This window comes from Ochlerotatus camptorhynchus, unplaced genomic scaffold, assembly GCF_037179485.1.
Source record: "Ochlerotatus camptorhynchus isolate MF236.1 unplaced genomic scaffold, CSIRO-AGI_Acam_v1.1 ptg000149l, whole genome shotgun sequence".
NCBI lineage: Eukaryota > Metazoa > Arthropoda > Insecta > Diptera > Culicidae > Ochlerotatus > Ochlerotatus camptorhynchus.
Genome location: NW_027040639.1, coordinates 212,571 through 282,150, shown reverse-complemented (window position 1 = coordinate 282,150; position 69,580 = coordinate 212,571). Strand labels below are relative to the sequence as shown.

The following is a 69,580-nucleotide window of genomic DNA, read 5'->3' as shown; positions in this document are numbered from 1 at the left end:
GATTCTCAATTATTTAGATTTTTTTGAAACGAGGTTCTCTTTTCGAAATTGTATTAACTTTTTCATACACAAAACTGCTAATTGGAAAATCTTTATAATTTGGATCTACTATTTTTCTATTTTTATTTTCGATTTTTTTTTATTACTCTATACAAATTTTGTTGCATTTGTCTTGAAAAGTCTATCATATTTAAATTTTCCACGTTGGTCCCTGTATAGACATTTTTTGGCGTGTCATTTATAAAAGAATTAATGGAATTGTAGTATTTATGTACTACTAACTGTGCTACTTCAATTACTGATATATCAGGTACATGACTTCTTGTACATCTTATTATTTCTCTAATAGTAGAATGAACACGTTCAATTCGTCCGTTAGTTTCTGAATGATTAACTGGTGTTTTAAAAATCTGTATGCCTAAATTTTTTATTTGTTGTTCAATAATTTCAGAAGCGAAAGTTCGTTCATTATACATAACAATCATAGCCGGTATTTCCCAATCGTATAATAAATCCATTAGTGGTTGTTGAACATCTAGAATAGACCTTGATTTTATTGCTTTAATTTTGACGAATTTTGACAACTTATCAATAGAAGATATGAATATATTGTTTTGATTGTATGCGAATATATCAATATGTATAATTTCTCCTGGATATTGTGGAGTTGGTGTTTTTACAGGTAATTCTTTTTGTGGTTTTCTATCGTGCTTTTCAATTTTACAAATTTCACATGTATTTATTTTGTTTTCTTATGCATTTTAGGAAAATAACATAATCTAATTAACTGTCGAATATTTTCTTTAACATTTCGATGTGCAAGTGAATGTATATCTTGTATGTTTTGAATTTGATCATTTTCATTAGTAATATCTTCAACAATTTTTTGAGAAAATCTAGCTTTTATTCTGTTTGGATCATATGTATCTTTTTATATTTCTTGAATTAATGCCATGACAGGTTCTATTGTTAAAATACCATTTAAAACGTTTGGTAATAAAAAATTATTTTATGGTTCTGTGAATACATGTTTTTTATAACTTCCAAAGATAGCTGAAAAAGTATAAGTAGATCTAGAATCAATTTTAAATATGAGTTGGTTTTTGAAAACATTGATAGGTGATTCTGTTGATGGAATATATGATAGATCATCGTTGTCTGAAGAGTAGAGTGTTGGTGTTAATGAATTTATTTGTGTAAGGACCTCAATCATGTGTATCGTATTATTATTAATTTTGATTCGTGATAAGGCATCTGCAACAGTATTAGAAATACCTTTCTTATAAAAGATTGCATGATCATGCTCCTCGATGTATGCCTTCCATCGCTTTAATTTTGTATTGACATTTTTTGGAGATACTGCATATGTCAATGGCATATGATCAGTTTAAACATGAAATTTTGTCCCTACCTTATAGGGTAGAGAACTACTTCGGCATAAGTGCTTGATAGAAAACATCAAATAAATCCATGATTTCGGCGTTAACAGGTAAATTATGCGTTTGGTAACATACTTTAGTTCAAATGCTACCGAACGAAGTCAATAAGAACGGGTGATATGAATATGTGCACCCAATATTCTCAAAAACAAATGAAACGCAGTCCGCATCGCGCTCTCTTGCCGTGCGGATCTATTTGCTTTTTGCTGAAGGAAGTGTTACTACTACCTAAAGCTACAACAAATTTAAACAGCACTTTTCAGTGCCCAATCTGTAAAATTTCTACCTTGTTCAACTCTTATTCCTCTTCGATCCTTGTTTGGACCCTACCCGAGGGAATCCTTCTTGGATATCGATTTGGAAAATTCCTCTTCGATCCTTCAGATTCTTATAGTAATCTGCTTGCAGTCGATTTGGATAAAAATGGTGCATGGTGCCTAAGCGCAAAAGAAAAGGGCAAACTCTTGATCCCCTTTCTGATGAAATTAATTTGGTTTGCTTGCAGATGATGAGAATGATCCATCATAAAAGAAAAATTCTAGTAAACTTTCCCGGCTTAATGCCAAGAAGAAAAAGGTTCCCCCTATTGTGATAACCACTTCCGATTTCCATGCTCTTCGCATTGAACTATTGAATTTCGTGAAAGTTATGTTTTCACTACAAATTGGACGTCAAGGTGAATGCAGTGTATTGGCTGAAACCTTGTACGGATTTAAATGTCTTCTCAAGAAAGACAGCAGAACGTGTGTTCAAGGTTGTCATGAAAGGACTGCCCAGTGGTGAAACCATAGAGGTAACTCTAAGACTAGAAGGTCCCGAAATAACGTGCTCAACTTTTTGGCTCAGCTCTGGTACTCCCTTCGGTCCCAAGCTAATCGATTCACCCCTCGAAACATAGGAAAAACCAATAACCCCTCATTTTATCTGTCAAACTTTCATAGCGAATCAAAACAAACATTGCGTAGTACTAGAATTTTGACTAGAATGGGGTACGTTGATCGTTTGCTTGGGACCAATAGGCTAGTCAAGTAGTGAGCCAATTTAAAATCGTTAGTTTCGTATTGATTGTTGGTAATACTGTACCAGGCAACCAGAGCTGAGCCAAAAAGTTGAGCACGTTTCTTCGGGACCTTCTGGTCTTAGAGTTACGTCTATGGTATTACCGAGGTACATAGAATTTCGAATGTTTAGACTTTAGAACAAATGTCCAACAAAACAATTGATAATTTCAAGCAAAAATCGTTGCAATCCTCAATTGCAATCATTAATTCCCTTAATACTTAGATAAGATTTAGTTTTAGTTTTTAGTTTTAAGATTTCAATTGATATACTGACATGCAGGTTTAAAAAACTTGTTTAAAATACTGAATTGCCAATGCAGGAACAATGTAAAAACACTTAGATATATATCATAACAATTAGGGCTAGTAATTTACTGTAGTAACTGGAGCACCTAGGTTAAAATGACATGTAATTTATTTTAAATTTGTAAAAAAAAATAAAGAGTTTAAAAAAATGAAGCGCTCCGTAGGCAGAGTTTGGCGTCAAGAAGTAGTGTTAGACTTTTAACAGTATCGCAAAAATTTGTTTCTCTTGCACGTACGCAAAGGTAAATAAATTTGGAAGCCATCAGTAATAACAACATTCCGTTTGGTGCTAAACTACGTTCGATTAAGAAATACTAAGTTAACCCTACACTGACTGTAGTAAGGCCTTTTAAAGAGTAGACATTCGCTTACTACTTTTTAAATTAAAACGTTTAGGTATGACAAGTACACTTTTAAAATGGATTGGATCATACTTGACAGAAAGAGCACAGATGGTCCGCTTTAAAGGAAAAATGTCCTCGTCAGTTAATGTTAACCCGGGAGTTCCACAGGGATCTCATTTAGGTACTTTATTAATCATATTATTTGAGGATATCTTTAACAATTCTGATTTGCTAAATTTTCAAAATGAAATTGATGTTTTCTACAATTGGTGCGTTAAAAGTCTGCTGGATATTAATGTTAAAAAAGGCAATATTCTATCTTATTCCAGAAAACACACTACCATAGATTTTACATGTAGGTACTCTAGGAAACCAGCTGGTTGTAAGGTGCGATCAAATTATATGTTTCCATTAACAAAACCAATACTATCTATATGAATTTCACATAAAATTCGTGTCATTAGTTCTATATGATAAATCACTTAAATTTAATTTGAAATTAATATTTATAAATAAAAATTAATAAATTCAATTATGATATCACATGAAAGTTATGTGAAATTCTAATGAATATTTTTCATTGGATATGTGATTATTTCTTTGTGTATACTTGTACCATAGAGGTAACTCTAAGATCAGAAGGTCCCGAAGAAACGTGCTCAACTTTTTGGCTCAGCTCTGGTACTATCTTCGGTCCCAAGTTAATCGATCCACCCCTCGAAACATAAGAAAATCCACGAACCCCTCATTTTATCTGTCAAACTTTCATAGCAAATCAAAACAAACATTGTGTAGTACTAGAATTTCGACTAGAATGGGGTACGTTAATCGATTTGCTTGGGACCAATAGGCTAGTCAAATAGTGAGCCAATTTAAAATCGTTAGTTTCGTATTGATTGTTGCTTGTACTGTGTTACCTCACTTATAACTAGCAATGGGCGATCTTGGATCGATTAATCGATTTTTTGAATCGATCACAAACAATACAAAAATCGACTGGATCGATCTTTTTCATTCGATTTTTGTTTCGATCCAACAACAAAAATTTCAGTGCATTTGCATTTACATTTTAATACTGACCTGTACCTGGAGTCTCCAGCTCATGTTCGGGCAGTTAAAATTGTGTTTAAGCAGATCTATAATACCGAAAGAGTATACGATGATTGCACACATCTCTATCCTCACCAAAACCAACCGGAGGCCTGTGGGATATTCATGACGAAATGGTAAAGAAAGTTATTAATCTACATATGTACAAACATTCACTTCTTATGGCATATTTCAGGTTCATCAGTCCTCTGCTATTGCAGAACTGGATCACCATGGGGGCATATCTGCAGAATAACAAAATTTCTTGCATCAGATTGTTTTCCCACGTTCTGTGATCCTTTTCGAGCATGGGAGAAAATCCGTAGTGTATATCCCCATGCATACCCCATTGCTCGAGACTATTTATCAAGAATGGTAACAAGTGTTCCGTCAGAGAGACTTTCTTCAAAACTGGTGAAAACTCTCAGAATCGATATCAGCTCAATGCAAAACGAATGGCTCAATTTGCTTTCTTGAGATCCCTCTCGGGGGAGCTTTGGGATATCTGAATTAAGTACTTTCCGTACTTACCTGCTTTTACACTCCGACTATCAATTCGCTTTGTTTCATACGTTAATTTTTCGGTTTTTTAAATCGTCCCTTTAATACCAATAAAACGAATATTATAATCTGTTAAATCACTTACCTAATCAAGTATACTGAGCAAAAACTTCCACATGTCAAATGAAATCAAAATAGTTGTTTACTATATTCTCACGTAGACCATCCGGTAAAGAATTCGATCCGCGGTACATTATGGTTTTGGCTGTTTTTTTTTTTTTTTTTTTTTTTTTTTGTATGGAGTAGGTCCTATTTTCCGCATTAATTCCATCATGACCAGATTTGAATGCAAAGAAATCATGGAGGAGGTTATACTCTCTTATGCAGAAGACAACATGCCTCTTATATGGTATTTACAGCAAGACAACGATCCGAAACACACTTCGAAGATCGAAGTGTGCTCTGCTTCTGTAATGACGTGAAAAATGTCCGAGTGTCAAATTTTAGGCTTCATTTTTTCTGTGATTGATTTTTTCATCGCGTTTTAGCCCGAAACAATGTGCCACTCGATAACATAGTTCTAGAAAAGAACTTTAGTGCAAAGAAAGTACAAGCCAGCGGGTGAAATGCAATTCAAGGTGTTTTTTTTATCAGCATCATTTTCGTCAGAGCTGTTATTAGGCAAGCTGATTGGAGGCGAATTGTGCAAGAGTTTCTTTGAAGATCCGATGGAATGGTTTGATGTGTTGAACTAGAATTAGGAGATGCAACAGTCTTCCATGTTTTTGCTTCACGGACAAACCATCGTTAATTTGGTGAGTTCGTTCCTGTTTATATATTCACCTGTTTCGGTTGCTTCAACTTTGCCTTAGACATCATTTCGAAAAGCCGCTTTTGGGCTGTATTTTGATGAGAAATCAAATGTCAGGCGTGCTATTGTCAAAGGTTGGAAACGAGTGGCTATGGCCAAGTTCCAACTTAGATTTGCCAATTGATTCATTCGGCAAGAGAGTCGTCTTAGCCCTTTTTTCTGGTCTTAGAAGTTTGATGTTTTGTTCTTGAAAGTTCATGTGTTCATGATTTGCCTGAAGAATTTTTGAACTAGTTTGGAAATAACCCGGAAAAGTCTTAGAAGTGCAGTAGTGCAGCAGAACAGTAAGAGTACACAATTATAAAACTGGCTGAGATCTTCCCTTTATTTTCATTTATATGTTCTTATATTTTTTAATATATTTTCTTTCTACTACTCTCTACTGAAATCTAGTTCTCACCTGTTCGTGTTCAGTGTTGGAAAATTTTGCGAGGTTTATGAAGCACACAAAAGTAAAAGTTCGCGAGTCATTGGCCCTTATTACCGATGTCACTTCACGGTGAAGTGACAACTTGTCACTCACAGTGAAGTGATTCCCATTTGATTTACATGACAATCACTTCACCGTGACATAACTTCGTTTTCACCGTGAAGTGACACCCGAAATATGGGCCATTGTGAGTTTTAGCGAACTTTTCCTGTAGATTGATTAGAGACCCGATTTTTCTCAAGGGAAGATAGAACTAGGGTTCCTTCTTCCATTTCCTTTCTCCTAGGGCCTTCTATTCCATTTTTCTCTTTTCAGAAAGCAAGTAATGGCGCTGTAACCATAAGCCATATGGGCTAGGACAAGAGTTAGTGCTCATGTCCCAACCACTCGAGGAAAATTGAGCATCTCTTTTTTTTTAGATAAGTGCTCCCAACGACCAATCATTTATAAATAACAATACAGCGGAACGTACGGTACGAGATGTCCACGTTTCATCCATATATTGGATTCTGAAGCATCGTGTTTTAATCTTTGATTTTAGAGATGATTAGAGACAACGATCCGAAACACACTTCTAAGTATGTTAAGGAATGGTTTCGTGCAAACAAAGTGTCGGTTATTTCATGGCCTAGTTAATCTCCTGACATGAACCCCATCGAAAATTTATGGAACGAGCTTAAAAGAAAGTTAACTGGACAATCATTTTTAAATACGGATCAACTATGGACCACAGTTCAAAAAGAGTGGTATGCTATACCAAAGGAAACTTATCAGTGATTAATTGAGTCAATGCCAAGAAGATTGAACAAGGTTCTACCTAACAATGGAGGGCACAGCGGTTACTAAGCGTCATTAGTCTAATAAAACTTATACCATTATTTTCAAGCTTCTATACTATAGTTTTATGCAACACACCTATTTCACTTACCAGGCATATTTTATATTTGATCCTAATGAGTGAGTCATTTAATGTTTTAAATTTGAGTTTTCTCTTGCAATTACTTAATTTCTATTACACTATCAAATGCATAACCTTAAAGTTGAATAAAATGAAGTTAAATGAACATAACCTAAAATTTCGCATTTATTTTGCCTACACCTATTTTAATAACTAGCATTAATGTATATTACACTCATAACATTTACTGCGTACGTACTACACCATTTATTTCTATATGATATCAATCATCACACTAAATGACTTAGTGTGTGACTCAAAAGGCACAGGGTCTTTATAGTTTCACTGATTTATATTAATTGATACCAATATTGTTTTATTTGATAACATTTTGGGAGTTGCTGAACAGGTAGATTGAGGTTAGGGCTACGCCACTGAAATGACTATTATAGGTGAAATGTCATAACAAGATAGCTTATGTAACATAATATCAACTCTTGGCTTAATTTACACCAACTTTCGTTATATTCGAAACATTTTGTGCTATTTTGAAAAATGAATCGATTCAAAATGATTGATTAAATCGGTGAATCGATTATTTTCAAAAAAAAAATTAATCGATTCACTAAGATCGAATCTTGCGTCAAGATCGCCCAACGCTACATAATGAATATACGTTGTATACGAGTACTCCGAAAATAACGTAAAGTTCGTCTAATTTTACATTGCAAAGTCTATACGTTGTATTCGGAGTCATACGTTGTATCAGGGGTACTCGTACACAACGTATATTCGTTGTAAGTCAGGTAACACAGTAGAATAACTAAATTTTTCGTCGATTTGTGTCATATTCGAAAAGATTTATGAGGCTCGGAAAATTTTACTCAGTCTACAAGTAAATTACGTTTTCTAGAGCTTGAGTAATTTAAACTTAAATTTGAGTCGATCTTATATGCCAGCAGCAGGGAAACGAGCACATCTTAGTGAGGGATTCAACTTTCTAACACCTAAATATGGAGAAATCGACAAGCAAAAGAGCAATTTATAAGCTTATTAATACGATTCTAAGCACTTCGTGCTCAAAACGTGTTGATGAATCAGGATCAGGATTTCTGAAACAATTCAGATAGGAAGGAATATCGATATAAAGATCATAGAGAAATTGAGAGTACTGTACAACGTAACCGATAAATTGGCGCTAAACACTGTTGTAACGATTTTACACATACAGTTTTAAAATAAGATATATCACGTAACATATTCATTACATTTTGCAAAATAATTACACGCTTGAGGGAGGAAAACTTGGCTAAATATAACACAATTTGCTGAAACCAACCTTTTTGCCTTTCTCGTACTCCAAGGTGTACCGAAAGGCTATGATATCACTTGAAAAACACAATTTCGTTCCAAGACCTGGAGAGAAGAATGGCATATACCAGTAGACTCATCTCAACTGTATGTGTGTATATATGTATGTATGTTTGTAAGTTCGTATGAAAGAAACTCACTCAATTTTCACAGAGGTGGCTGGACCAATTTGAGTGGAACAAGTTCCAGAAGATCAATTTCAACTTCCCATAGATCGTTATTGATTCTTTTCCCGATTGGAATTAGGGTTCCGAAGATATGAACAAAAATGTGAATTCCAGAGGAATTCACAAAAGATTGATATATCAAAAACTCATCATGCGACACCTCAAATCACATTAGAATTTTACTTTAAGAACAATGGTAGACATATTCAGACCCAATGATCACAATGGCCTCTTTCAGATGTACCGGGTACCCCCGGGAAGTGGACAGATTCTAATATGCGCCGAAATGCATCGTGCGATATCTCAAATCACATGGAACTTAACATAATGATTATTGCAAGTATTTATATTAGTTTTCCTTAACTATAGCTTACCTGATCCTTTGAAAAAGTTCGGGTTCCTCTCGGGTTCCCTTTGATTTTTCACGATTTTTTTTTCCACATTTTTACGACTCTTATTCAAAACGGCGAAAATGGCTACTTTTTACAGCACTAAAACCATAGAGGTAACTCTAAGACCAGAAGGTTCCAAAAAAACGTGCTCAACTTTTAGGCTCAGCTCTGGTTCTATCTTCGGTCCCAAGCTAACCGATGCACCCCTCGAAACATAAGAAAATCCACGAACCCCCCCCCCCCCTGTCTGCGGAAAGTGCTCGAAGTCTATTCGTGGCATTGAGTTTGCGAAGTGTGCAGGCTTTTGTGAGCATATGTATCACTACGCTTGCTGTGGACTGACAAGGCAAACCCACGACACTATTCTGGCACACACCATTTAGATATGCAGTGAGTGTAAAACTACCGTCAACAACCGCTCGCTGAAGGAAATTTGCTCCAACGATGATGGTATCACGGCTATCGATGACCTCAAACAGCAGATGCACGAGCTGAATGGAAACGTCCAGTCATTGTCCGACACCGTGTTCGCTTATGTCAACAACTCGAAGTCTGGATTTCAAAAGTTTGATCGTCAACTGGAAGATACCAACAACAAAATTGAAATGTTCTTGGAGAAAGCCGGAATTGTGGAAGATGCAGCCAGTCACCAGAGAAAACAACAACATCAGAAACATCGAACCGGGGAAGCAACGTTCGCCGAGCAAGGGGCTGCGGATATCAATATCGACGGTCTGACTGCTCCACGTTTACTACCCGAGGAATCCACATCGCTGTTCTGGCTGGTTTTACCCACAAGTGTCCGTTGAGGATATCCAAAAAGTGGTGGAAGGCTGTTTGAATATGAGCGACACTGTGAAAGCGGTGAAATTGGTGCCCAAGGATAAGGACCTCTCTAGGGTAACGTTTATCTCCTTCAAAATTGGATTACCGCTCGATTTCAAAGACACTGCATTGCTACCCGAAACCTGGCCAAAAGGAATTCGATTTCGAGAGTTCGAGGATTATTCAAAAAACCGGCAATCATCATCCATTCAATAACCACCTTACATGACGTACGACCACCGGGCCCCCAGTCCAGTTAAGTTAATGTATTGTTCTATTTCACAAAAAACTAAAGGAATGTTGTTTCAGAATAGCCACACCCAGCCAGGTTCCGGGCTGACGTTCTACTACCAGAACGTTCGGGGGCTGCGTAGCAAAATCGAGGACTTCTTGACTGCCGTCTCTGCTTCTCCATACGACGTTGTAGTTCTGACCGAAACTTGGCTCGACGATGTTATTCCATCCCGGATGCTGTTTGGTGACAACTTCGTGGTATACCGAGGTGACCGCACTGCACTTACTAGCAACAAGAAACGGTCCGGTGAAGCCCTCATTGCGGTTAGAAAAAAACATCCCGTCGTCGGTTTTCCCGGTAAATGAGCATCAAATGGAGCATGCCTGGGTCAGTGTTTGTACAGAAAATTGCAAGATAATTGTTGGTGCCGTATACATACCCCCGGACAAATCTAGCGATGTGCAAGTTGTTAAGCGTCACACTGCCTGTTTGGACTATGTTACATCTACACTGAACACGGATGATATAATCTTTGTTTTCGGTGACTATAACATGCCAGGACTAAAATGGAGCAATTTGGCAGCGGCGTTTCTCACGGTTGACGTTAACAAATCGTGCATCACTCGATCAGGTGCAGCGTTGCTCGACGGTATAAACTCGGCAACATATTGGACCTATCGTTTGTCAGTGAAACACTTGACGGTGCCTTTTCCATTGACAGTGTAGACGACCCGCTCGTTGCTATCGATGTTTGCCATCCCCCGTTCGTAGTCACCTTGAATGACAGCTTTTCCATGCGTTTCGAAAATGACGACTTCGACTACCAGGCCTACAACTTTGCTAAAGCTGACTTCCTACGATTGTTGACGTTATTGAGTGAGGTTGATTGGTCGCCTGTCAGGAGCTGTTTGGATATCGACACAGCCGTTCACTTTTTTGCCGTTTCTGTCCGCCAAGCAATAGATCAATGTGTACCACTACATCGCTCACCAATGATGCCCCCGTGGTCAAACAAGGAACTGAAAAGAAGGAAAAAGCATTGCAAACTCACACACAGGACTTACCGCAGATCTCGTTCTCTATCAGACAAACTAGTCTTCCATTCAGCAAGTCGGCGATACAGGAGTTTGAATGGCAAACTCTACCGCAAATACGCCAGTGGAATCGAAAGGAACCTCAAGCGAAATCCTAAATGTTTCTGGAATTTTGTTAATTCGAAGCGAAAGGAAACTGGTCTTCCAACTTCTACTTAGATCAGAAAGTGGCACACACTAGCTCGGAAAAAAGATTTCAGCAGAAGATTTCATCAAGGCTGTCAAAAAACTGAAGTCGTCGAACAATCCTGGCCCTGATGGAATTCCTGCATGTGTCATAAAAAATGCTCCGTTCAACTACTGGAACCACTGCTGTGCATCTGTAACCTGTCCATGAGCGTGGCCAAGTTTCCAACAGACTGGAAGTCGTCCTTTATGTTTCCTGTTCATAAGAAGGGTAGCAAAACTGATGTCAGCTGTTACCGTGGAATAACGTCCCTCTGTGCTTGCTCAAAATTGCTCGAAATTATCGTCTCCAACTATATGTTCAACAGAACAAAAATTCACATATCTACGAATCAGCATGGGTTTTTCCCCGGAAGAAGTGTAACCACAAACGTCACTGAGTTCACTTCGATCTGTCTTCGAAATATTGGGCAGGGAAAGCAAGTAGATACAATATACACTGACTTGAAAGCTGCATTTGACCGGGTCAACCACTCCATTCTTCTGGCTAAACTACGCAAGATGGGCTCATCTGCCAATTTCGTTCAATGGCTTGAATCATATCTCTGCAACAGGACTCTTGCAGTAAAGATTGGATCTTCAACTTCTGACTGGTTCTGCAATACCTCCGGTGTACCTCAAGGAAGTAACTTGGGACCGTTGCTATTTTCGCTGTACATCAATGACGCAACTGTGCTTCTGGAAAATGGATGTTACTTTATTTATGCTGATGATACAAAAATCTATGTGATCGTTGAAAACGAAGACGACTGTCTGCGACTCCAGGAGGCACTGGACAAGTTTGCATTGTGGTGTCGTGCCAACAATATGACCCTCAGCGTACCTAAATGCCACGTCATTACCCAAGTAGCATTTCTTGTTTTATTGCACTCTATTAGTGGTTATTGAGATCAATTTCATAAAACCGCCAATAAAATTAATAGCTCCAGCACAACCTTTTGATAACCGCTATAAGATCGTCATACAGCTTAGTGGACCACTCTTGATAAGGTTTATAAAGCATGTTTGAGAATCACAATAAAGCTGTCTTAAAACCTTTTGTCAGGAAGCCTCATACTCTACAAAAGGTTCTCATTGCCTCTATAAGAGTAATATTTTATCCAAGCAGTTTTATTACGCTTTGGTGAAAATCAGTTATAAAGCCAATTTAATTTGTATTGGCTTCAAAGCAACCGCCATAAATTAGCTTGTTGTTGTTCTGTTCTGCTGAATCTTTTTTTCCAAATGGAAATCTTTAGCGGTAAAAATAGGTTTGAGTGTTGGTGTCAAGATCACCATGCAATCAATTTTGTTTCATGGCGACATTAGTGAAAATCCTAAAGAAAATATATTACTTTTTAGAAGGTCCAAAACATATGCGCTTGAAATGTTATCGTGTATATTGAGATAATATGAGCGTTAAATAAATGCGCCTCCAAAATAATTCAAGTTAACAAAAAACATTGTTTCAGAAATCAAATGAATTTTAAGGAATCACCTTAATTTTACAGAAAATATATCTCAATACATAAATTCATACCAATGCACACTGGAATTCATTTCGGATCTCTTATTTAGCCATTATTTTATTGAAATTTCTTGGATTTTATTCCAAGGCTAATGGCATTTTCATAATGACAATATGGCGACAGAGGACAGCAGGCAAGAAAAACACCAAGCGCAATTTCTTAAAATGTCTAATGCTTACATTGCACACTGGGTCACAAATCCAACCTAGCGGAGCAAAATTAATAACTCAGAAACGAAACATTTCCGTGACTTTTTGTCTTCGGCAAAATTTCTCGTCATAATAATGACCATCTATTGACATAAATAAATAGTTCAAAACTCTTCCGCAAAGATGGTGCCACAATCTAACTTCTTTCTCTGACGTTTTGGAGACTTGATGTCTTGGGCAAAGTTGTTTATCTTGACAAAATGAACAGCTCTTTCAAAGACGTTAAATTTCCACTGTCTACTGGTTCCAAGTTATATGGATGGTACATTAACCTTTATGAAAAGTTATGCGTGATTTCAACCTTTTTGCCCTAGGACTGTCACTATTCCATGTATTTCGACCAAGATTCGACCGTGTCACCCCATGTATATGCGAGCGAGAACGGAAGAATCATGGAGATTGCTGACGTTTTTCTTACGCACACTACGTCGAAATGTTTTCATGCTCATGCTAACAATTTTGTTGATTTTCTTTGCGCTCCGCTTGGAAGTACCGGATGGTTTTGATTCTTTTCTATGTTGTAAAAATAAACCACCTATTTACATTTCTGACAAGTTGCAACTGAATGCTTATAATTGTTTTAAAATAACTGTTTCATGGCCAACTAGTTTTATTGCGCTTACTTATAAAGCAACGAAAGGATTTATTTGTGGGTTTTATAAGGGCAATTCATATTACTTTTTCGTATACTTCAAAGCAATCATAAAACCTTTCATAAGTGAAAATAGCATAAGCATCAGTTGGTTTTTTAATTAGCTTTATAGGGGTTTTGTAGATAGCTATAAGAATGTTTCATGACTTGCATTGTATATGACCGTGATAAAGCTGTAGGTAATGGTTGCAGCTGCAATAAAACCTTTATAAATTTTGAATATAGCCAAGCAGCTCTAGATTTGTTACTTGGGTAGCTTCCACCGCAAGAAAAATTTCCTTCAATATGAATATGTCATCGACGGAACCACCCTATCACGCGTGCAGACAGTGCGTGATCTTGGAATTACATTGGACTCAAGTCTCACGTTCAGGAACCACCACGAAGATGTTATTGCGAAGGCACGACGGCAGCTTGGTTTCATTGGAAAGGTGAAAAAGGAGTTTCAAGATCCTTACACATTGAAATCGCTGTATGTTAGTCTTGTTCGTCAAATTCTCGAGACAGGCTGTATTATATGGGATCCGTTTCATATCACCGTGATCGATCGCATAGAGGCCGTTCAGCGCAAATTTGTGCGATACGCTCTTCGCAACTTACCGTGGAATGACCCGGTTAATCTGCCACCCTACGAGAATAGATGCCAACTACTGGGATTGGAAACGCTGGAACAAAGGAGGAAGAACGCGAAAGCTGTATTTGTAGCGAAACTACTGAACGCCGAACTTGATGCACCGAATCTTCTTGCTCTCATCGACATTAACATTCCCGGCTATGCACTCAGGAATACCGAATTTCTCCGCTTACCACGCTGGCGACAGGACTACGACGGTAACGAGTCAGTACGTGCAGTCATGCGCAATTTCAACGATGTTTATAATTTGTTCGACTTCAATGAAAACTCTGTTCAATTTCGCTCAAGGCTAAGAAGAATGAATTGATGTTGATGCTAAGAATTATTCATTAAGACAACAAATTGTCGGATGAAGATATCAAAGTAATAAAATAAAAAAAATAAAAATAAAAAATAAAAATGTCATCTGTCAAACTTTCATAGCGAATCAAAACAAACATAGTGTTGTACTAGAATTTTGACTAGGATGGGAAACGTTAATCGATTTGCTTGGGTCAAGCAAGAGTCAAGTAGTGAGCCAATTTAAAATCGTTCGTTTTCACCCGTTGCTAAAACTGCATCCGGGGTGGGTGTTTTCGAATAAAAATATGGAATAGGATGGAAACACATTGTCCGTTTCATTCAAGAGGTACAAAAGTAACCCGCTTTTCATTTCATGTAACGAATTGCTATAAAATTTGTTTCAAAATTTCGATTTTTTAAGGTAAATTCGAGTCGTGATGAATAATAATAAGCTATTCATAGACAATATAGGATGTGTTAGAATTATCGAGCATTATGCTGATGTTGTTTTTAGTGTGTTTTGTGATATGAGCTGTCACTTTCTTGGTGCTTTTGTGATTGTTGCCTGTTCAAACTCTGGAAGCAACGATATTTTCCCGGAGATTTGGCTAGAGAATTTATGGCCAAACGTGACCAAACCCAAGACCAAACTATAGGTGCCATCGATGCTGATTAGACTGATGCAAAATTTGAAATTTTCGCTCCACAGTGCTCAAACGGTTTCAAATCAGGTCCTGATTATCCTCTTAAAATATAAACTCATTTGGTAAGAAACTGACTTGGCACAAACTATTCGAAGTTTATATGGAAATTACTATGGGATAACCAAACTTTTTGTTCATTGTCTTCTACCCATTTTCCATATTGATTTTTCTAAAATTTCTATAACTATTCTTAAGGGAAATTTTCTAAGCTACAACTTTGTCCAATTTCGTTTTTCAGCCAAGTGTCAAATTAAATTGTTATCAATTGTTTAAGAGATTGATAATCTTATGGCATGATCAAGCAGCTGTTCTGTTGGCAACACTGTATTCTGCAGTGTGACATAGTAGCCATTATATTTGTGCTCTATTCTTTGCACCAGAAACACCAATGTTGCCTGCTGAGCAGTTGAATGAGCATAATCAAAAGACATCAGTGACTTGAATCATTAATAGTAATTCCCACATAAACTTGAAATGGTTTGTGCTAAGCCAGTTTCTTATTAAATTAGTTCCAATTTTGGGAGGCTAAGCAAGACTCAATTTAGAACCATTTGAGCACTGTGGAGCGAAAATTTAAAATTTTGCATCAGTCTAATGCTGATCTTCACCGGATGCCTGAAATTGTGGAAGTCTATTGAGGTAGTGATGATGCGTTCGTATGCGTATATGCGTTTCCGCACTTCCTACACCTCAACATTTCAAGAGCACAGCTGCCACAAAATATACAACAATGAAACTGGAACTTCACATTTGATGTAGCAAACAGGGAGCTCCAATTTTATGACTTATGTCACAACTGTGTCCAAAATGTGTGCTCTAGAGCACTTGAAGTGATATGGTATCTCAGCCATCATCAGGCAATTTATGGACTCTTCAAGGAATCTTAGATTTATCAACCAACAATACTATATGTTGTATCAGTAAACTTGTAATGACCTTATCATGCAAACTGAAGCACGCCTACGCCAACCAATTCCACCGTCGAATAGGAGAGAATTTTTCCTAGCCGAGGGTGTTATGGATTTGGCAAGGCGAGCTTTGATTTGCGAGAAAATAGCATTACAAGATTTGGTTACAAAAGCTGATCCACCTTTTTGAATTGTTGGTTGAGATTTCACAACGTTCCCTTCGTATAAACAAATATAAATCAATAAATCAAACTTTAGAGTAGTTTTTGGCAAAATTTGAATAAATCTGGGACTTCCGTCCCCCTCGGTTTCATTCACCTTTTCGTGTCAGTGACTATAGACAGTCAAGTTATAGACCGGCCAACGTGAGTTGACGTATCCAAACAAACCGTCAAATCGTATGAAAACGATTTGAATGCATCGCACGAGTAATTCGATTAAAGATGTAAAGCAAATAAATTTTGAAATTTACCCTACAAAAGTCTGTATCTGTGAAAAAACTTAAAAGTCTGTAAATGTCTGTAACGAAAAAAAAATGTCTGTGAAAAAAATAAAAGTCTGTAAATTCACAGACATGTCTGTAAATCTGGCATCTCTGGTATAGATCTAACAATGTCTAAAGATGTTACAGTAAAGAGCACACTAACTGCTAGACTTTCATCTCGTTAAGTTTTAAACAATTTTTATTTCTTAGATATTTGTATATTGTCTGGCGTTGATAGCATTGGTACTCAGTACGGAAAACAGATCAAGGAAAATCATCGATGTTTGAGGCTGGATTGGTCGCGAATACGGATGCAAAATGCTTGCACGTGGATTTCTTCTCAGACCCATTTGTACACACAATTCGTAAGGCTTATAGTTGCCAGGCGTTCGTTAACATCGTAGTTTCCGCTGACAAGCATTGCGAGTGCGTTTTAAATTCCGTAAACGGAGAGTACTCCAGGTGGGCGAAACTGATGGCCGAATTCGTGGAACATTCGAAACAAGCCAATCGTTCAAAACTTAACAAAAAATTTTCACCATTTCATAGACCTCGATGATAGTAGAAATCACCATCCAATCAATGTGTAGGTCTGAAAGGGCCGAAAAATTAATCATTCGAAAGCTTAGAGGTCGCTCATGTCATGTTTAATCGGTTCGTCACACACCACAAGCACGGGTAGAGGGATCTCAAACGGGGGGTGGTGAGAGTCAACGGGTAGCAACGGAGCTGAGCAGCTATTCACATTAGCCTCACATTGAACTGTTATGGGATTATGAGTAGTATACCTCTATTTTAGAAAAAAATTCAACTACTCAAATAAAGCACTCAAAAAATGAAGAAACATTTTAGAAGACATCAAAATGCAACACTCAATAGTGTCGTCGCAAATGGCCATGTCCTACATTTTTTGAATTCATCCCACTACTGTGGCATTGGTATTCATTACAGAAAACAAGTTCGACGTAAAACATATCAAGGAAAAAAAGCACCCTATTTCCAAATTCCCACATTTTATTAGCTTCAACACAAAAATGGAACGTTTGGCGCTAGAAGGTTGACGAACGTTGACGAACCAAATTTACGAAAATACTTTGGGAATCCCCATTCATAGACGAGAAACGCTAAAAGCTAGCTTCAAAACCTGTTAGCCTCCGGTTTCTTCTTCATCTCATCCTTCCTTTGCAATCGCCGTTCCATTGAAACATTTTTATTTCTTAGATAAGTATATTGACAATCGATGCAGACTACCATTGATTGTCAATTTCAAATATACGTATGCAAATGCCTTCGACAAAGTTGTTCAGGAAGTCATGACCTTTTGGGTGGTGACAATAACTCAAAGTTTTCTCACTACGCGACGCTAGTATGCATGTGAAATTCTCGAACATAAAATATCTCTAGATCCTGACCAGATAGAAAGTAAAAATGTCTTCGGCAAAGTTGTTCAAGAAGTCAAGATCTTTTCGTTGGTGAACAGTAACTCAGAATTACCTCACTTCGCGGCACTACCCAATTTCTAGTTCGAGAAACGCTTCGCTGAATAATAACAGTAAAATTTGCTAATCACAACTTCTGTAAAACCCTTGTTTACACTGAAGAATCTGTTCAACTACAGCATTATATGTATACGGTGGCAATGGGCGATCTTGGATCGAAACACAAAGTATCGATTCTTTTGGTTCTATTAATCGATCTCAAACACGACAACAATCGACTGGATCGATCCTGTTCTATTCGATCTTTGTTTTGAACCAAAAACAAATTTCAGTGCATTTGCATTTGCAATTTAATATTGACCTGTACCTGGAGTCTTAAAGTTAGTCTATGGTAGCACTCCGTATGTCTGTTGGTAGTACACACTCAGCGGCCGCATCTACCGAAGTGCGAGGGCTCAAAAGGACCGAAATGATCGATCATATACCACACATTCGTAACTTTAACGGTCGTAACTTTTGAATTAGAGCTAATCCGGAGGATAATAGCTATGCCTGAGTATGCCTTGAATGGATGCAATCCTCCAAATCGAAGCATTCCTTGACCGGTGGCTACGATTTTTTAAGGTGAAACTTTAATGGCACAAATGTCAGCTTCCACAAAACATACAAATTTGAAATTGCTACTCCTTGTTTGCTGTGCTACTACAAACAGAGAGTAGCAATTTCAAATTTGTATGTTTTGTGGAAGCTGAAATTTGTGCCTTTGAATTTTCACGCTAAGGCTTCCTTAGAGTATCACCTTAAAGAAATATAATAACTGAGTTAAGTTTGGTAAGTTTTTTTTTGGAAACCTGGCTTTCGATCAAATCCCAATCAAATTTTAAAATCCTCATTTGTGTGTGTTATTAAACCTTGTTTAACTCAATAATGTGCTGTACATGTTAAATTGTATTTCGTGTCAACATCAGAATTAGCTTAAAACTTAATGTCAGAAAATATAACCTTGGTCCTACTACATATTTCGGCTGCATGTGCCCATTAAATACTACAGAATCAATACTTAGTACTCTTAGTGGTCCTACCGTTTACAAACTAATCAAACTCGAATAAGCGTACCGTTAAAACTGGTAAACATCAACAAACTCGCAGTCATTGCGCTTAAATCAAAACAATACTAAATAAATATGCAGTCGACTTTTTCCCACCATCATCCTACGTTACCCACCCTATCACAGCCTTTCGCTCCAGCGTCTTCATCTCGCGTTCCATCTCCAGTGCGTGCAAATCAATTGAGCCCGAGTAGCTCCAGCACTCCCGGATGATGGTCCACTTTTTGCGTCCACCCACAAACAGCACCCCGATGAGCATTCCCTGGAAGGTGACGGCATAGGCTGCCCCGATGCGGAAGACGTCGTACTGACTGTCCAGGTTTTGCTGCATTGAGCTGAGCAGGATCCAGCAGATGAACGTGAAGATGGCTTCCACTGTGCAGAGGCGGTTTCTGGAGAAAAATAAAGGATATTCGTTAGTGGATGCGGTGGGGGTGTGGGAAATCTTTGGCAGTTACTCACATAGACCTAACGTCCTTCAGTCGTTCCCCGTCTATGCGAGGTTGAGCGTTGACTGCTTCCGTGTAGGTCAACTCGTGGTAGTTTTGCTGCGAAACGGCAAACCTGATGAATTTACTGTTTGCCAGAGCTCGTATGGCACGGTGGCTAAGATACAGGACTACGGCTATGGCCAAGTAGTATATGTATAGCACGAGATGGAAGATGAGAGAATCTAAAACAGAGTTATTGATTAGTCGATGATCTTTCATTGATGAAGAAAGCACGGATTTACTTCTCCACGGCAGGAACATAGGAATAATGGTTATCGTGTAAAGTACAGCTATGAACAAGAACACATCCCGTTTGTTTTTGGGATCGAACTCCAATCCATTTGGAAGGTAGTACGCAGCGTAGACATAGTTGTGGACGTTCATCATCAGGAAGGCATAAACTGATGACATCAGGAATACGTGACCGAAAATCTGGAGCACATCTGAAATATGTAATACAGCAAATAAAATTCTGAGCGATAAACATCTTCGTTTGAATGGCAATCTCACCAGCATCACCTCGCAGAACGCAACGGTCACCGCAAACAGCCAGTGAGGTCAAGATCATCCCCACCAGGAACGAACCCGCGTGCACGACCAGCACATATCCGAAAAGGTCATTCAACTTCGGAACGAACGCATATGCCACACAAGTCAGCACCAGTCCAATCGCAGCGATCGCCATTCCAACGTAAATCAACACCGCCGTGGACTTGAGCACGATCGGTTCCACTTCGTCGCAAGCCTTGGCCAACAGTCTCCCGCTGACGTCGACCTCAACGCAGTAGTGATCGAACACCGCCATGAACTGCCCGTCCGCTATCACCAGTAGCGATCCGTTCTGGATGACAAACATCTCATCGCCCTGGTCCTTGCTGTACTGGAACGTCAAATTGTTCGCAAAACAGGCGTTACTCGGTTCGTAGCTGAAGTGCAGCTTGTTGTCCTTGTCTTCGATGCATTCCGCGTCACCGTAGAATACGGCGTAGACGGTATCGATGTCCAGCTTGTGCTCCCCGGGAGTGCACCGGAGCCGACCGGCACTGACTTGTTCGAATATCTCACCGAACGGGCAGCACTTTTTGATGTGGGAGTCCTTGTCGTAGACGGGTTGCTGCTGGGAGATCTGTGGGGGGGGTGAGTGCAGAATTTAGGAATTAGGTCATTGAGTTATCTGCAAGCATCTGTGAAAAATGCATCCCTTCATTGTATCGGAATTTACCCATGATTTTGACACATCTGCTTAATCTCATAAGCGCAGTTTGAAAGTGAACATTAGACTGATGCAAAATTTGAAATTTTCGCTCCACAATACTAAAACGATTCCAAATCGGATCCTGACTAACCTTTCAAAATTTGAACCCATTTGGTGAGAAACTGAGATGGCACAAACCATTTGAAGTTTGTATGGGAATTACATGGTAAAACCAAGATTTTTGTTCATGTCTATTTTATAATTCACCTTATCGGTCTGCTTCAAAACTGTACTTGTAGGAAATTTTCCCAGCTACAACTTTGCTCAAGATCACTTTTTGATTAAATGCAAGGATCGAAAGTTATCAATGGTTCAATGCGCTGATGTCTTATGATCATGCTCAATCAACTGCTCAGCAGGCAACATTTTGGTGTTTCTGGGGCGTTGAATAGGACACAAAAATCATGGCTACTATGTCACACTGCAAAATACAGTGTTGCCTACAGAGCAGCTGCTTGATCATGTCATAAGTTTACCAATCTCTTAAATAATTAATCACTTTTTCCTGTCTCGTTTTACATAGAAACGATCTTGAGCAAAGTTGTAGCTTCTATAAGAATGGCTATCAAACTGTTTCGCAGCTCAATATGGAAAAAAAACTAGAAGGCGATGAACAAACAGTTGAGATTTCCCATAGTAATTTACATTTAAACTTCAAATGGCTTGTGCGAAGTCTGTTTCTAACCAAATGAGTTGTAACTTTGAGAGGCTAATCAGGACCCGATTTGAAACCATTTAAGCACTGTGGGGCGAAAAAGTCAAATTTTGCATCAGTCTAGTGAACATACACACTTAGAAATAACTAATTTTACACGTGACGGAATCCGCCTTTGACATAAAGAATGAGATGTAAACAAACATGCCATGTAATATTAAGTGCTCCAAGACTGAAAAGTTTGTTGCTCGATCTTTCGCCTCTGTTATGACTCAACTTTATGTCAAAATTGACGCTCGTATATGTAACTCTCAGAGCACCTAAGTTTACATGATTATTTCTAAGTGTGTACCTAATCGATACAATAGGAAACTCCGAAGTTATTTCAGTGTGAAACTTTACTTCTATTGATATGAGTGAGGAGCCGGGGGCGGGTGCATTAAGCCTCTCGCACTCTCCAAATACGGATATGAGATAGAGCAATTGTTGTTGAATAATTCATAATTCATATCATTCATATCACATCAAATCGATAAGATAAGAAACTCCGTCATTATTTCTGTTTGGAATCTGACTATCATTGGTTCACCGGCAGTGTTGGAAGAAAAAGTGATTCTTAGCATTTAATTCCAAACATAAATATTTGAACAATTATAAAAATTTTTTAGGCGCATTCTAACACCGGCAATGGTTAGTTAATGGTTCAAGCAAATTTCCATTGCATGGTTCAAGCACATGGTTAATTGCATGGTTCAAGCATTGTTAAGGGGTGTTAAGTTTGAATTGAAGAAGTGATAGCCTACCTAACTACGAGTATAACTTAACCTAACGTGCTAGGTCACGAATGATCTGATGAGTTGATCTCAGACAGGTGTCTCTATACCTTTCCAGGATCAAAACTCTCCATTCTTCTAATGTTTGAATTCCAGCCAGGAGGTGGATCTCAGAATTTCTAGTTTGCGGGGGACTGTTTTGCATCATCCTAAGGATCTTGTTCAGGATCCTTTGTAGTTTGAGGTGATGGCATTTGGCGCAACTCTCCCAGATTGGCATACCGTACTCGATTACGGGAAGGATGATTTGTTTCAAGTTTATTTTTCAGGGACACGGTAGACCTCCTGTTGATGAGTGGATACAGTAACAGGATGTTACACATGGTTTTCGTTTTATCAACGTGCTCCCTGAAAATCAGCTTGCTGTCTAGTGTTAAGCCGAGGTGGACTACCTCCTCTTTCGACCATTCCACCACTGTGCTGTTCAAGCAGATCTTATTATTCTCCGACGGAACAAGTCTGGGAGATTTAGAGCGTGGAAAGATGATGACCTGGGTCTTTGCCGCGTTGATACGGGTCTTCCAGCTGTTGAAATATTCAGACAGGACGTCCAGGCCTCTCTGAAGTTTGGCAGTCAGAGCTCCGATGACCCTACCCTTGCAGAGTGGTTCAAACCTACCGAAAACGTGCGTTTTTTATTTTTGGGTATGTAAACGTCATTTTGGAAGGGTAGTGTCTTGAGAGAAGTTGTGAGATACTTTTTAAGCTTTGTTTTGAAGTTAGTAAAATTAGGATCTATCCACCTAGAAAGGCAATAGAAAATTCAAATTTTGAAAACATGCTCAAAAGTGGTTGGCATCTCCAGCAAAGTTGTAGATAATGCAAATACTAGCAACATTGCTCAAGATGCCATTATCGTATACTCAATGTATGATGAGTTAACTGACGTTTTTATGAAAACTCCCTCAAAAATCATTTTTTGTTAGAAAATGTTCAAAATTTTATTTTAATAAATTTGTCATTAGAGTGGTCCTATGAAATCCATCTTTTGCCAATAACTTTTTTATTTGAAATTTATCATGGAACTCATCTTGTAGAGACTTTTAAAACTCTTTAAGACAAATGTTTTATAACTGGATTTGTTGCCTGTATCTCTTCTAATAAAAAAGATATACTCAAATATAGTAAAAAATATGAATAAATTAAAATTGATTTTATACGAGTTAAAAAATAACATACCTCCAATTTTTTCATATTATTGAGAATAACATTCGCCCTTTCAAATGCTGCAAAAAAACTTTTTTTTTTTTTTTTGCCCAACCAGAGATATTAACATTTGAAAAGTTCATATTTTTAGTATAAAAACGTCAATAACTCTTGATCGGCGAAAGATATTGACAAGTTTTGTGCAGCAAAAATTTGCGCCTTCTTAAGATCTAAAAGTTATCTGAAAACACCTTTGCTGAAAAATTCGAAATAAGAAAAATAGAGCAAAAAAACTGTTTTTTTAAGAGCCACCCTAACTCAATTCAAGGAAATAGCTCTGAATCGGCCAATTAAAGAGATACAAAAAATCGAAATCGAAAATTATCCTTGTTTGTTGGGCGTTGATGTATTTAGGAGAGATCGTTCATTTGGATAGGCGTGGCTCCACAAATGTAGCACCTTTGGGCAGATTTTGTAGACCTTACCGAGTTGCACACTTTTCCGTCTACCATTGTCATGAGCATATCATATTTGACAACGATATTCTTCCCGTTCATCGCCAGCTTCAATGGTTGCAAATCCGAGATCTGTTGTTCAATGTAGTCGTTTTCTTTAACCGATACCTCGATTGTTTCAGTTAGGAACTGAATATGAACTGGACGACAGTAGCGTGTTGAAGACGGTCGAGGGTTCTGAAAAAGGCACTTCTCGCCGCTTCGAGCAATAATGGGAACAATAGATGTTATGAGCATGTTGGCATCCGATTTAGCTGCATCATCGCAGTCCAATCGTTGCTTATACTCGGCGTGACCGGAACTGCCATCAAACCCCCATTTAACGGTTAGCACGACGTCGAGCAGTTCACTTTCTGAAAATTCATCAAGCTTTGAAGAATTCGCTTCGATAATTCTTGCTGCAGTATGGTCCAACAATTCTTGAAGTTTCACTTCGACAACGTCTTCGGTAACAGTGATGGCATCGCTATCTGGGTAGCAAGCTTTTTTAGCAGACAATATTTCGTGGTAGTTCGGATACAACTTAGCATTTCTCGTGTTTGCGCCATATCTCATTTTAAGGTATTGAGATTTTGTCAAATTAGCATCCAAAATCAATGCCAACGCCTCATTATTTGCGTACGGCATGATCTTGGGCTGGCATGAGCCTTGCAGAGTTGAAAGCATCCGTTTGGCCCGAGTAGGTGTCGTACACGTGGCATTCCGGACAACAGTAGCTTCGTTACTTCTCCCGCAGGATCGTAATGTTTTGCCTTTTAACGCTATCGGTACAGTCATCAAAAGACAACGGCTTTCGACCACGCTTAACACCCTTAGATGTAGACGGAAGTTCATTCATAATTGCTTCCGGTAATCGAAACGGTTGTTTATAGTATTCAACGTTCTGCTCGAAAACATTGCTCAAGGTTCGGTTGTGCTTATCCCACAGCCTCTTAAAGTATTTGCACAGATTCTCTGCGATTTCAAATACCTTTGAATGAACCTCTGGCATGAGGTCGGCATCGATGTCGAATTTGCTCAAAATATGTTGAGCCACAGAAAGACACTTAGTTTTAGGTACTCCATTGGCTTTCCTATCAAGGAAGGGAAATGCCTGACAGGGGTTGAAACAGTTGACGTTTTTTACTACACTCGCTTCGTTGTCGTGCGCGACAGTCTGTTTGTATTCGAACACTCATGCTCTACCGTCGTCTCTCTCACGCAACACGAGCGGTAGAATAACATTCGAGCTAAAAGAAAATTATCAAAATTGCTATCATATGACATGTGTGATTTCGTTGTAATTCCTTAATTTGGTGTAAATCAAACCATTTCTGATCAGAAATATTATTACTAGCACATCATTACTTGCTATTTTAAGAATTCACACAAGCACAACATCGGCAGCTCTTATAATGAGAAAAACTAAAATACATACATTCGTGACGGTCTTCGGCGACAGTGTCATATGACAGAGCCTGTCGTATGACATTTGAGTTTGGTACTGTACTATGATAGCTTTTTTTGCAATTGTCGGAGGCAAAGGCAGTCAATTATCACAGAAAATGTGTCGACTACCGTGACCGCTTACAAGACTGAATGCCTGGCCCAGACTTGGTGTTAAACGTCGTCGTGGTAATGAAGGTGGACCAATTGGCACTTCTTCTTCTGTGCGTGGGACCAATGCAATTGATCTCAGTGACTTGTCTGTACCGTGTCTAACACCACCGATCTCCCCTCCAAAGTTCTGGCTCTACCTGTCCGGATTACACCCGTTAATAACTGCTGAGGACATTCAAAAAATTACTTCTCGCTGCTTGGATCTAACAACACCTGCTGACGTCGTGCGTCTCGTTCCCAAGGAAGTGGATATGACGAAGCTGACATTCATTTCCTTCAAAGTTGGCTTGGATCCATCGCTGAAAGAACTAACTCTCGACGCTTCTACGTGGCCTGATGGGATATTATTCCGTGAATTCACCGACTACTCAAAAAACCAGTCCGGCAATCCACTGACAAATACTTAAGGCTATATCATGTGGACGGTGGAAACCCTAGGGTTAGCACCATTATCAATAATCATTCTTTGCGACATTCTGTGGACGGTGGAAACCCTACACACTTAGAAATAACTAATTTTACACGTGACGGAATCCATCTTTGACATAAAAGATGAAACGTAAACAAACATGTCATGTAATATTAAGTGCTCTTGATTCAGCTATATTTCGCGTCTGTTATGACTCAAATTTATGTCAAAATTGACGCTCGTATATGTCACTCTCAGAGCACCTAAATTTACATGAATTTTTCTAAGTGTGTAGGGTTTCCACCAGAGGTGAGTATCTGTACCATTCACCAAATATTCCCGCGCCAAATATTTCCATGTTGCAGAACACGACCCGTGACGCTAGTCGTTTATGGGTTTATTACCAAAACGTACCTGGACTGCGCACCAAGATCGACGACTTTTACTGCAACGTCCCGGAGTTCCATTTTTGACGTCATCATTTTAATCGAGACGGGGCTTAACGAGGCTATCAATTCGACGCAGCTTTTCGGAAGCAACTACAATGTCTACCGATGTGACCGAAGCCATATAAACAGCAGCAAATCTCGTTTCGGAGGGGTTCTAATTGCCGTACATCATCGTTTCATCAGTAGCAGTGTCGTTGCAACGAGCGGAGAAACGATAGAACAAGTGTGTGTATCGACGAGGATTGGATCCAAGCGACTATTGCTGTGTGCAATTTACGTTCCTCCAGACAAGAGCAAGGATCTCAGCGTTTTGAATGGACATGTTGAATCGATCCAAGAGCTTTGTAACAGCGGCTCTGACAGCGATTGCTTGCTGGTATGCGGTGACTACAATCAACCTGGGATATCCTGGAGTTGGGCTGATGGCGAGATTCGACCTGTGAACTCTGTTCCTTTACCAGTTGCTAGCTCATTCTTGATTTATGGCATGGATTTCCACAACCTGCATCAGAGAAATCTCGAGCGCAACCACTTAGGACGCATCCTGGATTTGTTCTTTTGCCATACGGACTTTCCTGTGGAAATTTTGAGATCTGTTTCACCACTCTTGCCAGTTGATCTTCATCATCCGCCACTAGTCGTCTGCTTACCATCTCTAGTTGATGACGGTGCACTGCTGCTGAATGCGAGTGATGAGCTTGCGTTAGACTATAGCAAGATTGATTTCGATGTTCTAATGGACTTCCTTTCCGTCACTGACTGGGATCTTCTTTTCGATGGACTGAATGCTGATGAAATGGCTGAAACGTTGTGTGCTGTGCTAAATAATTGGATGGATACAAACGTACCGATTCGTCGGCCTGCTGTTTCTCCTGCGTGGAGCACCACTTTGCTATGAAAACTAAAACGAAAAAGAAATGCTTCGCAACGTAGACTTCGGCGATACCGTTCCCTGGCAAATAAGCGTAGTTTTCACTTGGCGTGTAACGAGTACCGTAATCTAAACTCTTCGCTCTACAAATCGTACGTTTTACGAGTGCAAACTAATTTAAGGCGAAACCCCAAGAGCTTTTGGAGCTATGTAAACTCGAAGAGGAAAAATTCAACAATGTCTGCAAGCGTTTTTTTCAATGACGTTGAATCGTCGATAGGCGGGAGAAATGTGAGCTTTTTGCTGCTCATTTTTCGTCGGTTTTTGCCGCAGAATCCATCACCTCGACTGAACTTGTCTCGGCTGTTTCGGATGTGCCTTCAAACCTTGTTGACATAAACACTTTTGAAATAACGCCCGTTATGGTAACTAATGCCGCCAAGAAAATGAAATGTACCTTCTCGCCTGGACCAGATGGCATTCCTTCTGCAGTGTATTGTCGTACTATTGGAGCGCTTGTTGAACCGCTTTGCAGAATCTTCAACAAATTTTTTGTAGAGTCGAAATTTCCTGCAATCTGGAAAGAGTCATTTATGGTTCCGGTACACAAGAAAGGAGATAAACGTGACGTTAAAAACTACAGAGGAATTACTAATCTCTCTGCAGCATCAAAACTGTTTGAGATAATTGTGAGTGGTTTCATTCTTGAGCACACCAAATGCTATATCTCTAGTGACCAACATGGCTTCATGCCTGGACGATCGGTTACCACAAATCTTCTAGATTTTACCACGACATGTTTTGAGCAACTGGAAAATGGGGCACAAATAGACGTCATCTACACTGATCTAAAAGCAGCGTTTGATACGATCAACCATGACATTATGTTGGCTAAGCTATCCAAACTCGGTGCGTCGGACCGTTTGACTTCGTGGTTGTGCTCCTACTTGACTGACAGGTCTCTGCGAGTGAAACTCGATTCCAGTACTTCCTCGTATTTCACGAACTCGTCAGGTGTACCACAGGGTAGCAATCTTGGCCCGTTGCTGTTTATGTTGTACATCAACGACGCACTTCTTCTACTTGGAGATGGCTGTAAGCTTGCGTATGCCGATGACCTAAAGCTGTACTTCGTGGTGCGGACTGCTGAGGATTGCATTCGTCTTCATATCTGTTCGTTGATTGGTGTCGTCGGAATAAGCTTACCCTCAGCATTCCTAAATGTATGGTAATGTCGTATTACCGCATCAGGCAACCGATTGTTTTTGACTATGCCATCAACGGTGTGGTTCTTCAAAGAACCGACTAGTTCAGCGATCTTGGTGTTCTACTGGACCATAAGTTGACGTTCAACCTCCACCGCTCTGCTCTGATCACAAAGGCGAATCGCCATCTAGGTTTTGTGTCGAAAATATCGAAGGACTTCATTGACCCACACTGCCTGAAAGCTCTCTATTGCTCACTTGTGCGACCAATCCTGGAAAATGGTCTGGTTTCCTCATCAGTTGACCTGGAGCTTGAGGATCGAAAGTGTTCAGCGCAAGTTTATCAGGATAGCATTACGTAATCTACCATGGCGTGATCCGCAAAATCTTCCGCCGTATTCTGATCGCTGCAATCTGCTGAGCTTGGATACTCTGGAATGCCGACGGAAAAATCAGCAAGCAGTTTTTGTTGCCAAGCTATTTAATGGTGAGGTCGACTGCTCGAGGCTTCTCTCGCTGTTGGATATCCGAGTACCACCGAGAACATTACGAAGTGGTACCCTTCTCCAACCGCGGTACCATCGAACGGCGTTCTGTTACAACGAACCACTAACAACTATGATGCGTACGTTTACGGCTGTCGAAGAATTATTCGAATTTGGGGAATCTTCATCTCGCTTTTTGGCACGGATTAGAAACACTTGAATTGTTTTAGCTTTAAGGTTGTTTCATGTAGACAATAGTCCGATGAATAAAATTAAATAATAATAATAATAATAATAATAATAATAATAATAATAAGTGAAACAACTCATGTTTGTCGATACATTCTATATAAAACAAATTATCTTGTAGCATCTAATCATATTCAAGCAGTCATCAATACAAGGCATTAAAAATAAAAATACGAACGTACCTGACGAAGTCAAACGTTTTTCGGATTCCATTTTCAATAAATCGTTTTCAATCAGCGCAGTGGTCTTGTTATACTGAATTAAATTTGACAAATCTCAACCGAACTGAGCTGCAAGCTGCACTTCACAATTGAGTTCTCCAAGCAGGATCTCACGAACACTACACTAATAATATTATTTTACACACACTAGCGTATACTGGCATGTGCACGGTAAGAATCAAACATCCATTTATGAGTAAAAGTGAACCCATTGTCAATAAAAATGACACTACTAATTCATGAGTAATTCATTATACCAATTAAGTAGTATCTGTTAGCTACTGTTAGCAGAAACTCATTGTTGCTAAAATAATTTACTCATTAATGAGGAAAGCCACTTTTATTAAAAATGGGTTAACTTTTACTCATAAAAGCGTATATGACTGTTACCATGCAAGCGTAGGCTTTGTTTTCGTTTTCTTGTTTATTTTTACTTTAGAATGCAAACAAAAAATTTCTCACAGCTAACAAAAAATGTCATCTCACTAACACACGCAATTTTAATTTTTTTTTTTTTTGTGATTTTTAGCCGTAGGCTAGTTCATCACATTTGATAGTAGAAGGTCAGGCTTAGGGCCTGCCTCTAAGGAAACGTTTCAGTCTAACATTAACGTAACGTAAAACTGGCTCCGGGACAACATTTAAAAAAAAAACTTAATGTAAAATGGGAGTTACAACGGGACTGTGGTGAGGAATGGATGCGCGAATAAGGTAGAGCTCCACCGTAAGAGACAGTGCCCCAGTCCGGCAGAGATAACCCGACGGCAGGAAAATAGGAAGGTGGAAGAACACGGACAGCGCAGCCAACGACGAGAGTGCTAGATTTGGTTGTACAGGTGGGCGTCCTTCAAGAAAGCAATCAGCGCAGCCAGCGTCGAGGGGTCGTTGCCAAGTAGCTCCCTGATGTTCTCTGGGAGTCGGTGTTGTTCGCGTAGCCTTTGAAACTCTGGGCAGACACACAGCACGTGTTCCACCGAGGCAGGGATGCTGCAGATTGGACAAACCTTGTGGAAGGGTGTCCCACCAAAATTGTGGGAAATCCTCGCATGGCCGGTCCGGAGTCTTGAAATGATCCGTTGGTCCTTGTACTTGTGGCTGTCTAGCCAGGGTCGTACGGTTTCTTTGATCTTTCTCAGGAAAGTGGTCCGCGACTGAAACCATTCCTCCTGCCAGGCTTCCATGATAATATTCGCGATCCAACGCTTGACGTCTAGGAGTGGAACACCGCAGTGCCCGGGAATCCACGTAAAAACGGTTGAGGGTGGGGCATATCGTGTAATGGCTTGTATCCAGGGGTGGCGTGGGGCTTCGGTTTCTAGCGCCTGGATGACGCTGTGTGAGTCCGTTAGCACAAGGATCGGTTGATCTGCAGGAGTGATGGCTGCATCAAGAATAGCAGCGGCTTCTGCGGAAAAAACGGAACACCCTCCGGTAGACTTTGACTTGTTGCGGAGTTTGGTTAGATCGCCAACTTTTCTCTCCATGCCAGTGGACCCTGGCCACCGGGGGGAGGTCAAGGTTGGCTGCAGTGCGGAGGGCTCTGTTCCCCTCGTTGAGGAGAAAGACCCTATCATTCCCGGATGTCTTAGCAGCGAGGGCAGCGGCTTTCGTAGCAGTAGCTGCAGCAGATCGATAGCGGAAAGGGAGGACTCCGATTTCCGCACAAGCAGCGTCTGCAGGCGTGGAAGGTAGAAGGCCGGATACGATGCGTACGTAGGTATTGTATACCGGAGCGAGGATGCGGTTCAGCTTCTCGGTGGCTAAGCAGGTAATTTCAATGCCGTAGAAAAGTCGACTGTCGATAACAGCCCGGGTGACACGAAGGCGGATCTCGCGGTTACTGGAGCGGTGCGGGCGGGAGATTGTCCTGACGATGTTGATGCGGCTACGACAGTTTTCTTTCACCGATCTGAAGTGCTGGTCGAAACTTAGAGTCCGATCCAGAACTACCCCCAGAACACGCACTGTTTTCTTAAGCGGAATTGGATGGTCCTGGATGGTGATCGGTGGTTCCCGAATCAGATGGCCCGAGTGGCAGATATGGCACCGTACACTCTTTGGAGCGGAGAGCTGGAAACCAACAGAAAGCGCCCACCTGCTGACGGCGGAGACAGCTGCTTGGGCAATATTCCTGGTCCGTTTAGTCGTTCGTCCCGTTACGACGATGAGTATGTAATCGGCATAGACGATTACGTGCACGTTCTTGGGAAGTCGGCTGAACACCCCGTTCATTGCCACCAGGAATAGCGTAACCGCTATGACGGATCCCTGGGGCACTCCAGTTTCCTCGGGGAACGGATCCGATCGAGTGTTCCCGACAGTCACCTGGAAGGTACGATCAAGGAGGAAATTCCGTACAAAGTGCGTGATGTGGCCTTTCAGGCCCCAGCCGATGAGCTGCCTGATGACGCCAGGCGTCCACGTCCTGTTGAACGCCTTTGATACATCAAGGGATACTAACTCCGCATGGTGACCGTTGTCCTGGGCTTCCTTGAGTACATTCCCGAGGGCTGCAAAGTAAGTGGAGGAGCCATGTCCTTGCCGGAATGCATGCTGCCGTTCGTCAAGGAGACTGCCTAAGTCGACGATTTACCATTCTCTCCATCACTTTTGCCGCGCAGCAAGTGAGCGCAATCGGCCTAAAGGAGGAGGCTTCTCCACTCGCCGCGTTGTTCTTCGGAATGGGCACTACCAGGCTTTGTTTCCAGAGGTCCGGATACGAGTCAGTGAGCCATAGGTCGTTGAAGAGGGCGAGTAGCCTCGTTTTTCCGTCGAGGGAGAGGTTTTTTAACACCGGGTATCCAATCTCGTCCGGCCCGGCAGATTTACCAGTACTGCTGCCGAGGGCAAACTGAAGCTCCCGGAAGGTAAGAGCATCGTTGATCTGGAGGGAAGGGACATCGGGTGGAATTCGCAGGTCACGAATGCTGCTTGTGGAAGGTTTGACGCGCTGGACGAAATCGCTGTCGTAGCCACTGACAGCGGACAGGCCGGCAAAATAGTTCCCTAAATTGTCAGCGATGTCCTTCGGTTCTGAGATCGTGGTGCCATGAGCTTGGATAGTAGGTGGAGAAGACCGCCGCTTGCCACTCAGAGCGTTGACGCAATTCCACAAGTCGCTCGACGATTGGGATTCGTCGATTGAATCCAGGAAATCCATCCAGCTGGATCGCTTTGCGTCACGGATCACCTGTCTAGACCTTCAGCGCTTCCTCCCTACCAGGATCGTCTAAGGCTAGGCGCTTAAGCCGGCGTAAGGCTTTGCGTCGCACTTTTACCGCACATTTGGTATCCTCGTTCCACCAACGTAGGGCTTTTCGCCCGGGTACGCTACTAGTCCTTGGGATGGATAGTGTTGCAGCGTCGTAGAGTACTTCAGTGAAGCTGGAGATGTCGTTCGGTTCGCGTTGCACACACGCAAATCGCACCAATACGAACCCACCTGGAGAGGACTATTCACTTTCTTCTAAGCACCTCACGTAAAGCCAATTTCATAAGCACATTGTTGTGTTGATGCGCCAGCTAAACGTTTTTATCATGGCTTGCTAGGATCATGATGTGAAGCCGAAAAAGCTATACAGTGTTGTTTGAATGAGAGATGACGTGTTGTAGAGTTTGGATGTTGTTGGTAGTATGGCAAATGTATTTCTAACTTGCCAAGCGTAGAACCTATTAGAACCTTATGAAACTACTTGTATTTTGTAGTTCAAAGGCATACTTTTTGAATGAAGATGGTTTGGCTTGCCAGTATTTGCCCGTTCTCCAGATATTTTGCGTAGAAAATGACCTATTTTTATGTTAAAATATTGAATAACTTTTGATTGGTTCATTATAACAACCTAATGTCTTGAAGTAAAATGCGTGTTTTGATGATATCTACAACTTTTTAGAACAAATCATACAGCTAAAATAACATTTTGAACATTTTTTTCTAACAAAAAATGATTTTTGAGGGAGTTTTCATAAAATCGTCAACGTTTCATCATACATTGAGTATACGATATTGGCATCTTCAGCAAAGTTGCTAGTATTTGCATTATCTACAACTTTGCTGGAAATGCCAACCACTTTTGAGCATGTTTACAAAATTTGAATTTTCTATTACCCTTCTAGGTGGATAGATCCTAATTTTACTAACTTCAAAACAAAGCTTACAAAGTATCTAACAACTTCTCTGAAGACACTACCCTTCCAAAATGACGTTAACATACCCAAAATAAAAAACGCACGTTTTCGGTAGGTTTGAACCACTGTGCCTTGTAGACGATGGATGCATCATCTGCGTACAGAGACAACGATCCACCATCAGAGATAGCCGACATATCGGAGGTGAACAGGTTGAAGAAAATGGGGCCAAGGATGCTTCCTTGTGGAACCCCGGCACCGATGTTGAAAGCATCCGATGTGATGCCATTCAGAGAGACTGATGGGAACGTCCTGTTCGATATATAGTTGTTTTTGGACACCAGGCCATCATGCCAGACATTGTCGAACGCTTTTTCAACGCCCAACAACGCCATGGCAGATGTTTTCGAAACAGACTTGTTTCATCTGAGAATGTTTGTTACTCGAGTCAGAGTAACAAGCTGTTTTTTTCGGCAGTCGGTGATAGACTGCTCTTTGAAACAGTTTTGATAACCCTGAGAGAAGGCATAACTTGATGGCGAGGACGGATCCATCTCAGGTTTCCGGATGAGTATGACTTTAGCTGACTTCCAACACGAGGGGAAGTAGCCAAGTCAGAGGCACAGATTAAAAATCAGTTCCAGATGGTTGTAGAATGTGGAACTCAAGTGTTTGAGTTCCAGATTCAGGATGTTGTCGAAACTCGGGCCTTCATTTTAGATGATTTTATTTAGGCCAACAGTTCGTCAGCCGTAATCTCGGATTCCTCGGGAAAAATATTAGGAATTTGATGGAGGTTGGTTGCGTTTTCAGCCACCTCAGCTTCCTGAGGGCTGACGATGTTTTGTCCGAGACTATGGGAGCTGACGAAGTGTTGACCTTGCACTGCAGCCTTCTCTTCAGGAGTTACACTAGTTTACAGCATTTTTGAACTCGGTAAGATGATGATCATTTCCAATACAAAATCCTACGCTGAATTCAATGCCGTGGTCAGAAAAAATTAAAGTAGAGCAATTTTTGAGATATACAAAAATTTTGATTTTTTGAATTTTGGACAAAAGTACGATTACTAAAATGTCAATATCTTTGGAACTAGTGCACCAATTTTAAATCTTTTTTTTTGAAAATGAAGCTAAATAAATTTGCGATCGTTCACTACAATATTATGTCTTAAATAAAAATTTAATTTTGAAGTCATTTAAAAATTTACAGCATTTTTTTTTTATTTTCCTGCGAATTTTCCATAAAAATCTAGTTTTAATCAACATTTTTAATGGGATAAAAAGATTCAAAAAATCATTCCATAATTTATTCTTGAAGTCCATTCAAAACCGGAGCACATGAGCCTTTAATGGATGAAATCGGTTGGAAATTGTCGAAGTTATGAGCATTTTTGTAAAACACTTAAAAATGTTGCTGAAATACAAAAGCTTTAGAGTTCCTTTTCTAGGTGTCGTTGTAAGCATCCAAATCGCATGTAAAGTTTTCATGGGAGATTCTTTTCTCTACATATCAATTTGATTAAGGCATATCAGGATTTAAAACCGAGTTGATGCAAAAGAAATTTATTTAGGTTTTATTAAAAATGATTGAGAATCGAATGACTTTGTCTTCGATGTTTTGAACTTGTTTTTCGAATCAGAGACCAACAATAGTCACCCATCATTGCTTCATCCCAAAACCCTTGGTAACGACGTTCCATCATCTTCATTTGTTGGTGAAAACGTTTGCCGTGCTCATCACTCTCGTCACCAAGATTTTTCGGGAAAAAATCCATGTGAGAATGTAGGAAATGTATCTTCAAAAACATATTCACACCTGTGTTCAGTGAAATAAAAGGATTTGAAATTAATTATATGTAACAAACACAATATTTTTGATTTATACCTATTTTCTCATAATTTTTGAGCAATTCATCGACGGCTTCCTCATAATCTGGGCTTCTGAAATTTCCTAAAAAGGTTGTGACAAAACGCTGGAACGATTTCCACGCTTCTTCCTCATCTGGTGTCAAAACTGTATTGAATGCGGAATCATTGAGCAGTTTTTTGATCTGTGGGCCAACAAATACACCTTCCTTTATCTTTGCGTCAGATAAATTTGGAAATACTGATTTCAAGTACTGGAATGCCGGCCCTTCTTTTTGCAACGCTTTGACGAAATTTTTGAATAGCCCAAGTTTTATATGTAGTGGTGGAAGTATTATGCGTTCTTTTACCACAAGAGGATCATTTTTAACGTTGTCTTTACCAATTGTGAAATAATCCCGTTTTGGCCAATCTTTTCGGACGTAGTGTTCCTTACGAGCTCGACTGTCCCATTTACACAAAAAACACATATATTTTGTGTATCCCTGTTGCAATCCAGTCAACATGGCAACCACTTTAAGATCGGAACAAATTTTCCAATTGTGTTGATTGTAATTTATCAAATTGAGCAATAGAGCCATTGATTCATACGTTTCCTTCATATTAACGGCATGAGCTAATGGAATAGAAGGTTTCTCATTCCCTTGATGCAGTAAAACGGCTTTCAAGCTCAACTTGCTGCTATCGATGAATAAACGCCATTCAGCTGGATCATATGGCTCACCAAACTCTTCAAACAAGCCGTTTACGTCATGGCAAAAACATGCCTTGTCCTTTGTAGAATAATATTTGTCAAATTTCTTGTGACGATTCCTGTGACAAGAAATTTTGACCTCCTTGCTCAGCATGTTGTGTTCTTTCAAGCGTGATGCCAGCAATTCGGATTTCTCCTTCGATAAGTCGATATTCGGATTGTGTAAACAGTTTTGGGTTTCTTTCCAATTCCACCTCGAAGTCTTCCTCGCATTCCTCCTTGAATTCCTCCTCACTTTTTGTAACGGTCGATTCAACAGAGGGCGCTCGTTTCCGCTTTGGATAAACAGGATACGGGACCGAACTTGAATGTGGAACAGGTTTTGTCAAAGAAGCCACTTATGGATACTCAACTGTTTTGTGACGTCCTTGTTGCTTAACTTTTGTCAAGCAGAAATAACAATCCGTTGCATGACAAAACGGTCGACGCCATATGGTGGGCATGTCAAAGGACAAATAGCGACTGACAGATAACAAATAAGTGAGTTAGTAAGTAAGACATTAACACTTATCAAAAATAGATGAAGTAAGATAATGTCGATCAGGAAAGAACAAAGCACTACCATGCTGTACATAAATTGTTTATATGAAAGTTATTCAAAAAATCAATTTACCTTGCGCCTGACATCCACCTAGCCAAGCACGTTTTGCACGAACTACATAATATTTTTGGAATCCACGGTTCGTCAAAGTCTCCAGAATCAATTTTAAAATAAATCCTGCATGCAGTTTGCAACGAAGCAGTGAAATTGACCGATTTTGTAAATATATAGTTGCCATACGCGTAACAAAACTTTTGAGGATCATTTTTACACTTGAATTCACGTTTTGTCGTATACATCGTTAAGCAATGTTAAAGAAAGAAAGCTGTCAAATTGAGTCGGTTGCGCTAGGTTCTCGCCGAGCGGTCTCACAAACACTAGCGTAAATTATATTGTTGAAAATATCCCATTTAATTTTGCGTGACAGCTGGTAGTGTTAGTGAAATGCACCGTATGCGTACACGTCCGCAGAAAGGCTTACTGAAAGTGGTGCATGAACCTAGGAGCGGGACAACGGCCAATCTTGGAACATTCAATTTCCATGATTTTACAAAAAAATTCATTACTTCGACAATTTCCAACCGATTTCATCCATTAAAGGCTCATTTTCTCCAGTTTTTAATGGACTTTAAGAATAAATTATGGAATGATTTTTTGAATCTTTTTATCCCATTAAAAATGTTGATTAAAACAAGATTTTTATGAAAAATTCGCAGGAAAAATAAAAAGAAATGCTGTAAATTTTTATATGACTTCAAAATTATTTTTTTAATTAAGGAATAATATTGAAGTGAACGATAGCAAACTTATTTAGCTTCACTTTCATAAAAAAAGATTTAAAATTGGTGCACTAGTTCCAAAGATATTGACATTTTAGTAATCGTACTTTTGTCCAAAATTCAAAAAATCAAAATTTTTGTATATCTCAAAAATGGCTCTACTTTAATTTTTTCTGACCACGGCATTGAATTCAGCGTAGGATTTTGCATTAGAAACGTTGGTCAACCACTAAAGTTCACACTTTTTATGTTGTTTTGTAAACTAGTGTTATCAGAAGAACCACTGAGTCGCCGGGACTATCCAGTGGGGTCAGTGGTGGAATGGGTCTTGGCTTATTTTTAAGGATTTTGTTTAGTTTCCAAAAGGGTTCTGCACAATCCGCGAGCGGATCCTGTTAGCAAAGTTCTGATTTCTAAGGTTCACCATCCTGGCTTGGATAGTTTTTGTTAGGCGATTACAGTGGGTCATCAAGACAGGCAAGCTAGAACGCTGGTATTGCCTGTTTGATGACAATGATGTACAATGATGAACATTTTTTTTCATTACGTTCAATTTTTGTATGGAATCGCCTCACTGTGCGTGGGATCGAACCAGTTAAACAACATGGTAGAAAAAAGATAAAAGATAATAACGATAATTCATAATTCCGAAATAAGTAGGGTAGAGAACTACATCGGCCTAATCGCCTATTTTTTGCATATCGAGCAGAAAACTACAAAAAAATCCATAATTTCAGAGTTAACAAGTCAATTATGCGTTTGGTACGATACTTTAGCTAATAAACTACCGAACGAAGTCAATGAGAACGCGTGATATGAAGGTTTGCACCCATAATTCCCAAAAACAAAAGAAGTGCTCCGACGGAATCAATTTTTATCTTCATCCGATAGGCCGAAGTGAATTCATTGGCGTTTCAATGCGTTACACAGTGGTTTAAAGTGCAAATTCGTGAACTTAATTGTTTTCTGAGATGTACGTACGTTTTAGCATTAAGGTGTCTTCAGAAGATTTTCATAGTTCTGGATTCCGCACCTTTTGGAATGTTCACCTTAATTTTTCTTAAGGTGCAACTGCACTTCAAAAAACTAACTTTTTTATATTAACAGATATCGAGATGATGTCTTCTACAAAGTTGTAGGGCTTTTAATTTCAAGAAACTTTGCTGAAGACATCAAGTTGCCATGACTTCATTGTATGAAGATATAAGAGATTATTTGCCAGTTGCACCTTAAAATCAGTTGTTTGAGTTTTTCTATGTCTTATTCACGTTTTATCTCTTTGGTGTATTCTGCAAAGTTGTATATAATTCTGAGCTTTCAAATGAAACTTGTTGCAAGTGCGGCAATTTGCGGCCAGCTTAGTTATAGCTTTTTGAAAAAGGGTGATTTTTTGCTTAAAAATCACTGTATCTCTCGCCAATCAAATCATTGCACTTTGGTGTCTTGAGAAAAGTTGTGTTTTTAGATATTATCTAAAACTTTGCAGAATACACCAAAGAGATAAAACGTGAATAAGACATAGAAAAACTCAAACAACTGATTTTAAGGTGCAACTGGCAAATAATCTCTTATATCTTCATACAATGAAGTCATGGCAACTTGATGTCTGCAGCAAAGTTTCTTGAAATTGAAAGCCCTACAAATTTGTACAAGACATCATCTCGATATCTGTTAATATAAAAAAGTTAGTTTTTTGAAGTGCAGTTGCACCTTAAGAAAAATTAAGGTGAACATTCCAAAAGGTGCGGAATCCAGAACTATGAAAATCTTCTGAAGACACCTTAATGCTAAAACGTACGTACATCTCAGAAAACAATTAAGTTCACGAATTTGCACTTTTAAACCACTGTGCGTTAGGCCGAGTTTAGAATTCAAGTTTGGCGTCAAGAAGCAGTGTTAGACTTTTGACAATATCTCAACGATTGGTTTCTTTTTATCAAATCTTATGGTACGTACGGAAAGGTAAATAAATTTGGAAGCCATGAGTAATAATAACATTCTGTTTGGTGCTAAACTGCGCTAGATTAAGAAAGACTAAATGCGGGTTGTGCTTAATAGGCGGGAAATGGGGTAGTTAACCCTATTAGCAGCCAAGGGTTAAAAAAGAGGGTAAAATTAATCTACATCCTGGCAAAACTATCCTTTACTGCTCCAACACCTTTTTACTTAGTCAAGCAGCTTTACAGCTTACAATTATACAACTTTCCATCAAAAGTTTGCCCCCAATTATTTCCCTCAGTTCCTATCACCGATAATTCACTTAGATATCCCGTTAACATGCAGTTGTTTATAATTGCGTTCAGCTGAAAAGATACATACATTACATTCAAAATGAATCCCCCACATCGCTTCGACAACGTCATTCACTCTCTCTCTCTCTCTCTCTCTCTCTCTCTCTCTCTCTCTCTCCGTAGGATACGTGATTCACTCATAAAATATTCCTCGCACGCCATGCGCTTCCCTGGGTGCAAAAGATTAAAACATTCCCCGACCAATCTTGCATCAACCTACTTATTGCAAACAAAACCTTTCGTCAGTCAGTGTGACAAACTCAACTCACCTCAAATTTCGAACAGTTCGGTAACTGTTCTTGCCCGGTGGCACCCTCATCCGGTGTTAATGTCGAACTACCAGTTGTAGTAGGACTCTGACTAATTTCCTCCGCACTTAACGTGGTCACTTGTTCCGTCGTACTTTGTTCCGTTGTCTTCAAAGCCGGAACAATCGTTGTGTCAGCCGGCACCTCCGTCAAACTCGTCACTTTCGGCAATTTCGTTGATCCAGTCGCATTTTCCCCACCACTAACGGTACTGCTAGGCGACGCATCAGCTCCCACCGCCGCGGTACCGTTGGTCAAAACAATTAACACAGCAATCTTCACCAACAGTTTGGTCCGAACACGTGAATGCATTTTAAATTTGCACACCGGTCAATGGTCACAATATAAAAAAAAATACTGAAACTCAAACACCCTCGCAGCTCGACCGGTGCGGCGATGTGCTTCGAGAGTCGGTCTCAGAGCTGCCAGGTGGTTTTATAAAAAATCTGTATCCACTCTATTAAAAAATCTGTATTTTCTGTATTGACGATTTTTTTTCTTAATTAATCATGTTTTGTTGTTTTACAAATACAGTGCATACAAAATAACCATAAAAAGTGCTTAACCACCTATTCGGGCTATCGTGCTAACCATACGGGATATAATTGCGCCATTTGTGATATCGTCCGTACTTATTTATAAGAGTGATATGAAGCCGTTTGAAAATGTATGGAGATTTTAGTTTCTATTCATTATCTTCCTGATAAGCAGTTTTAAATGCAAAAAAGTGCACGAGTTCATTACTATTTGATATTTTTAATATAGATGAATACAATTAATTACATCATTTGTGTGGTAGTTACACCGAAAAGTCGAGAGATGTCGCCCCGCCAGTGCTGGTAAAATCATTTTTGCAGTATGGAGAATATCAGAAAATCCGCAATTTCTTACGAAATACATTTGCAATGCAAGTAAAATGTTTACGAGTACTTGTATTTGTACCATTTTAATGTGCTCGGGCACTTTTCTTGTATTTAACATACATGCTTATATTGGAAATATTCCATTAATACTGTAAATCCCCATACAATCTCAAACCGTTTACTACCAGCTCCATATGCATCCGAAAGCGGTTGGTCCTCTGGTTGTGAATGCTGTCAAAAACACCATAACATGATTAATTGTCGATGGAAATTTGATAGGTTCCCGAGCAGAGGGTGAGAACAAAATGAAAACAAGAATTATGTTGTTTTCATTATTCCTGATAACTCAAATTGATTTCATTTTGATGGAGTTGATGGCTAACAGAACAAAAATGAGAGGTGAAAGATATGCGAAGAATATCAAAATTATAACATATATTGATATTAGTGAGAACTGCTTGATAACTTATTTTGATATAGATTTTTTTTCTCAAGCATTTTATAAAAATCTGTATAAATCTGTATTGTAATTTAAAAATCTGTGATAAATCTGTATTCTGTATCGGGTCTGTATTAAGATTAAAAAATCTGTATAATACAGATAAATCTGTATAAATGGCAGCGCTGGTCGGTCTCCTACTACCGCTCACGCTGCCTTCGTCGTTGAGACGTTCGAGACTGTCAACAAAGTCCACGGCACCGTGCAATTAAGTCACCAACACACTACCTGACGGTTTGTTGCTTTACCCGAACACACTTCCATACACTCGACTTGAATTTTGAGCCGGTTGTTGACGTAGGGTAGTAGCTAGCTCCGGTCGCGGTCGCTGCTGATGGGGGTTCCTTCCTACAATAACCTGCGCGCGAACGATAGAACAAAGTAGCAAATAGACATGGCATGGCTCATCGTCAACATCAGCAAACGAACCAAGGCAGGCAGAAGAACAACAGCCATGAGCAGAGCGGCGCGCGTTGGGTTTGCCCAATGACCTGTGCGTCGAAGTGCCTCTGGTAGGTACGTACACGGCCGTTCAATCTTACCCATTGACTGAGTAAATTTGAACTGCTATCTCTTTGTTTCTCACGGAAGTATTAGTCAGTTGTGATAAAAACTAGGGCTGCTAATCGCTCTGAGCTACCCCAGTTATTATGAAAACTGATTACTATTTCCGTGAGAGAAAAGAGACAGCAGTGCAAATTTACTCTGCCAGTGGGTAAGATTGCACGGTCGTGTAGGAATGTAGTAGCCGGCGGTCGTCATGGGTTGTGTCGAGATTTTATTTAGTAGTCGTTGTGGCCATTCATAACAGAGCTTCATTAGAGAAGGGTTACCTTTTGCTGTGACCTCACCTTGAAGACAATGGCGTGTGCAGGTGCATTCTAATAAGGTAGGTCGGATGGGGGCCAATTAAGCTAATGGTTCAAAATGTCACTAGCTCAACAGTACAAAATATGAATTAAACATTAGGCGTTAAAATGTATGCTTCAGAATTTCAAACATTGAACCATATTTTAAATGACTTAAGCACTTACACAGGAGGGTTAAGATCTTATTTCCGTCACTCTAATCCGCTCTTTTACGCCCTTTTTTCGAACAGATTTGAACAGAAACGGAATATTTCTACTAACAATGGCTTCTAAATTTATTTACTTTTCCATACGTACAAAGGCAGAATGAAAAAGGAATCGCTAGGTGTGCTTCTTTTGACGTCACTATGTCAGGATTAATCACGAATAAAAACGAGTTGCAAAACGGTGCTTCTGACGTGGATTGCAGAGAAAGCTTAAGCCACGTCCCAAGCAGTTTTGGAAGTTGGTCAACGAACAACGTCATGAAGTTGGTCATGATACATTATGGTAACGTGGCTTCATCTGCGCAAGATATATGTCAGCTCTGAAAAATTTGCTAGTGTCTTCACGGACGAGAGACTGAGTGACGACCATGCCCGACTGGCTGCCCCGATATCTTTCCCAATATTTTTATAAAAATCAAAACGTAATTATTTTTTTCGGAGCGGTGAACTTCCCCTAAAATACCACCCTATAATTGATAAGTAACAATTTTGCGGTTGAAAGTTAAAAGGTGACGTTCAAACGTTCCGCCCCGGGTGTTGCCGAGTCACGCTACGCTTCTGCTATGCCCGCAAAGGTTTCGAAAACATCACCAAATAAGTGATCTTCCACACAATAGGTAAAATTCTGTGCAGAACCCCACGTTTGACCCACTTTTCCATTTTGGGAAATTTAAACAATCCCCACAAACGAGGCAAGAAGTTGAAATCTTCGGTCAGATGTCCAACAAAACGAATTCGTTCAGCCTGTGCATGCCCTTGTACTGTCATACCAAGAATAACAACAAACACAGTAGCACACTTCCAACCAGGAAAATCAGTCGAAGGCGGCCTACAACACAGATAGTGCCGCAGCTGATTTCGTTTTCTGTCTATGTATCTCATTTATCGGCCTTGCGCACACCCGCACTCTGCTCTGGACTGGAATGCGCGAATCGTACCTTCCAGATGTGGCAGAGGGACCACAGGTAAGCATAGTATGAGTGATGTGTTCAATAGGGTGGCCCAACATAACTGTGGTTTTACTTTTCGGCACTGTTTTGAACAACATAATGGTCTACTTTTCCTAACTAAAGTTACAGTGTCATATTTTTTTCAAAATGTACATAAAACAAATTATAATTCCACAAAATATCTCAGCGGTATATTGAGATATTTGGATTTGAATTAAACAATATATTTATGTCCCTTTGAAGTTTATATGGGTATTACTATCGGAAAAGTTAACTTTTTGTTCTATCGTCCTAACCTTTCGCCATAATGATTTACCTGAAAGCTTGCTATTTGTAATTACAGTAAATATTTTCATCTACAACTTTGTTGAACGTCAAGAGAATTAGTTATTAATTAATTAGGAAGATGATATCCATCTGACATGCCCCATCAACTGCTCAGCAGGCAACATTGTTGTACTTGCAGCGAAAAATAGGACAAACAAACCTAAGCTTTTATTCCATAGTGTAAAATGCAGTGTTGCCCTGAAAACAACCAATTCGACAGAGAGCACGCATAAGGGCGTATACGCGATGATCGATTCTCTTCATCGATTTTATATTTGCATTGCTACAGCTAAGCGAAACAATTTTCTAGAATTTGTTCAATGAAGAGTTGTAACAGGTTGTATTGTCTATCAAAAGCAACAGCAAACGCACCGAGAAACGTTATTTCTAGCGAGTTAAGAACAATAGAGAAAATCCACGAAGGGAATCGATCATCGCGTTTACGCCCTTATGCATGCTCACTAGAATGATGCAAAATTGGAAATTTTCTCTCCACAGTGCTCAAATGGTTCCAAATTGGGCCCTAATTAGCCTCCCAAAATTTGAACTCATTTAGTGAGAAACTGACTTGGCACAAACCATTTGAAGTTTACATGGGAATTACTATAGAGAAACCACAATTTCGGTTCATATCTATCTCAAAATTCACCAGTTCACTCTACTTTAAAAAATAATAGCTGAGCTTGCTGAAAATTTTCTCAGCTACAAGTTTGTTAAAGACTACTTTTCGATCAAATGTAAGGAACAAAAAATATTAATGATTCAAGTAACTGATGTCTTATGATTATGCTCAATCAAATGTTCATTAGGCAACATTGGTGTTTATGGCGCGTAGAATAGAGGACAAAAAATCATGGCTACTATGTCACACTGCATAATACAGTTGCTTAATCTTGCCATAAGATTATCAATCTCTCAAACAATTAATAACTATTTAATTTGACGTTTGGTTGAAAAACGATTTTCTGCAAAGTTATGGCTGATAAAAATTCCCATAAGAATAGCAATAGAATTTGTTAACAGTACAATATGTAAAAAACCTATAAGACAATGAACAAAAAGTTTTGTTTTCCCATAGTAATTTCCATATTAACTTCAAATGGTTTGTGCCAAGTCAGTTGCTTATCAAATCAGTTTAAACTTTCGGAGGCTAATCCGGACCCGATTTGAAACCGTTTGAACACTGTGGAGCGAAAATTTCAAATTTTTCATCAGTCTAATGCTCACTGTCGAATTGATCATATCAGAAAGATATCGGATCTGAACTTCAGCAAAGTTGCAAAAAGTTATTACTAGAAGAACTAAAAGTTCCCTTGCCCATAGTAATTCCCATATAAACTTCAATGCCTCAGTGCTCTCTTTAAGGAACGTCCAGAATTTTGGAATGTTTTACGATGGATAAACAAGGTTTTATGTCCGACGTTTCGGTCCTTGAACTTAGCCATCTTCAGGGGATATAAAGTTGTCCCGTTTTTCTTTGAGCGCTAAAATCTTAACGACCTAGAACTAAAACTATGACCGGAGACGAACCAGCCTAGGGTTGAAAGTCTCCTTAATAACGATATAGAGAAGAAAAAAAAAAATAAAAATATCCCTGATGAAAATTCCAACCGTTGGATCCAAACGTTGACGATGGTGAAACTGTAATCTAAATTTTTAATTGAAGACGTCTTTCTGAGCCGATTAAAAATTACTAATTCTTCAAGATCTTTAAACTTCCTCTCAAATCAATATTTTTCTGAGGTTTTCGGAGGTTACTTGAAGTAAGTGGAACTGCCCTGAAGAGCTCTGAATATCAAAAGTTCCCGCAACTTTCCAGAAGTTTTCGATACATGAGCTTCAAAACTTCATTGGAATTTTCTTAACTTAGCATTCCAACAATTTTCCAGACATCCATGGATCATCGTTCAAGACCCTGCAAATTACCAGAATAATTGTGTGGAACATTCCCGACATTCTTGGAACGGTTCATAATTCTTAGAACTTCTTGAAAGTTCCTGCAATTAACTAATTGAACTGCTCTGAAGTTTACTGATCTACCTTGAAATTCTCTAAATATCCCTGTGAATAATGAAACTGCTTAAAAATCTGTAAACTTCTCTGAAGTTATGTGGACTTTCCTAAAGATACCAAAACTTTGCTGAAGTTGCAGAAATTCCCTGAGTTTCTTCAAACTTCCGTAAAGTTCCTACAATTCCCTTGAGATTGAATTAACTGCCTAGAGGCTCTCTGATTGTCCCTGATTTTCTCGAAACTATGCAGCATCAATTATTTCCGGAGACTTGCGAGAACAGTCTCCGGAAATAATTGATGCTGCCCATAAATTAATGGAACGGTCTTAAAAATCTTGTAATTTCCACAAAAAAATCTGGACATCTACGAAAGTCTCTAGTGGCGCCGGTAGTGTAGTGGTAAGCGTGATTGCCTCTCACCCCAAAATGCCTGGGTTCAATCCCAGTCGGTGCCGTCGGGATTTTCTGGGGCATAAAATATCTGATCACGTCTTCCTTCGGAAGGGAAAGTTGGTCCCTGCAACCTTGGATTTAAATTCACAATGAAGTCTTTTATCCATCTCTTGGTTAGCCTTTTTTACCTCTGCGGTTTGTTCCTTAAACCTTGTTTCCAAAGTCCTTTTCGTTTCACCAATGTGGATTTTATTGCAATCTGGACAAGAGATGTTGTAGACTCCGGCTTTCCCTAAGACATTTATTGAATCGTTTGTCGATCCTAACTTCAGCTGATATGTCCTGCTGCTGAATACTAAATCTAGGCCAACACTTTTAAACTTCGAAATCAATGGTTTGGTATTGTTTTTTTTTTGTCGACATTCACCGCTCCCCGTTTCAAACCCTCAGTTACTGGTGTAAGAGTCGTCGAAGTACGCCTAAAATGATCCATTGTACTTTTATCGATTTTTTTTTTCCTCTGTTCGGGACATAACACCACTGCGACCAGTAATTTGATCTATTGTAGTAAATCCCGTGTCCTTAGTTTAGTGCATGTCGTATTACTCCATCACTATTGAGAAATGATGAAGTATTCGGTTTTGATACAGTTGTCATTCTTTCCTTCATCGCAAGGAATCGATTCTAACTGAAAGGTTCCGCTATTTATACCCTTCGGAGTTGGAACACCCTCCAAAGGCGCGCCCCTTTGTCAGTCAAAATTGGATTCCTTAACAACAAAAACAAGCTATGACACCGATAATGACCATGCATCAGAACCCTAGTCTTAACCACTTCAAACTAGGGAACAACAATTAGAAGATTAGGAATCATATAGGTGAAGACTAAGTAACTCATTTTTTCCTTGTTTCAAGATCATCCTCGGTCCAAGCAACCCGAGGACTTATCACTATCAACAAGGTATAAAAAGTAACAAGGACTAAGATGTGTTCCTTTGATTACTGAAAAATCCTGTTCCCCTAGTTTGAAGAAGTTAGGACTAGGAATCGGTGGTAGATCTTACATCCCGTAACGTACCACGAAAAGGTGATCTACCCACGTTACGGGGCACTTTTATCGATTACTGCTTGAATAGTTTTTTCTTGATACCCATTACCCATACCTATTTCCTTTGATTTGCCTGTATCGCTAAGAGGAAGAGTTAGCATCCTGTGAACCATGTGGTGAAAAGCGGCCATTTTGTGTTGATGGGAATGGTTTGAAGTGCTTGGTATTACTCTCTTTGTATTTGTTGGTTTCCTATAGATTTCTAAATTGAACGAAGACGTTTCCCCGATGATGAGAAGATCTAAGAAGGGGAGTTTGCCGCCTCTCGCTTCTTCGTGAGTAAATTTGATGTCCTTGTGAACGTTGCTTATGGCCTCCAAAGGTTTTGATAAATTTTCCCTTTTGACAATGCTAAAAATTTCATCCACGTTCCTATACCAACACTTGGGCAACAAATTCCTATCCTCCAGATTATTTTTTAGGTTAGCCATGAACAATTCACATAAAAATGGCGAAAGTGGATTGCCCATATGAGTGCTTTTAGTTTGTTTATAAAAATTTCCTCTGAAAATGAAATAATTTAAGACCGAGTAAGCTTGCGATATGACCGAGCTTCATATCATCACGTTGATTCAGAAGCCAGTCCTCTAAAAGGTTGCTGGCTTCCTTTACTGGTACACTCGGAAAAAGTACTGTGACAAATGAAACCATGACTTCATCTTCCCGAATCTCTCCTGATGCCTGAAATTGATTTGCGAATTCCTGTGTGCTGATGATGATGATGGTCCCACCTCTTACCCCTACAAAGGTTTGAGCTGGACGAGTTATCTTTAAGATAATTAAATATAAACATTTTAACCAGGTTTGCAAACAAAATCGAGCTGGTTACAATTACAGATATAAATGTCCTGTTAAATATGCTATAGGCATCAACCAAAAACATTCAAAGGTGTAGCTAGTTATCAAAAGTCCAAGTATAGTCCTCGACAATACTTCCATTTACACGTGACCTGGGATTTACACGTTTAAGCTTCCGCAGTGCCAGGACTATATCCAAGGAAACGACTTCCAGCCAATCCTTTACTAATTTAAGGCTTTTGCCACAATTTCCACGTATTAGTCATTTATACCTGTATTCCGCGCGCGAGGCTCAAACCATTGTAGACTACTCAAAGCTATTTTTACTATTACTACTACAAAATCAAAAAAACTAAAAATCCATCATCACCATCGAGGCAAACAATGTAGTTTTTTGTATATGCTACACAAATTACTAAAACGTCTTGATGACAGTCTCCATACAAACTAATCCGTTAGTGATAACTTTGTCAAGATACATGTTTTATCCATTCATAAAAAATTAACTGCTCAAAAAACAGCTTTTACATGTGAAATGCAGCGTCTCTTGAATTCTGTAAGTGTAGTTGCACGCTTGATGTGTCTAGGCATCGAATTGAAAACATTTATACCTTTGAAAAATAATGAATTTTGTGAAGCATTATTCAAAAGATGTGGTGTTCTTACTTCATCCGCGTTTCTAGTGTTATATCTATGAAAATCACTTCCTCTTTCAATCCGATCACACAAATATCGAGGCAGCAAACCGTTAACTACTTTAAAAATGAACACCATAGTCAAAAACACAATTCTTCGCTTCACTGACAGCCATTGCAAAGCGTCCAGCATAAAACTTGAGGAAGTGAATCTATTACATCTTAAAATCAAACGCATTACTTTATTCTGCAAACGCTGTAATCTCGATATTTGTGTTTCATTGGCCAAAAATAAAATGGAAGGGCAAAAGTCTAGATGAGGAGAGATGATTGATTTGTATAACTGTATTTTACTACCAATAGTTAAATCGTTTTTCAAGCGACATAGGATTCCATACTTCTTGGCAATTTTCTTGATGACATTGTCAATATGAGAATTGAACTTGAGTTTGTCATCAATAATCACGCCAAGATATTTAATTTCCTGAACGCGATCAAGTGTCTCATCATCAATAACAACAGAGACATCATCATCTACACGATTCCGCGAAATTACCATGAATTTAGTTTTACTTATATTCAATTTCAATTGTTTATACTTCAACCATCTACTTAGAGAACGCAAATCTTCATTCAAGCGTGAAACGGCTTCTTCTAAATCTTTAGCTGCAATGAATAACACAGTATCGTCAGCAAAAAGATTAATATCACAAAACCGTAAAACACGTCGCATGTCATTAACATACATAATAAATAAAAGGGGCCCTAATACACTTCCCTGAGGCACTCCAAGGTCATTGTCAACGGGACAAGATACAAAATCATTAAAAACAGTCCTTTGTGTTCTGTCAGATAAATAGCTTTCAAACCATTTGTATGCAGAACCCGAAATTCCAAAGCGCTTGATTGTTCTCAACAATAAGGGCCTAGAAATTGTCTCAAAAGCGCGTTTTAGATCCAAAAACACAGCAACAATCGTATCTTTATGCTCCAAATTTTCTTTCCATTTAGCTAACACTAAGTTTAACGCGGTTTCACAAGAATGGCCTTCCCGGTATCCCGATTGTTCCGGTATCAACAAACAGTTACTATTTAAATATTCTAACAGCTGGCCTTTTACAACAAGTTCTAAAATTTTCTCTAATGTGTGCAACATGTTGATGGGACGAAACTCTTCGGCTTTAATCGTCCCAGCAACTTTTTGTATAGGAACAACTAAAGATTCTTTCCAAATATGCGGCACGTGCCCAGATTGCAATGATTGATTAATAAGGTCCCGCAGAGTGTGTCGAATGACATGAAAGCAATCTTGAATAACTCTAGCATTAACATTATCTACTCCAGCCGTTTTTCCTAATGAAAAGCAAATATTTTTAAGTTCATCTAATGTAATTGGGTGAAAACCATTAAATCTACAATTACTATTAATCGGCTGTTTTATTTCGTCCGGTTCATTGATCAGTTCAATAGATTGATTGATCAGTGAAACGCTCTCAACGAAATAGTCATTGAACTTAGAAGCAATTACTGGTTCTGACTGTTCTAATATGCCATCAAAAGTTATGGTCCGCGATTTACAATTACTAGGCTTCATCAAAGATTTCAAAATTTTCCATAACTCTTTGCTGTTGTTTTGATGCTGATCAATTTTCCTCTGAATATATTCACATCGAGTTTTCTTAATTGATTGTGAATATTTATTACGCGCGACCGTGTACCTATTCCAATGATTATCACTATTCGATCTACAAAACTTTTTGTACCATTTGTCCCGCTTACGTTTAAGACGCAAAAGATCCAAATTGTACCAGCTGTTCGAGTTTTTCAAAGAAACAAACTTTTGTTCAACTAATTTATTGGTACAAGTTTTCAAAACGTTAGTAAGAACAGCTGCATCTTCATCTAAAGTTCCGGTAACTAATGGAAAATCCACGCTTCTCTCAACAAGATTCGAAACAGCTTGCTTCGAATATTTCCTCCAGCACTTCAATTTTACAAAATTATCGTTATCGTTAACACTGTCTAAAACATTAATTACTAAAGTTTCATGATCGGTTATTTTCAAATCAGCTTGAGTAACTGAACTGACAGAATCAAAATTAGAATAACCATGGTCAATCAAAGTTCTACTGTGCCGGGAAATACGCGTACATTCACTTACTAATTGTTTTAAATTAAAGAAATCAGCTAATTGCTTCAGATGGTTCGAATTGCTAGTATCATGCCAATTAATGTTAAAATCACCCGCAAGTATATTTAATTTACTAGAATCTAAAAATGTCTCGAACCAGTTCTCTAAAATTTCAATAAAACGCTGATTACTTGAACTGGGAGAATGATACAAAACACCATAATTACCCATCTTCATGCCACGTTCAACTGTAATGCCTAAGAACCAATTGCCATCAATAACTTCGTTTTGGCGAAGATTGAATTGAACTGATTCTTTGACATAAATAGCAACACCGCCAGTGTGCCTCGAATGTGACAAACAAGCAGCAGTTTTATATCCCGGAATGCTATACTGATCAAAAGATTCAATTTCTACAATATGTGTTTCTGCTAACAAAACCAAAAGTGGACGACTATCTTCTACAATCTGACGTAATGTTACGTAGTTTGTAGATAACCCCGCAATATTCAAATACAAAATCTCTAATTTACTCACATTACTACTGGAACTTGGTTGCTATTTATTGAAATGTAAGCTGCTTTTTTTCTGATCATATAGTTTTTTATACACAAAACAATTAGAACTAAATGCTGCGTGGTTGACGTCCAGATTTAATTTACGCTCTTTATTAGTTTTTAAACAATTAACGCATTTCAATACAGTTGACGTACACTTAGAGGTGCTATGTTGTTTGCTGCATCTAGAGCATCGTTCGCAATTTTTGCAATCCGTGCTTTTGTGCTCAAATTCTCCACATCTGAAGCATCGCAAAACATTAATCGCGGGAACTATCGAGCACCGATCAAACCCTACATTTACTTTTTTCGCACATAACAAACATTTATACGTCTCGATATCGACTTCAATCACAACACTAAACTTGTTGTAAGTGAAGCGTGGATTTTCAAACATGTTAACTACTTTTACATCATTAATTGCGATGTCTTCATTTTGACTTTTTAAGAAGTCAATGAAGACATCGGAGGAATACTGATCGCTCATGCCCACCACTTTTAACATTGGCACCGATGTGGGAACAACAGCGTTGTAGTTTCCACCCAAATTGCTTTCAATGCCCTTTTTCACCTCATTTACATTGTATCCTGTTGCACACTCAACAATAATGGAGCCATCTTTCCCGTTTCTAAAGTTACTAATTTTGTGTGTTTTTGGATCCAGGTTTGTTTTCAAAAACTTGCGAGTTTCCTCGCAATCTTGTTTGGACTCTTTAGGTTTAATCACAATGACCGGGCGAGCCTTACGGTTGTTCAGTTTTTTACTTTCAAACTTACTTTTATCATTTTCAACTTTATTTTTACTGATATTCTTACTTTTACCGTCCCCTTGTCCGTTTTTCAAAGCATCCGCGAAACTACATTTAACTTTATCATTAGTAGAATTCTCTTCGTCATGACTATTACTATTACCATCGGGGATTTGACCCGCTTCAGAGGGAATCGGCTCAGATCCACTGCTTTTATTCATTGCAACTAAATTTTTGTCCGCAATAATTCTCGAAAATGAACTAGTCATATTTTCCAATTTTTCATTTAATAATATTTCAAGTCCGCCAACGGCTTCCTTCAGGGTACCATTTACATTTAAACGGATAGCTTCCATACCGGTCTTCAACGCGTTATCAATTTGAGCAGCAATCTGATCTCGCATATTTGTGATCGAGGCCGAAATAGAAGATATTCTCTTCACTTCTTCCTCAATATTTCTAACATGCGAGATCGAATCACTCGGCTTGTCACAACTAGACAGACAATCGTCACACTTGTATAGGAGATTAACATTCTCCATGACAACCTTTGCCGTACTCCTTGTAAGTGTAGTGCATCTCATGTGGAACACACGAGAACACTTACCACTACAGGTTAACGGCAGATCGCTTGCCATTACCCCCGACTCGCATTTTGGACATTCCATTTCTATCTAAACACAGTCAACAGACGCTGCATGCAACAATACACAGGGTACAGAAGAGACAATTAAATATCGATTTCACCGCCGCAGCTACTATAGGAAAGCAATTGCTTCCTTTCAGTGCGCCGGGGGGATCGAAGAATAAGCAAAATTTTACGAGAACGGCTACTTTTGTAACCTGTTCTCCTACTTATCCTGTTATGAAATACAATTGGGCACGCGTTGCAATTAATCAATCGCGGCACACAACACAATTTCACACGTAATTAAAAATAATTTTTTTCACTGCACAACAAATTGAACTACACTGTTTGCCATCACACGAAAGCTGCTGTTAACTGAGCGAGTGGTAAAGGGCTGAGGCATATTTTAAAATTCCTTTACTAGTGTTGCCAATAAACGCCTTGCACTATTTCAAAGTTTTATCCACATGTTTAACCATAGATGGGAGGGGGTCAATCCTCAACTGCTTGTATGGACCATTGGTTATGTTTCCGTCATCCAATTGTCATAGTCCTCTTTATCCATGTTTTTTGACGTAGACTACGTCTTATGGAAGGGTACTGGGGGTAAATCTAAAATCTAAAACCGCAACCGTCATGAAAAGGTGTAAGGTTTTGAACGCTTATAACTTTGTCATTTATAGATGAAATTAAAATTCAAATACACCAATCGATAGGAAATAACTCTCGTAAGCTGTTACATTAAACGCTTTTTCAATTTTTCTTAAAAATTGTTTTAAAAATGTACAAATAAAAAGTGATAATTGTATCACTGTTTTCTTGAAATAAATAAGTGTTCTCCCCAAACCCAGTCGTGATAAGCGAATACCATTTGGTTGCACATCGTGCTGCTTGAATCTGAAAAGTTATAAAACAGCGCTTCGGACGGCGGTTAAGTAGATAGCAGCAGCAGCAGCAGTAGGAAGGCGGTTTCTGTCAAGCGCGCAGCGTTCGAGTTTTGCACCTCGAACTTTGCGCGTCGTTCCCGTCGAGATCACTGGCTGCTGGTAGCGGCGTCACCTCGATGGCGCACGCGCTCCTTGCCTGAATGATAACTACAAATCTCGATTACTTTTTCGAAAGGACTTATCAGTTTTTGTAAACAATTCATTTTATCGTCGGTTCGGCATAACTGATAGCTCGTCCCACATACTAACACCACTATATCAGGTAGGGGAAAATTTCCTCTATCGGATGATAGTGTTAGCATGCGTGGGAGAGTTACCAGTTGCGTTGTTTGATACGTGCCTTCGAAAAAGTAATCGAGAAATACTTCTTGAGCTGTGTACCAATTAATCATGTCGTCCGACCATTTTACACAGAGATGGTGCTGTTCCACTGGTAGGAAGTGATAAAAATCCCCATATTGAAATTAGGAGAAGTGGGAATAATTCGCTTTCGCTGCATATTCAGGTCAAAAAAGTGAACGACAACCTGAATAAATTAGTCAGGGACTATGTCGTTTAGATTCTTCCCGGAAATTATTGTTTAAAAAGCTACAATTGAATAAAAATGATTTTTCCCCATACAGTTTTACCTGCTTTTCTACCAGTCCCCAGAGAGCCAACAAATTCAAATCTGAGGGAGAAATTTTGCTCTCACGACCTCAATCTCTCAACATGCCAAGTATTTTGATGACACTCGATTTGTGATTTCCCTTTCACAGATTACAAAATAGAGTACCTGACACTACAAAACATATGTGGTACCTCTATATGTGCATTTAGATTACCATTCGAAGTCCCTCCTTTTTTACATATTCTGCACAAAAGATACTTTCTACCCCGCCCCATTCATAAACATCGGCGGGAAATTCTGTAAGGGGTGAACTATTTTGTGTGCAGAGTGTTTTATATTCGAAGGGACTTCGAATATTAATCTAAATGCATATGTAGAGGTACCAAACATGTTTTGCACTGCAGTGTCCTCTGTGAACAATTAACGAAAAACAGATTGTGTGTAGTTTCCGATAGATGTCACTGTAGACAACAGTAGTGACATCTGATGGAACATGAATGCAGAATTTTGACAAAATGATTAATTGTCGAGTTAAATTTAACTCGTTTTAACGTGTTATTTCAAAAGTTATTTTCAATGTTCGAAAATGCCGGAAATTGAACAGTTTTCAAACAGGAATCAGCCACGATTACCAAAATTTAACTTCTAGTGGGTCCGAAATAACCACGCTCGTATTGCAGGGTTATTTGATAACTCTTCTGTCACGAGTTAAATTTAACTCGCCCATTGCGACACAGCCTTGGAAGTAAAATTAGGGCCATCCATAAATTACGTACATTTTTGACAAATTACCCCCCCCCCCTTCCTTTTGCAATACACTGAATACATGGCCGGTCCCAACTACTGAAACCCCTTTCCTCCCTCAATTACTACGTTATTTATGAAAGTTCCCTAATCATTGGGCAACACTGAAAATCAACAGCACACCACACAAAACGGGTTTGACATTTATGCGAAATTTCGGTATTGATCGTCAATATTTCACGATCAGAACAGCTATAAATCCCTGCATTTAATTCTCGGTACATCTTTAATCTATGACTGAATTAAAAAAAATCTTAATATGGTTTTTTTTTTAAGGATTTCGTGCGTTTTGTGAACGCATATTATTTTGCATAAGAAAACGGGAACGGGGTGTTTCTGTGGTGATAAAAAGGATTTTCCTACAAAGATTACAGTTTTCTGTACCAAGCACTGAAATTATCAGACGGTACCTCTATGCATGCTTTTAAATTAGCTATGAAAGTCCCTCCTACTTGGAAAATTATGGTATAGAACGGTTTATGCAACCCCAGTTTTTTTTGCTGATGGGGCCGAGGCATAGCAAGCCGTTCGATTGCATAATTCTTCAAGTAGAATGAACTTGCAATGCTTATCTCTTAGCATAAATAGAGGTACCGTCGAGTTTTTTCCAGTGCTAGGTTCTGAAATTCGACAGTAAGCGGTCAAAAGGGCCTACTTGTAATGTTCGATTCTCTTCATCGATTTTCTGTTTACATTGCTAGAGCTAAGCGAAACAATTCAAGCTGAACATTGCATTAGGTCCTAAGTAACACTGACAAGATTCTCTTCGTCGACTTTCTCCTTGAATTCACTCGACCCAGATATTTTCAGCACACATATCGATAAAAGAAGTTTTTATTTAGCATCTAATACGACAAACAACAAGAAACGATTTTGTGCTCAAGTTATTAAGGCTGTGTTCCATTTGGTGAATTTTTACTTAAATTTGACTGATGGAAGATTTTCAAATAAACCTACTATTCCAGGAATCAATTTTGACAGACGCTTTCTCGAAAATCGGCCGATCAACAACATAAGCATTTTTGAACATCTTAATTTATTTTCGAAATGGCAAATCAAAGTGAAAATTTTCCAAATGGAACGCAATCGGTAGATAAAATATGTACCAAGAACTAATTGGAGAGATTCATGGCTAATTGATATCAGCCCGATCAACTATAAAAAAATGTTGCATAACATTGGTGCAAAATTGTGCACTCCGTTTAGCGTTTTGAAGTTGAATCGCTGAGGAAACCTTATTTCTGATCAATCTCATTACCACATAAAAATTTCAAGAGTACAGATATCAGCTCTCACAAAACTTATAACAAAGAAACTGGAACATCACATTTGTTGCAGTCCAATACACAAGGAGTTTCAATTTCATGAGTGATGTCACAACCGTCCAAGATTTGTGTTCTAGAAATCTTAAAGTGATAGGGAATATCAGCCATAATGACGGTCATTGTTGGATGCTTCAATGAATCACCTGAAGAAAGCCTTACTCATATCTGATTGTTAGGAATCAAATGAAATGGAATATGTATTCGCATTTTTATGAGGTCCTGAAACTAACCAAGTTTTACTAAGTAGTAAATCCAAAATATGTACATAGGACCGAAATCATAGGTTACTTCTACTGTATTTTAAATCAATATCTAGAAAAAATGCACGAGAATTTCACTACACAGTTTAACGTAGTCTACGTCAACCATGCGGTCGTGTCTTGTACACAACCCCATCATTTTTTTTTTTTAAAGTCTCATCAATTACCTGCAATATTGCCGAAGACACCAAACCGATCGGTCAAACAATTTTCGAGTAAAAATTTTCTGAAAGTAAGCTTTCGATATTCCCTTTTCAAAAATAAGGATTCAAAATAGCGATATCAAGATGCAAAGTGACATTGTCGGTCATAAGGATGGTATCCGTAAATTTTCAACAAAATTCAAAAAATACAAAAATTAAGCGATTTGCAAATTTTGATGATTGCATGTCATTATGCTTCTTAAAACCTAACTTTCTGAAAGTTAAACAAAATTGATAAGAAAAAGGAGCACCGTGAGGTAATTTTCTTTAATATTAAAAATATATAAAAATATAAGATTGCTTTAAATTTCGAAGCATTAGAAATATTTCTTCAGGTCAGAGCTGGTAAATATCATGGCCGTCATGTGACGATGAGAAACCAGGCCCTCTCACTATCACAAGACGAAACTACCTATCATAAGCTTTCTTCTCATTTTTCAATGATCAAGCACTCATGAAAATAAGTCTTATGCGGTTTTTACATCAACATTTCTAACTGATTTAGATGAATTTAAGCAAACAACCGTATGTAATTCGTAGAGAAAATATATTATTAGGATTTGCTCGGTACAAGTAACTTTAATAACATTAAATGAAGTACACTCTTAAAAAAACTGAAAATTACACGAGCTTGAATTGACGTAGGATCTAATTTTCTTGTCATGTAATTTGATAAAGCACTTAATTTTATGTGCACATAGACGCACTTAAAAAAAATAAAGGTCGACATTTAATAATAAACACATCTAGATGTGAAATAGCGTCTTATGACTGAATATCACATCAACTTCTGAAAAATATGTCATGCTTTTAAAATTAGGTGTCAAAAAACCTAAAATGACCAAAAACTGAAAAGTACATTCGTGACAGATTTTTATGTCCGAATAGATGTAAAATTACATGATGCGGTGACAACGCACCTGAAAGCAGTAAGTAAAGCTTCTATCGTCATCGGCAACGCACTCCGCAGTTTTATCGCGTTACGGTACGGTATTGAAAAAAATTAGTGTCCGGTGCAATATATGTGGTTTGGACTGCGCGAATTCCACATTTTATAAAACAACATATCCGGCTGCTTAGGAATTCACAAGTCTTTAAGTGCGCGTTGGGATGTGAAGTGATATTTGAGTCATTTGTGGCATATCGGCAGCACTTGAGGTAGCGCCATATTGAATGGCAAAGTGAAATTTTATACGAATGTCCGATAATATCCTGTAGTGTCAAAACAAACGATTTAAAATCAATCACAAAGCATGCAATGCACCACATATCCACACGCGAGCCTATCTATATGAATTGCCGGAGAACCAAACCATTCGCAATACCAAACAGCTTGATAATCCACACTAAATTATCTCTAAAAGATGTAAAATTGCAGGATTTTAAAAAATTATCAAAATCAGTAAAAATGAGCACCAGTGACAGAAATTTACGTCACGACATGTAAAAATATGTCTTGAGTTTGTGGTTCGAGTAAATTTAAGAAAAGACGTAAATTTAGGTCATTTAAGCCGCTTCTTTTGAGTACATCTAAAAAGATTTAAATTTACATGAAATTTTTCAAGTGTGTAGTAATTGCGATGATTACAACACTGTCACGTTCTGTCATGACAAAAAATTCGATGAGATTTTGACGAAAATCTCTATCATCGTTTTCTCATCCAATGATAGTGACAGAAGTATCTCTGTAAATATCGCTTGAGATTTTTCATTGAAAATGACATTTGCCAGCCCTGCTTTAGGTATTCCATACAACAGTTTTGTTTTTCATCATTTGGCGGGTGCGCCCCCAGTTCTCCAGACAACGTGCCAATTTGCGCCACCCTAGTGTTCAATCCACATTTTAAACAATAATCTTTTTTTATTATGTTATTATCAAATAAGCGACAAGCTCACGAACACACCCAAACTCACATCTTCATTCGTAGATCGGCTTCTTCGTTTTTGCGAACCGTCTTTAATTTGTTGGGATTCTCCAACAGGAACACCTCACCGAAAAGGGTCATAAAGTAAGAATCAATAATTTTCAGTTTTACGACTCTCTGAAAATCACCACTACTGGCGTTAGTGAGCAGAGCCAAAATAACTGCGACGAAGCGAGGTGAAGCGATGGTTTTTGGCGCCAAAGGCCTTTAGCTGCGGTTCGGCAGTACACGTTGCCGCTCGAGAATATCGGGTATGACTCAACTTCGCTATCAGTGCAGAGCAATCTCCTAAAGCCCCACACAAACTCGGGCGCAGCAGATAAAAATCAATGCCATGGCATGCACGGTCAATGACAGGCACTTAAAATTTGGTTGAATTTGTAAATCTGAGGGATATTTCACTCAGTCGATTATAGTATACTCCTGCAAAATTGTGGTCGATTTTCCGTCGAAAAGTAAGGAAAATGTTACTCTCTCTCTTACTGACTCACTTGCAATTTTGAATTGAACTCGACTCAGGTACTGAGCTACGCTCATCGGTCGTGTGCCGGTGAATGCGTTCCAGATGGCATAAAATCTGATATCGCAGTGTAAATATAACATAAAGAAGTGTTGCCATGCTTTTGGGGTGAATTTCATGAAATGTGACTTGGATTTCAGTGGCCTTCATCCAAGGGATTCAATGGTAATTTGAATCAACTAGGAAACGGTTCTGCTGGTCAGGGGATTTTTAAAACAGGTTTCACCAATAAGGTGTTATTTGGATCTTGATTCTTAGACTGGCGGAAATTTGAATGAATCATTTTCGTGACGTGACGATTAAACTTATACTGACAATTGGTTTTAGACAACGTGTGAGACACAGCTTCCCAGCTTATTGTTAAATTGGTCAAACACGATATTAAATTTCTCATTGTTAATTGTAGACATATAAAACCGGAATCACATTGTACCACTCTACTGCTTATAAGCGCCTATCAGTTCCATATAGATTTCCGTCGAATTTGAGTTAACATAACTATTCACTATCAATTTGCATCTACTTTCTTATTTTGTGATAAAACTACGCACTTTGATCATGACAAAGGTGCAAACAACATCAAGTCAGTTTGTCCCATCAAGCAAAAATTGCATGTCGGTCACATCTTGAAATTCAATGATCCAAAACGCAAGTCAAATTCTGTTTTTTAAATTGTCATATTTTTCGGTGATATAACAAAACATGCAAGCTTATTTCTACTTGAATAAATTATAAATAAATTAACTATCTTTTTTCAATTTTTACATGAGAATTGTACTTCAACTGCAATTTTTACATTAGTTCTTATAAACAAGCCATTCTCCATGATTGGCAGAAGTTTAACTGTCGAATCTTTCGAAAGAACATTAATTCGATTCACTTTACGGCAAAATCCCCCTCTAAAACATCCAAACTATGACGTCCAATTAGCTCCGAAACTACAAGAACTAACTCCCATGTTAATCAAATCAATTGACCTCTCTCCGATGACACTGCACACACCACTCGAAGGCATTCCCCCAAAACAAACCCAACTCTGAGTGCATATCTTCATTGACCTCAACCATTTTCGATTACGCCCAAGTTGCAGCCCAACTCACTCACAGTAACACAGTTCTAGCTCTTCAAGTATCGAACATCGAACGAGTTCTAACTCACGACACGTCGCGCAGATAAGCCACGATAACATCCACATCCAGGGTTGCTTCGACTCACTTTGCTTAAAAAAATGTTGTGCCTCCAGAGATGTATTTCCGTTTTACGGATTATTTCCAAGCAGAAGAAGAAGTTCCACCGCAGCTTTTTTTTTTTTTTTTTTTTTTGTCTTTATTTTAGAGATTTTTAGCCTGAGGCTAGTTCATCTCTATTCCACCGCAGCTGCCAAATAAACATAATTCAAGTTTGTCACTATGTTCTTTTCATCATTCAGCTCATTTTCATGCTGGCTGAAGAACGTTGACAGCAACCGCCGGACGGAAATTGTGATGATGTTTCGTGCTTGTAAGTTACAAGGAGAGGTTGAAAAGAATGCATTTGACACAGAAAATCTGTCAATTTCGCTTTCAGAGTGACACAATCTGCGATTTTATGATTCGTGAGCGCTCACTCTGAGGTTGTGCCTCGCTGAAAGCGAAACTGACAGCCCTTACTATTCAACCTCTTCTTGTAACTTACACGTACATAATTCGGAAAAACATGTTTTTCAACTAAGCGAGTCGAAGCAACCCTGTCCACATCGACCGACGACGACGCCACCTTGGACTAACTCAAGCCACTTGCTCACGCCGTTTTTCTTCATTTCCACTTTGCACGATCACATTGTTTGCACTCTCATTTAGCAGCTCACTCACTTATGTAACTGGGTTCTCGTTGTTTCCCAACTTTGCGCACTTTTCAAACGGCAAAGAGAGTGCAATTTGCAGCCTAATTTGAATATTCATAAGCGATTCGTCGTACCGATTAAGATCCGCTGGATCTTCGTGAGTCACTTGGCACTGTAGGTATCGTGTGCAAGAATTGAGAGCTTGCTGGTCGCAGGTTGGTGTGCTACTAGATAGGTAGATACTAGAGGCGTGCGAATGAAGGTGTTGATTCGGATGAGCGCTGGCAGTCTATGTGTAGCCAAAAAACGCTGTTGCTGATATCGGTGTGGTGCACTTTGCTGAATCGCGATAGCACTTTGTGTGTTGTCAACAGCAAACGAGACGACCACCAGAATAGATTGCTTCGGTGATGTGTACGGTTGTTTTTTGCATAATTTTAGTGGCTGTGTGCAATCTTGATTTTGGTGGTTCCATCGGAAATTCTTGCTGCTTGAATACGGTTTTCGTAGGTATCGAAAATCTTTAATTTTTGAAGGACTTCACTCAGAGATACTTAGTTTGAAATCATATAATTTTGTTTTTCCTTGATTTGTTTTCCGTACTGAGTACCAATGTTACCGACGCCAGGGATGCCTGAACCCTACCCTATCGACCCATCAACTCATAGACCGGGGACCAACGGTTCTACTTCCCTCTATTTCCCTCGAAGGAAGGCGTAATCAATGATATTATGCTTGAGAAAATCCCGGTGGCGCCAACTGGGATTGAGCACAGCCCGTTCGGGGTGAAAGGCAATCAAGCTTGCCACTACACCAGCGGCACCACTAATTATTTAAATTGAATAGCTTTCGTTAATATGTGCTGAGCCCAGATTACTCCATAAGCAACCAGCTCCAAAAACTGTTTTTTTTTTCTAATTAAAACTAAGTAGGGGAAATGACGGCTTCGGCATGCCAGACTATTTTCGGCAACCCAAATTGAAACACTATTTTCACTGGATTTTCTTACGAAAACACTTCGTTGAATGCATGCAAACGATTCTTTATGCTTTCAGCTTCAATTTGACTATATTTTTACCACTGAGAAAAAGCAATCTAGCAAGGTTTTCTTGAAATAAAACACACGCACTACAAATTGTAGCTGATTTCGAGTTGCCGATAATAGAACAGCAGATTTACATGCAGTTGAAATGGAACGGTTGCCGAAGAAAAACTGGTTGCCGACAATACTCGCTCTCACTAGAGAAGATTGGAGCTTTGTAAAAGCGTTTCAAAACAGTTTTTGACAATTCTTTCGACTGAAATTGTTAGAGCAGCTGGCAGCAAAAGATTGTAAACAAACCAATATTGCATATGTGTGTGTTCCTTAGAGAAAAAGGCTATAGAAAGAAGGTCGCTGCTTAGGTTGCCGAGAATACGTAAATTCCCCTAGGTCAATATGTCCAGCGGGACAAACTTAACGAGTTTCAAAGTTGCTACGGTTGATGGAATTTACCAATACCGTACCATAGCTTACTTTCAAGGATTTTGAACGTACATCAAAGCTTCGCGGAAAATCCATGTCCCGCTGGATAGACAGAAGATTTCGGCGATGACCGCGTGGATCGACCAGATTTCCACGTAAATGTTCCATTTCATTCCACTTTTATTCCATCCCATTTCCATTCCATTTCCATTCCATTTCCATTCCATTTCCATTCCATTTCCATTCCATTTCCATTCCATTTCCATTCCATTTCCATTCTATTTCCATTCCATTTCCATTCCATTTCCATTCCATTTCCATTCCATTTCCATTCCATTTCCATTCCATTTCCATTCCATTTCCATTCCATTTCCATTCCATTTCCATTCCATTTCCATTCCATTTCCAATCCATTTCCATTCCATTTCCATTCCATTTCCATTCCATTTCCATTCCATTTCCATTCCATTTCCATTCCATTTCCATTCCATTTCCATTCCATTTCCATTCCATTTCCATTCCATTTCCATTCCATTTCCATTCCATTTCCATTTCATTTCCATTCCATTTCCATTCCATTTCCATTCCATTTCCATTCCATTTCCATTCCATTTCCATTCCATTTCCATTCCATTTCCATTCCATTTCCATTCCATTTCCATTCCATTTCCATTCCATTTCCATTCCATTTCCATTCCATTTCCATTCCATTTCCATTCCATTTCCATTCCATTTCCATTCCATTTCCATTCCATTTCCATTCCATTTCCATTCCATTTCCATTCCATTTCCATTCCATTTCCATTCCATTTCCATTCCATTTCCATTCCATTTCCATTCCATTTCCATTCCATTTCCATTCCATTTCCATTCCATTTCCATTCCATTTCCATTCCATTTCCATTCCATTTCCATTCCATTTCCATTCCATTTCCATTCCATTTCCATTCCATTTCCATTCCATTTCCATTCCATTTCCATTCCATTTCCATTCCATTTCCATTCCATTTCCATTCCATTTCCATTCCATTTCCATTCCATTTCCATTCCATTTCCATTCCATTTCCATTCCATTTCCATTCCATTTCCATTCCATTTCCATTCCATTTCCATTCCATTTCCATTCCATTTCCATTCCATTTCCATTCCATTTCCATTCCATTTCCATTCCATTTCCATTCCATTTCCATTCCATTTCCATTCCATTTCCATTCCATTTCCATTCCATTTCCATTCCATTTCCATTCCATTTCCATTCCATTTCCATTCCATTTCCATTCCATTTCCATTCCATTTCCATTCCATTTCCATTCCATTTCCATTCCATTTCCATTCCATTTCCATTCCATTTCCATTCCATTTCCATTCCATTTCCATTCCATTTCCATTCCATTTCCATTCCATTTCCATTCCATTTCCATTCCATTTCCATTCCATTTCCATTCCATTTCCATTCCATTTCCATTCCATTTCCATTCCATTTCCATTCCATTTCCATTCCATTTCCATTCCATTTCCATTCCATTTCCATTCCATTTCCATTCCATTTCCATTCCATTTCCATTCCATTTCCATTCCATTTCCATTCCATTTCCATTTCCATTTCCATTCCATTCCATTTCCATTTCCATTCCATTTTCAAAAGTACTTCCATTTTCAAGAGAAACTTGATCAAATGAGAAGATAACTTTAAGAAAATATTCTTGAATATCCCTGGAACACTTTCTGATTGGTCATGACCAACGTACCTAACTGAAATTTACTGTCTGATGGAACCACTGTCACACCTAATGTCGTTTGTATTATTATTTGTTTCAGAGATATGTAGAAATGAAAATTGGTGTTTATTAAAAATCTGAAGAAAGGGGGCAGTCCCCAGAGCCATGTGGCACAAAACATTTGATTTTGGTTCAAATCGGAGAAGGTCGATAAATTTGCTTGGTCACTTGAGATATCTTAAAGGAATACGGTGCGGATGGGGCGGACAGGAAATAACCAGGACAACACTTAACAATGAACAAGTTTTATTAACGATAAAGTTATCTTGGTATGACTGCTCTCTTCAGTGTCTTGATATGGAATGACGCTAGAAAATTAATTGAGTGTTCAAGACAGCAATCCAACGCCTACTTTGTTAACACCCCCTCTCGTTTGGATACTCCTAGCTTCGTCCTTAATTCCTCGAATCGGCCAGCGTCCAAGGACTTGGTAAAGAAGTCAGCTAATTGGTTCTCACTTGCAATTGGTTCTATCAGCAGCTTCCCAGCGGTGACAAGATCCCGAAGAAAATGATGTTTGATATCAATATGCTTCACTCTCTTGCTCTCCACGTTCTTAGCCATGCCGATGCACCCACGATTGTCTTCATATATGGCAACTGGCTCGATCTGCTTTTCACCCAAATCGCCTAGGACACCAATCAACCATATTGCTTCCGATGCTGCAGCGCTTAACGCCACATACTCTGCTTCACTTGATGAAGTGGCGACCGTCGTTTGTTTTTTACTAGACCAGGCAACAGTCGATCCAAACACCTGGAAGACAAATCCGCTCACTGACTTCCTGTCCTCGGTATCGGTAGCCCAGTCTGCATCCGCGAACCCAACTAGTGGTTTTGCTTGAACATCCCGGGTTAAAGTCAAGCAATGATCCATCGTCCCTCTCAGGTAACGCACTACTCGCTTGAGCGCGGTCCAGTGCTGTTGTCCGGGTTGAGCTTGGAATCTCCCCAGGTACCCGACAGGATAGCAAATGTCCGATCTCGTTGATACCATCACGTACATTAAACTTCCCAGTAGCTCACGATACGGTACTCCATTAGCTTCGGAAACTTGACGATAAAGCTGCAACCCTCTCTCCATCGGGGTCCTTGTAGGATTGCATTCCAACATGCCAAACTTCTGGAAGATCTTTTCTAGGCTTGCTTCTTGAGACAGCATCATCTTTCCGTCTTGTCGATTGTAGCGTATCTTCATGCCAAGGAAATGGCTAAGCTCTCCACAGTCGGTCATGGCGAACATCCGGGATAATTCGTTCTTCAATTTCAAAATTGTTGACAGCTTCGCTCCCGCTATGAGAAGGTCATCAACATATAGTACGACGAAAATGGCATCTTCCCCCCCTCTCGTCGGCACGGGTGTACAGGCAATAATCGTGCTTGGAACGAATAAAACCTTACTTCAGCAGCGCTTGATTGAACTTCTCGTTTCAGCAGCGAGGGGACTGCTTCAAGCCATACAGACTCTTTTTCAATTTGCACACCGTGCCAGCTCTCGCCTTGACGCCGTTCGGAACCGCCATGAATATTTTCTCTTGCAGCTCACCGTGAAGAAACGCCGTCTTCACATCCATTTGGTGGAAATGGAACCCTTTTTAAACACCGACAGCCATCACAATACGGATTGTCGTCAGCTTCGCCACAGGTGCGTAGGTTTCGTTGTAGTCCAAACCGGCTTTCTGTAAGAAACCTTTGACGACCAACCTTGCTTTATAGCGCACAGGGTTTCCTTCTTCATCCTCTTTCGTGCGGAAGATCCACTTTGACTGCAGCGGTTTGACGCCGGTTGGGCATGGCATCAATTCCCATACCTTGTTGGCCTCCAGGGATTTCAGTTCTTCATCGATTGCATCCAGCCACAGTTTTTGGTCATTCCGCGCGTTGATTTCATCGTACGAATCCGGGAAATCTGGGAATGTTGAAATTTTTCCAGCAGACGTTGCTCTGAACCCAGTTAGAAAGTCAAAAAACTTACCTGGGAGCCTGCGCTCCCGTTCACCACGCCTAGTGTTTGACTCTGAACAGTCTTCACCTCTTGATTGTGAAGGGAGCGCCCCAGGTTTTTCAAGTTGCTCCTCAGGTTGTTCGTCTAGTTCAACCTCATCCTCGTCATCACTTAGCACAGGCATCGCGTCTTCGAACTCAACTTGCTGGTCATCTGGCTGCTCTTCCAATTCAGCTTGCTGGTCATCTTCGACGGCCGAGACAGCAATGGAATCACCAACGGTACCCTCGAATCTTGACTGTCTTCAAAAGCGTACGGTAATGAATTCTCGTCAAATTTGATGTCACGGGCTACGAGGATTTTTCTTGACGTTCTATCCCAAAGGCGGTATCCGTTGGGAGCATAGCCCACCATCACCGCCTCGCGACTCTTGTTGTCCAGCTTTTTCCGGAGTTGACCTGGCACCCATGCAAATGTTTTGCATCCGAAAATCCTCAATTTCGATAGATCAGGTTTCACACCGGTCCAATACTCAGCAGGCGTACGGTTGTCCGATAGAGCAGCAGTAGGGCAACGATTTAATATATACGTACCGGTAAGCACTGCTTCCGACCACATGTACTTGGGCATATTCGAGTCGATCAGCATTGTCCTTACCTTTTCAATTAGCGTTCGATTGAACCTCTCGGCAACTCCGTTCTGTTGCGGAGAATATGCTACGGTTGGCTGGATTTGAATCCCCTTTCGCTTGTAGAATGCTTCTTGTTCCTTAGAGCCGTACTCACGCCCTTGATCCACGGTTAGCTTGCCTATTCGTTTTTCGAACTGGGCGGTCACCATCGCTTCGTATTCTTGAAAACGACCAAAAACCTCGGACTTCTTCTTCATCACATAGATACACGCAAAGTGACTATAATCGTCGATGAATGAAACAAAATACTTCGATTCATCCCAGGCCGGAGGATTGATTGGTCCACACACGTCCGAGTGAATCCGCTCTAGTAGACGACTAGCTCTTTCACGAGTTCCGTCGAAGGGTTCTCTGCATTGCTTACCGAGCACGCAAGTGTCACAGAACCCGATAGCATTGACCTTCGGACCAAATCCTTCCGCCACACTATACCGGGCCAACGTGTTCATCGTGGTCTGACTGGCGTGACCCAAACGACGATGCCAGAGTTTTCCAGCGTCCGATGCGCATAGATTTGCGGTAGCTCCTGACACGTCCAAGTTTAAATCCAATTCGTACAAATTACCTCGTAGATGCGCTACTCCAATTACTGAGTCATTCTTTTTCATCATCGCTTGATACTTTCCACCACGGCTTGTGAATAGTACGTCGATTCCCGCTTGGGACATCTTCTTCACGGATAGCAGGTTTCCTCTCGGCTCGGGCACGAAAATCACATTTTTCATTTCAAACTTCACCCCTTCTCTTGATAGTCCAGTAACTTCACCTTCGTAGTTTCCGATAATTGAAACACCATCTTTGGCTACATCGATCACGAACGGTTGTTTGAGTTTCCTCACCGACTGCATGCATTCCAAAGTGTTCACCAGATGGTCGCTGCATCCAGAATCCACAACGAAAACTGACCTCTTATGTTCCGTCTTCGTCGGCATCTTGTTCACCATGAATGAAACTGATTTGCTGTTAACGGCCGCATTCACCTTACCTTCTGGCTTCTTAACATAGCAATCTTTTTGCATATGTCCCACCTTTCCGCAACGATGGCATTTTCCGGTAAACTTTTTGGTCTTCTTATTTCGTCCTCCGACAAACGCTGCACTCCTATCTTCACAAGAATCTTCCATCCGATCAGACCACTTGGATTCCTCCGCCAACAATCGTTGCTTCACGGTTTCCAACGTCAGGTCCTTTTCGTTTATATTCTCTAAAGCTGTTACCATGGAGTCGTAGCTGTCGGGAAGGGTCAAAAATAACTGTGATACCGTATCGTTCTCCTCCAATTTCGCACCAGCGGTCTTGAGCTGCCGTACGATGTCGTCGAACTGCCTGAAATGATGCCGCATTGAAGTACCCTCCTTCATCCGAAGTCTTGCCAGTTGCTTCCGTAACAGAGTATGACTTGCCACAGACTTCTTCGCGAAGGTGTCTTCGAGTACCTTCCACATATCGCGAGCCGTCTCCTTGTCCCGTACTATGCCAAGACATTCATCGGAAAGGAATCCGACCAGTAGTGACTTCGCTTTCCGATCTGTCTTCATAAACTTCGCTCTTCCAGCATCCGTTGCACCAGGAACTTGCCCCGTAAGCGCTTCTGAAACTTCCTCCGCATCCAGGTAGAGTTGAACGCGAAAACGCCAGTTCTCAAAGTTCGATCCGTTTAGCTGCGGAATTCCAGAGCCTTCCTTCGTAGACGAGCCCATAACCTAAAGGAATACGGTGCGGATGGGGCGGACAGGAAATAACCAGGACAACACTTAACAATGAACAAGTTTTATTAACGATAAAGTTATCTTGGTATGACTGCTCTCTTCAGTGTCTTGATATGGAATGACGCTAGAAAATTAATTGGAGTGTTCAAGACAGCAATCCAACGCCTACTTTGTTAACATAATACACCCATATCTAATATATAGACGGTCACAACTTCTGAGCCACCCCTTATCCTCTATTCACTCAAATGCTACGTAGTTTATGCATGTTCCCTTATCCCTGTTTGTGCGCAGCAGCGCAGCCCACTTAGTTTACGTCAATCTATTAAATGGGACAAACCTAAAGAATTTCAAAATTGATACGTGTTTTAGAATATACCAATAGTGCAATGGCGTGCACAGGGTGGGGCAAGATGGGGCAATTTCCCCCTCCCCTTTTATAAATAAGATTTTTATTTTCACATTTACAAAATTAAAATATAAAATAACTTGATTTCTTGATAACTTGATTTGAAGGTAAAATAACTTTATTTCATAATTTAAGGCACTGAAAACCTTTTATTGCGTTAATTCCTTTGAGATGGTGCCTGAAAATTGCACCACAAAAGTGCATGAAGGGACAAACTTCATTGAAATTTTTTGGTCAAAAAATTGCACCACAGTGGT

General features: G+C 39.4%; 1 protein-coding gene across 1 annotated transcript; it reads right to left on the bottom strand.

The window, feature by feature from the left end:
- Positions 1–18,952: 18,952 nt before the first annotated feature.
- LOC135701074 (uncharacterized) lies at positions 18,953–61,516 on the bottom strand. The gene is made up of 7 exons (XM_065221784.1): positions 61,356–61,516; positions 41,691–41,907; positions 40,149–40,609; positions 20,140–20,755; positions 19,872–20,072; positions 19,601–19,811; positions 18,953–19,530 (listed from the first exon to the last, which is right to left on the bottom strand). The coding sequence occupies exons 3-7, from the start codon at positions 40,497–40,499 to the stop codon at positions 19,242–19,244; spliced, it is 1,668 nt and encodes a 555-aa protein (XP_065077856.1). The 5' UTR covers positions 40,500–40,609; positions 41,691–41,907; positions 61,356–61,516; the 3' UTR covers positions 18,953–19,241.
- Between the last annotated feature and the right edge of the window lie 8,064 nt (positions 61,517–69,580).

What these genes read in the sequence shown, in the direction of transcription:
- LOC135701074 (XM_065221784.1), bottom strand. Translation starts at nt 40,499, where the DNA reads ATGCATTCACGTGTTCGGACCAAACTGTTGGTGAAGATTGCTGTGTTA. An exon ending in TATGTTCCTGCCGTGGAGAA is followed by an intron (nt 19,812 to 19,871) that starts GTAAATCCGTGC and finishes ACTCTGTTTTAG; the next exon opens with ATTCTCTCATCTTCCATCTC. An exon ending in CTGAAGGACGTTAGGTCTAT is followed by an intron (nt 19,531 to 19,600) that starts GTGAGTAACTGC and finishes ATTTTTCTCCAG; the next exon opens with AAACCGCCTCTGCACAGTGG.